The sequence below is a fragment of the Petaurus breviceps genome, unplaced genomic scaffold (genome assembly GCF_028583685.1).
Source record: "Petaurus breviceps papuanus isolate PSGF00001 unplaced genomic scaffold, PetGlider_PUasm1.0 90919, whole genome shotgun sequence".
Taxonomy (NCBI): Eukaryota; Metazoa; Chordata; class Mammalia; order Diprotodontia; family Petauridae; genus Petaurus; species Petaurus breviceps.
In genome coordinates this window covers 24301697-24373785 of record NW_027187378.1, presented here as the reverse complement: position 1 = coordinate 24373785, position 72089 = coordinate 24301697, and the positions used below count along the sequence as shown (strand labels likewise).

General features: G+C 42.3%; 1 protein-coding gene across 2 annotated transcripts; it reads right to left on the bottom strand.

Annotated features, from left to right (window-relative positions):
• Nucleotides 1-18945: 18945 nt before the first annotated feature.
• Nucleotides 18946-47506, bottom strand: PROM2 (prominin 2). Of its 2 annotated transcripts, XM_069075598.1 has the most exons (24): nucleotides 47091-47505; nucleotides 46072-46121; nucleotides 43626-43828; nucleotides 43279-43399; nucleotides 42987-43050; nucleotides 42465-42554; nucleotides 41731-41930; nucleotides 39178-39252; nucleotides 38841-38904; nucleotides 38145-38304; nucleotides 37390-37542; nucleotides 36536-36659; nucleotides 35841-35932; nucleotides 35638-35722; nucleotides 31202-31348; nucleotides 26949-27020; nucleotides 25820-25912; nucleotides 25169-25222; nucleotides 24822-24902; nucleotides 24500-24568; nucleotides 21618-21707; nucleotides 21162-21268; nucleotides 20745-20816; nucleotides 18946-19474 (listed from the first exon to the last, which is right to left on the bottom strand). In XM_069075598.1, exons 1-23 carry the CDS (start codon nucleotides 47332-47334, stop codon nucleotides 20753-20755), a joined length of 2502 nt encoding a protein of 833 aa, XP_068931699.1. In that variant the 5' UTR covers nucleotides 47335-47505; the 3' UTR covers nucleotides 18946-19474; nucleotides 20745-20752. The 2 variants fall into 2 exon arrangements, with proteins under 2 accessions (XP_068931699.1, XP_068931700.1); XM_069075599.1 differs by lacking the exon at nucleotides 20745-20816 and having other exon boundaries at nucleotides 47091-47506.
• Nucleotides 47507-72089: the final 24583 nt, after the last annotated feature.

Genomic DNA, 72089 nt, shown 5'->3' with positions numbered 1-72089 from the left:
ATAATGGGAATTTAGAGAAACTTAGGAAGACATGTGAACTAATGCAGAATGAAATAAGGAGAACTAGGTCAGCAATTTACATAATAATCACAATAATGTCAAGGAGAATAACATGGAAAGACTTCAGAGCTCCAATGAACACAATGACCAATCAGGACTTTCTCCTTTTGGCAGAGAGGCCATGGATTATAGACACAGAAGGAAACCTGCATTTTCAGGTGTGGTCAGTTTGCTCAATTTGTTTTGCTTGACTACTTATTTGTTACAAGAGAATTTCTATCAAGGGAGATTCTATTGTAGGTTCTATAGGTGTGAGATCATAGAGAAGTGCTGGGATGTAAAAGAAAGGATCATCAATAAAACTTCAAAATCACCCCTCTCCCAACAAAAATGTCTATGATAAACACTTCTATGGAGATAACTGTTTACTAATACTACATGTTAACATCCAGTTATATATGAAAGAAGGAGACAGATGCACACTAAAGACCTATCAGGGTCATCAAGAAAGCCCTACAAAGAATTTAAACAAAGCAAGAATGGGGAAAATAATGCTTGCACTGCCTTTTGCAGGATTGTGGTGAGATAAGTGTTATGTAGAATGTAACGTACAATATAAAGAGGAACTATTTGTAGTAGTAGTAGTCATAGTAGTAGTAGTATTCTCTGTGAACAAAAAGGTTTTCCAAATGTTGTATTCATAAATGATATTGCATTAATTGCATTGATCCCTGAAACACTGCAAATCCTCTTTAATGAAATTCAAGAAAATATGTATGAAATCAGTACTACCTAAACAGAAAAACTAAGTGGATGAAAAACACTTATTGCTCAGATTGACATGTAATTAGACAGGCAGCTCCTTGAATTACTCATAATTATATAGCTATAAGAAAAGCCAGGTCCAGGAGGAAAATGTCTGTAATTCAACTCAGCAACTTTCAGCATATCTTATTTAAAAGGAAGATGGAAATCTCCCTGGGGCACACACAGTAAGGAAGTACTGACCAAAAAAAAAAAAAAAAGGAGATGAGTGGCCTGGACTAAATGGGAGATTAGTTAGTAGTATGGGCCACAGTATAGAGAAGTTCAGACAAAGGCCAGGGGAAGGAGAGAAGAAGCAGAGCAGTAGATCTACACCTTCCACCCCAGCCATGTGTGGAGCTCTAGCGGCTAATGGCACAGCAAATGCTAGCTGCTGCTATGACATTGAAAAGGAGATGACTAAGCAGTTAGCATTTGCTAGTACTCCCAAGGATCCTGACACCCAGCTGTGAGTTAGCTGGACTGTGTTTTCAGAGTAATCATCAGGCAGTGACTTGTGAGCCATAGATTTGGATAAATGATTACCTCAAACAGCTCTTCAAACCCAACAAATAGTGAATGTTTGCAGAGTCACGGGGCTAAATATTTTGCACATGTATTGTCATTGTGCCCAGAATTGAGTGGGAGACAAGTTCAACTGGATTGCTTTGGGGAAACTGCAACACTTTCAACAATCTCATATAACTAGCTGCCACTGAAGCCCAGCACTTTCCAGTACCCTCCTGGCTATGACACAGGGTTGTCAACCATGGAACACTACCATCTGAGAAGAATCAGAATTGGAGAACCAGACCAAGGACAAGTCCTTTAAAGAAATGTAAATTATTAACCATCACATAACAAAATGCTCCAAATGACAGATAAGGGAAATGCAAATCAAAATAACTCTGAGGTTTTATCTGATACTCAGAAAGTTGGCAAAGATTATATAAAAAAAAGTGGAAACAGCTGATACTGGATGAGTTTTGGAAAGACAAACACACTAACATACTATTGTTAGAGCTGTGAATTGATGCTGCCGTTCTGGATTTCAATGTGGAATTATATTCAACAAGTCACTTGTTTTTATACCATTAGACCGAAACATTTCACAGCTTGGTATGTACCTGAAGAAGATCAAAGATGAAAGAAAGGTCTCATGATACACCAAAATATTACTTCTTATGGTAGCAAAGAACTACGAACACAGTAAATGCATATGGACTGGGCAGTAGATAGAGTGCTCAACCTAGAGTCAGAAAGACCTGTACTCAAATCCAGCCTCAGACAATTACTAGCTCTGTGACCCTGGGCAAGGTAACTTGCAACCTGCCTCAGTTTCCTCATCTGTAAAATGAGAATAATAGTAGCACTTGCCTCCTAGGATTGTAGTGAGGATAAAATAGCATATTTAAAAAGCATTTTGTAAGCTTTAAAGCCCTAACAAAAGCTAGCTATTTATGTCTAAGAGGCAGTTCTGGTGGCTCAGTGGATAAAGCACTGGGCCTGGAGTCAGAAAGACCTGAGTCCAAATCTAGCCTCAGACACTTCCTAGCTGTGTGACCCTGGGCAAGTCACTTAACTTCTGATTGTCTGACAAAATGGATCTATCAGAGAAGGAAATGACAAACCACTCTAGTATTTTTGCCAAAAAAAACCCAAAGGGGATCGCAAAGGGATGGACATGACTGAACAACAACAAAGTTCATAGACCTCAGATTAAGAGCCCTTATCCTATTGAGAATATATGGAAAGGGCGGCCATATGGCTCAGCGAGTAAGAGCACCGGCCCCAGTGTTGGGATGACTTGGGGATTGAATCCCAGGCTCAGATACTTAGCACCACACCCAGAAATAACTGGTGGTGTAACCTTAGCAAGTTACTTAACCCCAATTGCTTTAAAAAAAAAAAGAGAGAATATATGGAAAGATACAAGTAAGATTCTTGAAGGGCAAGAAGGCACAGAGGGGCTATCCCAATGAGAGAAACCACACAGATGAGGACACAGAACCATCTATGAATCACAAAGAATATGTAACAACCAATTTTGGCAAGTAACAGGTTAATAAACTGCCATTTATAGTAACTAACATTATATAGTGCTTGCAGAGTGCTTTACATTTATTATCTCAGTTAATCCTCCTAACAAACCTATGAGGTAGGTACTATTATTTTCCCAATTTATAGATGAAAAAAGTGAGGCTCAGAAAAGTTAAGTGACTTACCTAAGATCACACAGCTACAAAGTATATGAGGCAAGATTGAAACTCAGGTATTACTGACTCTAGGCCCAATACTCTATCAACTGCACTTCTAATCTGTGCACTCAGTTGGTCCATATATCTAACCTCCATACTAGGGCTGCTCTATCCTGGGACATCAATGTAGCTCATAGAACTGGACAAGACTATAGATCCAGGTTTGGTTATTCTTTCTTACTCAGACACCTGAAACCCAACTTAGTGGTGCCTTCCTCCCCTGGATTCAGTCCAGTAATTACCATGTTTTTTTTCTTTTCCAGAACCTTTCTCTCCAGCAGTGCCAGGGAGAAAATTCACTAAGCAGCTGCTGCCTGCTTCAAGCCTAATCTAGCTGACTCTGCCCTCTTCAATTAATGTAATCCTTTCTGACTGCCCTAAATCAAATCACAGTGATGTCTGTCTCCTTTCCAATTTCTCCTGCTTTCTGAACTCCTATTCCCTTTAAACACACACACCCATCTCTTCATCCCAGAATCACAGCTCAAGATTCATATAGTTAATAATAGCTAGTATTTAAATAGCAATTTAAGTTTTACAAAGTGCTTTAGAAATATGATTTCATTTGATCCTCACATAATCCTGGGAGGTTGGTACTATTATTATCTCTATTTTACAGGGGAGGAAACTGAGGTAGGGTAAGTGGTCACACAGCTAGTAAGTGTCTGGGACTGGATTTGAATTCAGGTCTTCCTGAACCCACATCCAACACTCTGAAGCAGCTGGTGGCTCAATGGACAAGACCCTGAGCCTGGATTTACTTACTAACTGTGTGGCCCTGGGCAAATCACTTATCTGTTGCCTGCCTCAGTTTCTTCAACTGTAAAATGGAAATAATAACAGCACCTACCTCCCAGGGTTGTGAGAGTCAAATGAGATGTTTTGAAAAAATACTTAACACAGTACCTGGCACTATTACCTTTCCCTTTCTACTTTGCCACTTGGCTTCCCCAAATGAATTAATTATCCTGGCTCAAGTACAAAACATTGGCACTTCTAAAGCTCATTTCTTTTTATGATTACTCCTGTCTGATAGATACTGGTTGCATAGACCGAGAATGACCAGAGATATGGCAAATAGATAACTATCAGGACATTGACCAGATAGTGGGGAAGGTCTTTACCATGCCTGGAAATCTTTTGGAGATGGAGGGACAAAGGAAAAAAGAGGTGGAAGAGGAATCAATATGCCCTATTAGAGAAACCTAGGAGGGTGAACGGAAATAAGACACAAGGAATCTAGGCTGTGAAGTGGCAGCCACAATAACAAATTGGTGGAGAGCAGAGCAAGTGGGAGGAAACAAAATACTTGATGAGGAGAATCCAGAGTGGGAAACAGGAACTGGTGCCAAAAAAAATCAGGACGGGAGTGTGTCATCCACAATGGCTCTCATAATATCATAGGTTCTAAAGAATTCAAGTTTTGGGTTGCCAATGGGAAATAGAGAAAACGGGTGCTTCAAAGAGATCTACGGTAGGGTCAGGTCCCCAACCTCCCTAGGGTGGAGACAGTGAGGAGGATTTACTGTGAAAGTGTTCAGGAGCCCACAGGCGGAAAGGGTGGGGATGGGTTACAATCTGCACAGTAGGAGGGAGTAATCCCATCATTGAGATCACAGGTCTGCACCAGAGGATTTGGCCTGTCTGGTTGTTTTCAGACACCACCCTCCTGCTTTGAATGTTCTCTGTTCTTTAAAAGGTAAATAGCCCTAGGAAGAATAACACATTAAGTCTCTGCTAGTCATTAACACTTTAAAGAAGGAGTGAATAAATAAACAAAAAAAGTATTTATTAAATTTTTACTAAGTGAAGAGCACTCTGCTAGGGTTTGTGGATACAAATAGAAAAAGCCAGAATTTCCCTGCTTTCAAGGAGTTTACACTCTAAATGCGAGACAGCAGGTAAAAGAAACTACCCTTCAGCTATAGGGAAGGTGCAAATGTTTTGAATTTTAAAGAGGGCAGTCATAGGCTGCAGGCGAAGTCTCAGAGTCCTTAGGTTACATCAGTAAGTCAAAAATGGGGCCAAGAATCTGGGAACATAGGGCAGTACAGATGGTAAGATCTGGTGATCTATCTCTCCAGAAGGAGCAGAGTTAGTGACTCCCATCCCATCTAAGCCATAGGAGCAAACAACCTAGGGTCTGAATAGTCCATGGATGGGGTGAAAGTAAAGCAGTGGAGGAGTGTACATTCCCTAGAGGCAGGTCTTCCTGCTCTCAGCTATCTCAGATGGGTTCTGGCCAGGAGCTGGGAAAGGCTCAAAGGAAAAAAAACAGGAGCCCCTACTGGGAGAGTTGGGTCTTTCCTCAATCTAGCCTTCCTGGATGATTCTGTCCCTCTACAGGGTTTGGAAAGTAGAGTGGAAGGTGATTTTGCCACATCTTTATCCAGGCCATTCCCACTAACCCTAGGCATCTCCCAATTTTCTGTCCAGGACCTCTTCTCTTTTCCTTCTATATTATTTCACTTGATGAACTCATCAGCTCCTATAGATTTAATTATTATCTCTACACTGATGAATTTCAGATCAACATATTCAGCTCAAACCTCTCTCCTCGCCTCTAGTCTCACATCGACTACCACTGATTGGACCTATCAAACAGAATGTCTCATAGACGTCTTAAACTTAACATGTCCAAAGTTGAACTTACTGTTTCTATCTTTTCTCTGGCCAGACCTTCCCATCTTCCTAATACATCTATGATGGTCAAGGGCACCACTAACCTTCCAGTCATCCAGACTCATCCTAAGCATTAATCTCTACTCCTCACTCTCCCTCACCCTCCAGATTCAATCAGTGGTCAAATCCTGCCATTTCTACCTTCATAACGCTATTTCTTTTGTATGTCTCCTTCTCTCACTACCACCACCTTGGTGCAGACCCTCATCACCTCACACATAGACTAATGCAGTAGCCTCGTCTCCCTATCTCAATCCATCCACCTCCCAGGTGTCAAATTGATCTTCCTAAAGCACAGGTCTGACCATGTTACACTACCTTCTATTCCATAAACTCCAGTGGCTCCCTATTACCTACAAGATCTAATATAAAATCCTTGTTTGACTTTCAAAGCCCTTCATAACCTGACCCCTCCCTACCTATCTTACTTCCCCCACGGTGATACAGGCCTTCCTGTTCTTTCTTATACAAAGCACTATGTCTCCCAACTACAGACATTTTCACCAGTCATCTTCCCATACTTAGAATTCTCTGTCTCTTCATCCCTATCGCCAAACTTCCTTGGCTTTCTCCAAGTTTCGGCTAGTTTTTAGAAGTCTTCCTGATTTCCCTCAATGCTAGTACCTTCCTTCTATTGATTATTTCCAACTTCTCCTTTATTGTTGTTTGTCCTTGTCCTCAAAGAGGACCTATGACATCAGGAGGGTGATGTCTTGACTGGAATTTCAATTGGATTTAAGTGAGGCAAAGCTATGCAAAGTTATCAGCTTCACTCTCTCCTCCAGAGTCATTGCAGTCCAGTGGCATGATTGTTCACTTGTTGTCGCCTACATTAGAACATGAGCTCCTTGATGGCAGGAACCAAGTTTTTGCCTTTATATCTTCAGCACTTAGCACAGTGTCTAGCATATAGTAAGCACTTAAGATATGCTTACTCACTCCACTTGACTTAGTTTATCTGAGTTATTCCTCCTTGATCACTATCTGAGATTCTAACATTAAGGGAATAGAAATTTTAACAGGGGTAAAGAGTGGGGAAGGAAAGAGTGGAACAGATAATTTTTGAGAATTAGTCTGGTTTAATGGAAAGATATTAGATATGGAATCAGAAGACCTGGGTTCAAATCCTACCTCTATCACTTACTAGCTGTGTGATTTTGGGAAAGCCACTTAACATTTCTGAGTAATAGTTCCCTCCTCTCTAAAACAGAGATAATAATAAATGCCCTACATGCCTCACAAGGATAATGAGCATCAAGTAAGACAGTATTTCTATACAAGTATGGATCATGATGTTGATGAAGATGACATGACAACTGCATGTCTTGGGTGGGAAAGCCTCTGCTGATCACTCTAGTAGGCAGCACGAGAACACCAGATGCCCGAGGGCAAGGTCCAAAATTGGGGAAGAGGGAAAAGCCTACCCTCTTTTCTAGAACTGGGTTAGTCTGGACTATCAGGGTGGGGGAAAGATCAACTCCTAAACCTCCTCTTCCCCTCTTCCTATTGATAGTCCCTACCATAATCTGTACAGTGTTTGTCTACCCAGTCTATATTTTACAGATGAGGAAACTGAGGCAGACACAGGTGGTTAAGTGACTTGTCCAGGCTCACACAACTAAGTAAATTTCTGAAACAGAATTTGAACTCAGGTCTTCCTAACTGCAGATCCAATGCTCTATCCATATAAACTGTGATACTTAGTGGTATTCCACATAAAACTGTCCTAACCAGTGTCATTTTGCAATAAAGTAGAAATGTAGAAACTGAAAACAACATTGGATTTCATCCAGCCAGAAATTTTTAACTTGGGATCCACAAACCTTTCTTTCTTTTTAGTTTAATATAATTAGTGTCCTTTGTAATCATATGTATTTTATCGTATGCATTTAAAAACATGATTCTGAGAAGGGATTTAAAGACTTCACCAGATTGCTAAAAGGGTCCATCATACAAAAAAAAAAAAAAAGGTGAAAGAAACCCTGATTTCATCCAATTTCCTCATTTATATTACCTTGCCCATATGGCTCAGGGGATGGAGCACCAAACTTGGAATTAGGAAGACCTGAGTTCAAATCTAGCCTCAGATATTTCCTACCTATGCAACCCTGGGCAAGTCACTTACCCCCTAATTCCCCATCTGAAAATAAATATAATAATAGCACCATCTTCCCAGAGTTGTTGTGAAGATGAGTTAATAATCATAAATTAATGAGTTAATAATCATAAAGCACTTAGTAAAGGGTCTGACACATAGTAAGTGTCATATAAATGTTAAACTATTATCATGTTTGTTCGATGATGAGTTGTTAATTTGAAAAGAAAACTGAGGGTTAGAGAAGTGTAATGATTTGAATAAGATCACACAACTAGATAATAACTAAGTTGGGATGAGAACTTGGGTCTGCAATGAAAACTAATTCAGTGTTCTTTCTATCACACAATTATCTCCTTGTAATAATAACTCAACTTTATACACAACTTTAAAGTTTGCAAAGCACTTTCTTCCAAATGATTTAGATAAATCAAAAATCATCATCATTCTTATAGATGAAGAAACCAAGGCGCATGATAATACAGCTAATAAGCATCTCTGGAGAGCTTTGAAACCAAGGTCCCCTGACTCCCAGTCAGTATCCACAACACTGAAGGTGTCAAATACACAGCCAAATGCCTCCAGCAACATTCCCCAGTGCAACCTGAAGCAGATTAAAATGTAATTGGGAAATAGTTGACAAAATAAACAAAAATGCAATAGAACATAGATAATGTTAATGTGTGGTTTTCTAAGTCACTATGCAGACCACAAGGATCCTTAAGTGTGGTCTAATAGCCCCGTTTCTATATGAGTCTGACACCACCAGACTACCTCATGCTGCCTTAAACACTTTTAATACATGATCTGGAAGGAAAGAGATTTCTTTACCCCACCCCACCCCTAGAAGTGACCATGCTATAAATACAAATGTTGTTGTTCAGTTGTTTCAGTTGTGTTTGACTCTTTGTGACACCCCCCTTGGGGTTTTCTTGGCAAAAATGCTGGAGTGGTTTACCATTTCCTTCTCCAGCTCATTTTACAGATGAGGAAACTGAAGCAAACAGGGTTAAGTGACTTGCCCAGGGTCATGTAAATAGTACCTGTCTGGGGTTAGATTTGAACTCAGGTCTTCCTGACTCCAGACCTGGCACTCTACCCCCTGCACCACCTAGCTGCCGCCTATAAAGACAAAATCCATCAATTTAAAAAAATTTTTAACCCATCAATAGAATACTTTTTTAAAAAAAAATAGAAAGGAGATAACAGTGGAACTGTGAGGCTGGAAGCTGATTAGCCTTAGGGATGGAGACTAAGACTGAAAAGTCAGAGGATTAATTATGGAGATTTTTCTTATATAGAGAAAGCATGAAAATCTATGTGGTGGGTATTTGAGAAGCTAGAGGAAAAAGACTCCTCCTCCTCCCCAGTGAATCTCCCTCTGATGCCTGATTTTCCTGCACTAGAAATTTACACCTTCAAGTTAAACATGATCCTCTGTTCAGTTCTCTTTTCATATAGAATTCATAGGATCTTGAACTGGATGGGACCTGAAAGCAGGGATGTGCTGGTAAATATTTAACAACCAGCTCTCTGAAGGGTCAGGAATCGTTTTCACTTTTAAGTTTAGTTTGCATTATTAATATTTTCTTCTCTATGTTCTTAGTTCTAGACAATAAAAAAATAAATAAATAAATAAATCAAGCCCTGAATTAGATCTTTTGAGATTTTTTTTTCTTTTTGCAGGTGGAAGGCAGGGCAATTGGAGTTGTGACTTGCCCAAGGTCACATGGCTAGTAAGTGTTAGGTGTCTGAGGCTGAATTTGAACTCAGGTCCTCCTGACTTTAGGGCCAGTGCTCTATTCATTGTACCACCTAGCAGCCTGATCCTTTGCTATTTGCATGATGTAATTGCTCACCCTGTAAATTTAACAATCAGATTTTGTGGTCCAGTTTGAGTTGACTCCAACACCCCCTCGCCTGCTGAAAAGTCTGTTCCATCCAATCTCTTCCCATGAAAGATGAGGAAACTGAGGCCTCAAGAGATAAGATGACTGCCCCCTATTACTAGAATCCACTTTCTCCCAACCTCCTCCCCTTAGAGTCCCTAGTTTTGTTTAAGGGCCAGCTCATGTAATAACTCCTACGCACAGGTTTTCCCAAGTCTTGCAGTAGTTAGAGCTTCCCCTGGCCCATAACGCTTTATATATTTATTTTGGATTTTGCTATTGGTGTATACGTTGTTTCCTCTTGATAGACTATAAACTTGAGGATGACAGGGGACTGCTTTCACATCCCCAGAACCTAATACAATCCCGGCACTTAGTACGTACTGGATAAAAGCATATAAAAGAATGAAGTGAATTACTCCAAGACACATTCACCTAGTATGTTACAGAGACTGAGATTTGAGCCCTGGGTTTTACTGATTCCCAGTCCCTTCCTCTTTTTTGCTGCCTTTTAAGCGTCCCTACGAAGGATAACATGGTCATCCATAATACCTGATGTGAATGAGTTTGTGAGATGCTTTTCTCTCTGATTAAATGGAGTCCTGAGTACTTGGCAAGGAGGCAGTTGAAGGTGGACTCAGAATCACCACTGAGGGGAAACTAGGAAGCCTCAAGGCAATCTTCACAGCTCTGCCTTATGCTTGTACCTCTGTGGTATAAGGAAATGGCAATGGACTGGTATTCTTGGATTTGAGTCCTAACTCTGCTACTGACTTGCTGTGTGACTTTAGTCAAGTCACTTTACTTTTCCAGGCCTGAGGTTCCTCACCTTTCAAATGAGGGGGAGGAATTAGCTGACCTCAAAGGTCCTTTCCAGGTCTAATGTTTTAGGATCAAAGGAAAGCCTGTTATGGTGCCATCTCAATGGATCTCTCTCTCCACTGAAAACCCCTAGGGGCCAAATACCATTCCTCCTCCCCAAAAGCCTGTGCCTGCCCTGAAGAGAAAACAGACCCTTTGTAGGTAAGAGGAGAACAGGACCTGAGCAAGCACAAGGGCTGAAACTGCTGCCAGGTGTATGTTCACTGCTGGGTGAAGGGGCAGGGTGGGGCAATGATTGTTCAGCCCCCCAGCTGACAGGGAGGAGCAGAGAAGGTCTCTTCTCATGAGCCATCATGTAAGCTCCAGTCTCTGGAGTAGAGCCAGGATACATGGCTGCTCCAGAAAAGGTCTTGCTCCTGTTTACAATCTACCCCCAATTCAAGATGAGCCTAAGAATGCTGGAAATCAAGATGTCTAGGTTAGCGTCACACTTGAACTCCAGACTTAGCAGGATTCACCCTTCTGCCCGTTTGAAATGCCCCACCTCTCAGCATGTGACATGCTCAGTTCTGCCCAGTAACCCTGGCATGCTCCCATCCATGTGCTCCTGCCATGGTTGGCGTCCACATGCTACCTCTCCCTGTCCTGGAAGTAACTCTTGACAAGCCACCTGGGTCCCATGACTTTCTCCAGACCTACACTACACTTGCCCAGTTTTCACAGACGCTCTTAACTCCCAAAAACCATTAGTTTGGGAATGGCTAGGGCTAGTCCATCTCCTCAGAGGCAGAGCATAGCAAAGCAGGGGTACATCTGGGAAGAGTTGACTCTCAGTGCCTCTGGGGCCTTCATTCTGCTCTTCTTCCTGCCATATGGCTTTTCTTTCTCCCCAGAGCAAGGGCCAGCAAAGACACTTTGGGCAACTTTCCTCTGGGAGAAGCTTCCTTCCCCCTTCCCTACCCCACCAGGGAGGCAGATGGTCAAAGTTTCATACAGCTCCTAGAGAGGGTGATTCCCCAAGGAGTTCCTGACCTAATATCCATGGGGGATCTCAAAATGCCAGCATCTTAAAACCAGGGTATTTTTACAAACTTTCTCTTTTTTTAATGAATGCTACATATTGGCTTCATTGCTGTAGCTCCCCATAGTATGATATTTTGTAGTATTAAATGTTTTAGTTTTTTCAAATAACAAGCATTTTTTATTAATCTGTCCCTCTTACTACCTCTCCCTCCTAATTAAGCAAAATTTTAACAATCATATTTATTTTATTAAATATTTCCCAATTTTATGCAAAAAATAACAATAGTCTTTTAAATTCTGAGTTCCAAATTCTCTACCTCCCTGCCAAATATCCCCTCCTAAGAAGATATCCTAAGAAGATAAACACTTTGATTTCATGCCAAACATATTTCCATAGTAACCATGTTGCAAAAGAAAACACACACAAAAAACCCCAGTAAAAAGAAAGTTTTCTTAAAAAGGATACTTCAATCTGTATTCAGAACAGTTTTCTGTCCTTCAGAATTGTCTTAGATCAGAGTAACTAAGTCTTTCATAGTTGATCATCCTTACAATATTTTTATTACTGTATATAATGCTCTCCTGGTTTTGCTCACTTTACTTTGCATCAGTTCATATAAGTCTTCTCAGGTTTTACTGAAAGCATCCTGCTCATCATTTCTTATAATGCAATAGTATTCCAATTATATACCATAACTTGTTCAGCCATTCTCCAATTGATGGGCATCCTCTCAATTTTCAATTCTTTGCTATCACAAAAGAGCTGCTGGCTATCTATCCATCCATCTATCTATCTCTCTATTTATCTATCATCTACCTATCTATCTATCTATCTGTCTATCTATCTATATCTATCTGTAAATAGGTCCTTTCTTCTTTTCTTTGATCTCTAGCAGTGGTATTGCTAGGTCAAAGGGTATGTCCTTTGGGCATAGTTTGAAATTATTTACCAGAATGATTGGATCAGTTTACAATTTCACCAACAGTGAATTAGTGTTTCAATTTTTCCACATCCCCTTCAGCATTTGTCATTTTCATTTTCTGTTGTGTTAGCCAATCTGATAGGTATATCAGATATCAGAACTGTTTTAAAGTGAATTTCTCTAATCAATAGTGAGTTACAGCATCTTTTCATGTGACTATTGATTTCCTCTTCTGAAAATGGCTTGTTTATATCCTTTGGTCATTTATCAACTGGGTAATGGCTCTTTTTTTTTATTAATTTGATTCAGTTTCCTATATATTTGAGAAATGAGGCCTTTATCAGAGAAACTTGCTGCAAAAAATGTTTTCCAGTTTCCTGTTTTCCTTTTAATTTTGGCCATATTAATTTTGTTTGTGCAAATTTTTTTTAATTTCATGTAATCAAAATTATCTATTTTACTTCACATAATCTCCTCTATCTCTTACTGGGTCATAAATTTTTCTCTTATCCATAGATCTGACAGGTACATTTTTCCATGCTCCCTCAATTTATTTATTATGTCACTCTTTATATCTTAATCATTTATTCATTTTGACCTTATCTTTATATAAGGTATAAGATGCCTATTTTTTGCAATACTACTTTCTAATTTTCCCAGCAGTTTTTATCAAATGCTGAGTTCTTGCCCCAATAACTGGGATTCTTTGAATTTATCAAATACTACATTACTCTAGCCACTTATTACTGTGTATTACATTCCTAATCTATTCCATTGATTCACCACTCTATTTCTTAGCCAGTACCAGATTGTTTTGATGATTACTGTATTGTAAAATAGTTTGAAATCTGGAATTGCTAGACCACCTTCCTTAATATTTTTTTTCATTAATTTCCTTGATAATCTTGCCCTTCTATTCTTCAAGATGAATTTTGTTACTATTTTTCCTAGCATGATAAAATAACTGTTTGGCAGTTTGATTGGTATGGCACTGAATAAGTAAATTAACTTAAGTAGAATTGTCATTTTTATTACATTAGCTCAACCTACTTATAAGCAATTAATATTTCTCTAATTGTTTAGGTCTGTCTTTATTTGTGTCAAAAATGTTTTGTAGTTCTGTTTATATAATCCCTGGGTTTATCTTGGCAGGTAGACTCCCAAGTATTTTATATTTTTTGCAATTATTTCAAATGGAATTTCTCTATATCTTCCTGCTGAATTTTGTTGGTAGTATATAGAAATACTAATAATTTATGAGGGTTTATTTTATATCCTGTAGCTTTGTTAAAGTTGTTCATTGTTTCAACTAGTTTTTTAGTTAATTCTCTAGAATTCTCTAAGTATACTATCATATAATCTGCAAAGTGAAAGTTTTGTTTCCTCATTCCCTTTTTTATTCCTTCCATTTCTTTTTCTTGTCTTACTGCTATAACTAGAATTTCTAGTAGGATATTGAATTATAGTGGTGATAATGGGCATCCTTGCATCACCCCTTATCTTACTAGGAAGGCTTCTAGCTTATCCCCATTACAGATAATGCTTGCTTTTGGTTTTAGACAGATACTACTTATCGTTTTAAGAGAGTCCATTGATTACTGTGCTTTCTAGTTGTATTTTATCAAAGATTTTCCTGCATCTATTAATAGAATCATATTTTTTGTTGTTGTCACTGTTGTGGTCAGTCATGCTGAGAATTTTCCTAGTATTGAACCAGTCCTGTATTCCTAGTATAAATCCCACCTGGTCATAGTGTAAAATATTTGAGATATATTGCTGTAATTTTAATGCTAGTATTTTACTTAAAATTTTGCATCAATATTCATTAGGGAAATTGGTTTGTAACTTTCTGTTTTTGCTCTTCCTGGTTTAGGTATCAACACTATATTTATATCATAAAAGGAATTTGATAGGACTCCTTTACCTATTTTTTCAAATAGTTCATATAGTACTGTAATTAATTTTTCCTTAAATGTTTGGTAGAATTCACTTGTAAATCCATCTGGTGCTGGGGATTATTTCTGAGGGAGCTCAATGATAGCTAGTTCAATTTTTTTTTTCTAGAAGAGGGTTATTTAAGTATTCTATTTCTTCTTCTCTTAATCTGAGTAGTTTATGCTTTTTGTACATACCATTTCATTTATATTGTCAGATTTGTTGGCATATAATTGGGCAAAATAACTCCTAATGATTGCTTTAATTTCATCTTCATTAGTGGTACACCTTTTTAATTTTTGATACTAGTAATTTGATTTTTTCTTTTTTTAAATCAAATTACACTGGCAATTTACCTATTATTGTGGGGTGTTGGGTTTGTTTGTTTCCATAAAAACAGCTACTAGGGGCAGCCAGGTAGCACAGCAAGTAAGAACACCAGCTCCAGTGTTGGGATGACCTGGGGATCGAATCTGGGCTCAGATACTTATTACCCACCCAGAAACACCTGGCTGTGTAAACTTGAGCAAGTTACTTAACCCCGATTGCTTTAAAAAACAAATAAAAAATAAAAATAAAAACAGCTACTAGTTTTATTAGTTCAATGATGTTATTTTTTAACTTTCCATTTTAATTTTCAGGATTTCTTTTTTGGTATTTAATTACAGACTTTTAATTTGCTCTTTTTCTAATTTTTTAGCTACATGCCCAATTCATTGACCTGTTCTTTCTTTCTTTTATTAATATACACATTCTTTAGGATTAGATTATTTATTGCTTCATTTTCTGTGGTTCTTTTAAGCAAGATGTAGTTTCCCTGCTTATCTCTCTTAACTGAGTCTATTTTTGCTTTTGCTGTGTTTGAGAATATGTTTGCTACCCCTGCCTTTTTTTTTAACATAAGCTGATGCAAAATAGCTTCTGCTCCAGTTCCTCCTTTCTAATTAAGTAAATTAAAAAAAATAAAGCCCTCAATTCATAGCTGCATTGTCCAGCAAAGCAAAACCCCACATTAGTCTGAAAATGTGTCTTTTTCTACTTTTTAAGCTCATCATTTCTGCCAGCAAGTGAGTGATGTTTCATTTTCACTCTTTTGGACTCAGGGTTTATCATTGCAATTTTCAGAATTCAAGTCTTTCAAAGTTGTTTTCTCTATAATGTTAACAGTGTACAAATTGATCTAGTTCTGTTTACTTTGCTCTGCATTAGTTCATGAAAATCTTTCCTATTTCCCTTGAAATTATTCACAATAATCATACATTATATTCATTAGCACAATTTGTTTAGCCATTCCCAGCTAGAAGGACATTTTCTTAGTTTCTAATTTTTCACAACCAGGAAAAGAACTCCTATAAGTTATATATATATATATGTCCTTTTCCTCTTTCTCTGATTTCTTGGGGAAATACAGACCTACTAGGGGCATAGCTTTGTAAAATGATATTCATAATTTGTTAACTTTCTATTACATTATAAGGTTCTTGAGGGTAGGGATAATCTTTTTTGTATCTCAATGCTTAGCACAATGACTGACACAGAGTAGTTGCTTAATAAACATTTATTGATTATTTATTAAACTTTATGGGCATCGTTCCAAATTGCTTTACAGAATGGCTAGACCAATTCACAGCTACACCAACAAAGAGTACACTAATATACCTGTTTTCCCAAAGCCCCTCTAACATTTGTCAATTTCTTCTTTTGTCATCTTTGCTAGTCTTGATAGGTGTAAGGTAGAGTCTCAAAGTTGCTTTAATTTGCATTTCACTATTAGTGATTTAGAGCAATTTTCTATATTGTTATTGATAGTTTAGATTTCTTTCTTTGAAAACTGTCAGTTCATATCCTTTGACTGTTCCTGGGGAATAGTTCTTACTCTTATAAAGTTGAAAGAGCTCCTTATGTATCTAGGATACGAGTCCTTCTCATAGTGTGATTTGAGAGCATCTGATTCTTCATGGCTCAGCTTACTTCCTTCATGAACCTTTTCCAGACCACTCTGACCCACAGTGCTGTCTCCCTCCTATAACAATTACTGTTTGTACCCCTAAGTACACTTGATATTTCTGCTAAAACTCTAAAGTTTGCGAATCATTTTCTTCTCAGTAGCTTTCAGAGTAGCACAAATATTATCTCTGTTTTACAGTGGAAGAAACTGAGGCTCACCGAGGCTCAGCGACTTGTCTGCAGTCATACAAACAAGTATTTCAATAGGGATTCAAACCCAAGTCCTCTGGCAACACTTTCTCCACTGCTGGACAGTTCTATTTGTATTCATATATATGGCAACCATCCCTGGTTTTCTGGGACAGTATCAATTTTAAATATTAGGCAGCAATTTGTTCTGTGCCTCTCTAATGTATAACATGCTATATTACCTAAGAATATAACATGGGAGCAGAGACTGGGTAGTGGTTGTTTTTTTTTTATTTTTCATTTTTGCCTTGTATCCACCTAGCACAGTGACTTATATGTCTTACGTGCTTAAAAAATGTTTGTTTTGGGGGTGGCTAGGTGGCACAGTGAATAGAGCATTGGCCCTGGAGTCAAGAGGACCTGAGTTCAAATCCCACCTCAGACACTTAAACACGTGCTAGCTGTGTGACCTTGGGCAAGTCACTTAACCCCAATTGTCCTCCAAAAAAAAGCAAAAAAAAAATGCTTGTTATTGTTTTTCTTTCATTTTCAAAGAGGACCAAGGACATGATGAAAGTGATGTCCTGACATGCATGTGAATTGGATTTAAGTGAGCCAAGACTGCAGGAAGCCTCACTCTCTCCTCCAGAGCCATCAATTGCTGAATGAATGAATGAATGAATGAGGAAGACATGGTGGATAGGGCACAGGATTTGGAGTCAGGAAAATCTGAGTTCAAATCAGACAACTTACTAGCTGTGTGATCCTAGGCAAATCATTTAACTTCTCTGCAACTCAGTTTACCCATCTGTAAAATGAAGGGGCTGAATTTAATGGTCTTTGAGGTTCCTTCCAGCTCTGAATCTGTGATCCTATGAATGTATTAGTCTCATCCCTCTATTAAACTGAGTGAAGAGATTGTTTATCGTCCAAATCCAACAGGTAGCTTTTACCAATTTTTACCAATGCTTTACATATGGTAGATGCTTAATAAGGGGAAAAGGAATAAGCATTTCTTAAGCACCTATTATGTACCAGGCAGTGTGCTAAATACTTTTAAAATATTATCTCATTTGGTCCTCACAACAACCCTGGAAGATACTATTATCCCCATTTTAGTTGAGGAAACTGAGGCAAATAGAGTTAAATGATTTGCCCTGGGTCACATAACTAATAAGTACATGAGATGAGATTTGAAATCAGGTCTTCCTGACTCTAGACCCAGCACATTCTCTACTGTAGCTCTTAGCTGTCTCCAATATGTGTTTAATAAAAATTCTGTCCTATTTTCTCCTTAACCCATCCAAATGTCCCAGAAATTCCAGTATTTGGGCAAATAGAAAACAAAGAAGTCAAAGCCAAGAAATATTTCAATAAGAAAATTAAGGATTCAGAAAATATTGAGAGCCACAGAAAAGTTAGAGACTCACAGGCTGAAAGAATATCAGTATTACTCATGAAAACATGTGTATACTAGCCCATGAGATAGGGGACAATGGGCTCGTAGGAGGCATTTTCATGTGCATTTAAATATGGAACTGTAGCTAGCGAAACTTCACCAGGGGCAAATTCAGCAAGGGGCGGGGCAGAGCGGGGCCTGTGACATGGCTGGGGTAGGGGTAGCAGCACTGAATGTTGGGGGGACATAGACACAACACTCCTCTTGGGGAAGAAGGGTGCAAGCCCTCTCTTGGAGTGAGCTTGCCCCATCCCATGTCATTGCCTGGGACAAAGTCCCATCTTCTCCATGCTTGCTTTAGCTTTGTCAGGCTATGGGGGCCACGGCAAGCTACAACATTCCTAGGAATAAAGACCCCAGAGGTGTCACTACACATGCTAATATAAAAACCCACATAATTATGACAAAGGCAGAGGGATAATTGTGTGTTCTGATTTGGGGGTTTGAAAACAAAATCATTTTATAGTTTGTCTTCCCTATAGATTATAAGCTTCAGGAGGCAGAGAACAAGTCTTTTTCTTCTCTGTATACCCCAGCTGGGTTCCCAGCACAGAGCTTTACTTGCAGCATTTGCATGGCATCTGATAACTGATGACAAGGATGCTAGAATTTCAAGCCAGAAAGAACCTTAGAGATATCTAATACCAGAGCTTTCATTTTACAGAAGAGGAGAGTGAGGCACACAGCTACACAGCTTGCCTAAGATCACACAGCAAGCACGTGTCAAAGCTGGGACTTGAACCTGGGTTTTTTAACTCTGTGCTCTTTCCATGAAACAAAACTTGATGGTCCCAGAATGCCAGCATTAGGTGGACTCCTGGACCTAGACACAGTCCTGAGATTCTGAACTCAGCAAATGTTCACCTGAACAGCTTCCTATGTGCAGAGCATGAGACTAAGAAGGACAGGAGACAGAGACTTAGGAAAGTGAAAACACTTTAATGGTTCAGAGGTGCACCCGCTACCCTCCTCCTCTACATTCCAGTCGCACACAAGTCACACGCAAGATGGGCACAGGAAGGGAAGGGGAAGGGAAAAGAAAGGAAAAGGGGAGAAGAGGAAGGGGAGGGGAGGAAGGGGGAAAGGAAGGGAATGGCCCTGGGTCACACAGCAAGAGAAAAAATATCCAGAAAAGAACCAAAGGGCCTGAGCCCCATTTCAAACCCATCAGGTCCCTTTTACTCTTGAGCAACCTTGGAGGAAGCCAGTGCATGGAAGCATCCCTCACCCCAAGTCTGGGTCCCCTTCCTAGGAAGTGCTTACAGCAAAACCAAGGGAGTAGGCAAAGATTTATCTTGGCAACCCAAAGACTGGCAGCTTCTTGGCAGGGAACAGAGGAGTCAAAAGATGACAGGACTCCTCCCCTCTGAGATCAGCAGCTTGGACCTCACCCTCTGGCAGTGGGCAGGCGAGGGTAGTCTGGGCAAAAATCCAGGCCCTCCCAGAAGCTGCAAAGAGAACATAGAATCATCAGGACTGGCTAAGGCTGCCTACCTAATCCAAGAGGCCTTGGTAGGGGGACCTAAATTGAACGTCACTGTCCTCCACTCAGCCTACTCCTTCCACGATGAAAGCCCTGAACCTCCCAGGTTATTTTCCCTTAGTCTGAAAGGGAAAGAGTCTCCCACCTAGGGACTAATTCTGCGAATCTGGACAACTGAACAGATTAAAGGTACAGAGGAAAGGAAGAAGGACTTGGGACTGGGGGAGAGGTGTGTCTACAGGAAATTAATGGAAAAGAAAGCAGGAGTGAGTAAATAAGAAAAGAAGCACCCAGAGCGGGGAGCAGAGAAAGGGAGAGGGGCAATGAAGTTATACATGGAGGAAGGGGAAGAGGCAAAGGCCAAGGGATGTTGCTGAAACCCTATCTGTCCTTCAAGGTTCAGCTCTTGCCATTTCCTCCATGAAACCTTCCTTCATCTTCCCACTCCACTTGGCCAGATGTGACCGCTCTGTCTTTCATTTCTACCTTTCTACTTGGGGTGTGTACATGCTTGTCTCCCCTAATAGATTTTAAACTCCTCAGGGGGAAGAACTGTTCTCTATACACCTTTGTATCTCCAGAGCCTAGCACAGCACCTTGCAACACAGTTGATGTTTAATAAATGTTTGAATGGATGAATGAATAAAGGAATGGCATAAATTACAGGGTTGGTGTGGGATGGGGAGGAGAGTACAAGGAAGCCAAAGAGAGAAGGGTATTGCTGAAGGAAGATGGAGGGGCAGCAGCATGAAGATGAAGATGAAGAGGGGAGGGAATGGGCACAAGTCTAGTACCAAAAGGGTACAGAAATTTCTAGTTTGGGGTAATCACTAGGCCCAACTCATATGGTATACTGGACAGTTGAGGGGTCCAAAACCGTACACTGAGGGGTGATAAAGTTGGGTCAAGGGTATGGAGAATGATTTCACTCACAAAAATGTAAACAAATCTTTTATTAAAGGCTAAAGATTGAAGAAGGAGAACGTGAGCAGCTGAGGAGAGGGCTTCTTAGCAATGGTTACACAAGACTGGGGAAAACAAGCTGAGGCTTCCCTAGAGAACCAGACCCCTAGACTCCAGAGGATGCTCAGACAAAGCCCCTTTTTTCCTTCCCTCCTCCCTCCCGCAGTGGGACTTCAATGCCAGGGAGCTATGTTTCCTGTGATTCCTACTGCTTGGCGGCCTCATTCTTCCAGGCTCCTCTCCCTGGGATACAGAGCAATCCTTTTCCTTACCCTGGATCCTACAGTTTCAGTGACGTGACTCTGGGGATGTGAAAAAGCTGGGTCTCCTCAGAGCTGGTAGAGCTGTGGCCAGGAGAAGGATGTTAGGGAGTCTCATTCCCCTCCCTTCATCTCTGGGAGCTTGGGGACAAAGAGCTAAGAGAGCCCGCTTCCTCCCCCAGACCCCTCAGAATGGCAGATCTTGCCCTTGGGTGGGGTAAATGCAGCAGGAGACCAAATGGGCCAGACCTATGGAAAACCTGTGATGCTGAGCTTCAGAGGGCATATTAGTCTTTAAGAGTAAGACCCACCCTTCTTCTTCCTGGGATGTCTTAGGACCAAGACCAACTTCCACAACTAGAAGTTAGTGGCCAAACAAAATGATTCCTAGCGACCCTCTGTGATCTTGGAACCTTGTTAACCCCTCACCTTAAGCGTTTCCGGATGGGTCGGAAGTGCTTGGTCGTTTTGATTGCAAAGATGATACTGGGGATAAGCAAGAAGGTGCACCAGGCCAGGCAGAACCAGAAGGCATTCTGAAATACACAGGCTCAGACAAGTGAAAGGCATTCACTTCACCCCAGGGCCCAACCAAGAACAACTCTGCCAGACTGCTGGGAGAGCTGAGGTGAGCTCTTCCTGTATGCAGATACCACAGAGAAAAATCTCCGAAGACATGAGGGGCTCCAAAAGGAGGGGTTCTGGGACAAGGGACCAAGGATGACGAGTATCATCATATCAGGTGAGGAGCGAGACCTGAAATATAAGCTCTTAAAGAGCAGTAGCTATTTTATTATGCTTTTTTTTTTTTGCATTCCCACTGTGCCTTCCACACAATGGCATTCTACTCCTTGATTTGATTTTTTGGGGAAGAAAGTCACTCACCCAGGGATTCACAATAAGGTCACAAAGGATCATCTGGCCATTGTCCAGTGCCCCAGACAGGGGTTGGCAGGTGGCAATGTGCTCAGTGACCTGTGAAGACAAGGGAGATGTTGTGGGGGGATCTGGACCCCCAGGGCTCTATACTCCTCCCTCTCTAATGTTCCCATGGGAAAAACAACCAAAAAAACCCCATTGTATCCCATTAAGAGGGGAGGGGGGATTCCATAAAAAATGTCCAGAAGCCACTCGAAGATTAGGCAGAAGCACTGGGTCAGGGCCAGAAAAACCCTGAGGGGTCCTTGGCATAGATTATGTTGGCTGGGGCTGGGGATTCCATCTCCTCTCCCAGGACCATTCCTATTCTGGGACCCTAATCCAAAGATTATACAACACAGCAACCTCCAAGAAGTCTCTCTGTCTCCTCCTTCTACCTCTACTACTCCTTGACAAACAACAACATACCACTACATATAAGTAAAATGCAAATGAATTGGTGGGGAGAGAGAGAGAGAGAGAGAGAGAGAGAGAGAGAGAGAGAGAGAGAGAGCACGTAAGTGAAGGAGAGAGGAGGAGAGAGGGAGAGGGAGAGAGAGGGGAGAAAGGGGAGAGAGGGAGAGAGAGAAAGTCTGGAATACCTTCCCCATTCCAATTCAATTCCATTCAACAAATAATTATTACACTCCTACCAGACACCAAGCAACATGCTAGTAGCTGGGAAGACAAAGACAAATGAAACCATCCCTGCCCTCAAGAATTATGCTATTGCTACTAAATATTCTATTCTTATACCTCAAATCTTCACCTGCCAAAATTCTAATCCATCCTTCAAGGCCCATAGCAAATGTCTCTTCTTTCAGTAGTCTTCCCTTATCCCCCCAAACCCCCATTTCTGAGTTCCTAAACTACTCTGAGCCACTCACACAACATTTATCTTACACTGCTTAATATTGTAGTTAATCGTATAATTATCTTCTCTCAACTATTATAAACAAGGACAGAGTCCATTTATCTTGTGTCCCAGACAGCTCCTGGCTCACAGTAGTTAATCTTTTGCATGTTTGTTGGGCAAGAAAACGACCATAAATATGCATGTACATATAGGGATATGAGGATTCATAGGGCAAGAACATTCATATAGACACAAATAGACAGGTATACACACATAAATATGGATGTGTGCCTAGCCAGACAAAGACATATATAGATATATACCAGATAATAATAATAGTTAACATTTATATAGTATTTTAAGGTTTGCAAAACACCTGTCATCCTTTATTGCATTTGATATTACAACCTTACAGGTACATCCTACTTATATTTTTGTCCTCATTTTACAGATAAAGAAACTGAGGCTGAGAGATGAAGCCATTTGCCCATAGTCATACAACTAGTAAGTGCCAGAGACAGGATATGAACCCAGATCTCTGCTGACTCCAACTCCCATGTGCTTTCTGACATGCCAGATTGTCTCTCATGTATAACCATATGCAAGTGGGCAATGTGCCTGGTTTTCTGCTCAAAACAATATCTGTTGGGCATCTCCCGTCTGTCCATCACTGTGTCAGGTGCTATATATGGGAAATGAAAAAGATAAACACACACTGTTTCTGTGCTCCAGAAGCTTGCAGTGTTGGCTGAGGTGACAAGTCATCCACCTATGAAACAGTGAGGCAACAACCAGACAGGGTGTGATTTGGGGGAAAGAACTCTAAGCTGGAAAGCAGGAGACCCTCCCCCCAACTAACCCCCATACCCTTTCTAGTTCTGGTTCTGTAGCCCTCTACTTCTATGACTTTTGACAAATCATTTCCCATTTCTCTGAGCTTCCATTTCCTTAGCTATAAAATGAGAAGATGGGACTAAAACCGTAATATTTAGAGCTAGAAGGACCTTAAAGGTCATCTTGTCTGAGCCTTCTTTCACTCTGGAAAGAAAATGAAACATCAGTAGGTCAAATGACTTGTCGAAGTCCCATGGGCAATACTGGAGCATAGATTAAGACCCAGTTTGCCCTTCTCTCTGCCATACCCCCCAAATTCATTTGTGTTTTACTTATATGTGGTGGTATGTTGTTGTTTGTCAAGGAATTGTAGTAGAGGTGGAAGGAGGAGCCAGAGAGACCTCTTGGAGGTTGCTGTGATGTATGATCTTTAGATTGGGGTCCCAGAATAGGAAAGGGCCTGGGAGGAGAGATGGAATCCCCAGCCCCAGCCAATGTAATCTATGCCAAGGACCCCTCAGGGTATTCCTGGCACTGATTGAATACCCAAGTGTTCTGTTTCCAAAACCAGGGGCTCCTTACAGAGATTGAAGGCAAAGAGATGTGAAAGGTCCAAGATGTGCTTTAGGGGCAATGACTTAGTGAAGGGTCTGTGTAGAGAGTGGTAGGAAACAAGAATACAAAGGAACCTTGGGGACAAACTAGATGGCCTTGAATGCTAAAAGCTAAGGAATATGGACTTTATCATGTAGACAGTGAGGATCCATAGAGAGTTTGTGAGCTTACTCCAATCCCATATTCCATAGAAGACTGTTCCCAGACTCCCCCACTGCCATGGGCCCTCCATTTGAGACTGAATTCCACTTATACTGTATATATCTTATATATACACTTTTTTTTTGCATGTTGTCTCTCCCGTTAGAATGCGAGCTCCTTTAAGGTAGGACTTTTTTGTGCTTTCTTTTTCTTTTTCTGTAACCCCAGTGCTTAGCACAGTACCTGATACATGGTAAGCACTTACAAAACGCTTGTTGACCGATTCATTTTCTACTCAAAGAATAATCTGATGGTAGCATATGCAGAGAGGAGTGGTGGGTGAGGAAATGGAAACAGATTGCTTCAGAAGTTATCACAGGCTGCCTAGGTCTCCACTACTCACCATCTCTCTCGCCCAATTCATGTATTGGATAAAGTATGCCATTTCTCGATTCAGGAAGCACTCACTTTCCTGTGAAGAAGAGAGCAAGCCTGTTTCTTAGAAGGACCTGAGAGAGTAGCCTGGGAAGGACTTGTCTTCCAAACATCTCAGGAGCTGCCCTCCGGAGCCAGGACTGAAGTAGGGACACAAGACTCCAGAGTAACAGGAAGAAATTGTATGCCCAGTGCCAGGATGAGACCCAGCTTGCCCTTCTCCTCTTCTCCCTCCTCACTCCCACTTTCTGCTTCAGGTCCCCAGCTCCTCCCCTTTCCTTCTCACTCACATTTCTCAAGATCCCCTGAGCCCGGACAGGCAGCTCAGTTTTCAGGGAGCTCGCATTGACCAGAGTTTCTGAAACCACCAGCTGAGGGAGGGCAGAGGGGTACAAATTGAGGGCAAGGAGCATAGCAGGTCTGATTTCAAAATGCTGACCTAGAGACCCTGTTCCTTAGGTGACATCTCCTTCCCATCCCTCACTGTCTGCTCCTAGGAAGGTAGAACATGTGTGTAATTCCAGGTTCCCCTCTTGGCTTTGCCCACTAGCATCTGAGATCTTAGAGTTCCTTTCTGACATTCCTCCCAGTCACTCCCAACCCCATGGCCTCCACCTCCCCATCCCAGACCCAGCACCTGGAGGTTTGAGGTGGATGCTGACAGGGCCCGGACACTACGATTCAGGGTCACCTGTTTAGGAGAGAATGGGGGTGAGGCATTAGTAAGGGCAAGGGTGAAGAGTCAGTCAGTCAACAAGCATGGATTAAATACTTCCTATAGGCCAGCTAAGTACACTGGCTACAAAGAAAGATGAAGACAATCCCTTCCCTCAAGAAGCTTGCTTTCTAATGGGAGAGACAATTGCAATTTGCAAACAACAAAATCCTATACAAAGTAGATGAAAGGTAATCTCAGAAGAACATCACCAAGGACTCAGGAAGGCCACCTGCAGAAGGTGGGCTCTGAGCAGAGGGAGCCAGAGCAGCAGGAGATGGAGGAGAAGAAGAACATTTCAGGCAGAAGGGACAGTCTATTCAAAGGCAGGGTCCAGAGGTGAAGTTTAGGATGCTCTAGGAGCAAGATGAGTGTAACTGGCTTGTAGAATTCAAGGAGCAGGCTAACAACGTGGGAGAGGCTGGAAAGGGCCAGATTGTGAGGGGGCTTAAATGCAAACCAGAAGATTCTATATTTGTTCCTAAGGGTTCTTAGATTCTGGCCACTTGAGTCCAGTTTCATGCTTCCTGCCTCCCTCCCCTTTCTCTCATTTCCCCAGGTCTCTGAACTCACCACATGGGTTTGCTGTGGGAGGATCTTCTCCTGGTAAAGGAGCTGTAGGGCTTGAGCCTCCTGCTTCAACTGCTGTCCTAAGGCAGACTCAGTCTGGAGGCATCAAAGCAGAAGTGGGAGGGGTGGGGTGGACCCAGGACATCAAGAAAGAAAGAACAGCAATGTTGTTGTTCAGCTGTTTGTAGTCATGTCTGACCCTTCATGACCCCATTTTGAGGTTTTCTTAACAAAGATACTGAAGTGGTTTGCCATTTCTTTCCCCAGCTGATTTTACAGATGAGGAACTGAGGCAAACAGGGTTAAGTGACTTGTCCAGGGTCACGCAGCTAGGAAGTGTCTGAGGCTACAGCTGAACTCAAAAGATGAGTCTTCCTGACTCCAAGTCCTGCCCTCTATCCACCACACCACCTAGCTGCCCTTAATAATAACTTTTACATTTTTTCCCTCTTTCAAAGCACTTTCAAGCCTATCATTTTGTCTGATCCTCAGGTTAACCAGGGAATAGAATCCTTACTTGACAAATAAAGAAAGTGAGGCAAGGTTGCACAGCTGCCTGGGTAGACCTGAGATTAGACTCAGCATCCTCAGCCCCACCTTCAAAGAGACTTCTCAACACCTCCCAGGGAAAAAAAGTCAGATATGTATTTCAGGGTGGGGAACATACAGCCTTAAGGTCATATGTGGCCTTCTAGGTCCTTAAGCACAGCCTTTTGACTGAATCCCAATTTGGTCACGCTTAAGACCTAAAAGGCCACTTGTGGCCTTAAGGTCCTCATCCCTGCATTATTTTCTTCTTCTTGGTCCCTAGTGGTCAGTGTACCATAACATGATAGGATTTAGATCTGGGGATACCACAGATCATCTAATATACCACCTCTCCTCTTATAGATAAAAGATTTGAAGCTAGAGAGGTAAGTGACTTCTTCAAGTTTACACCAATAGAAGTGAAGAATTGGGATTAAAATTCTAGTCTTTTGGCCCCAAATACAGGGCTCTTTCTTCCAGCTCACCTTCCCCCAGCAAGCTCCATGGCCCAAAACCAGGTCTCCCTGGTTGGGAAATTATTCCCACCCACCTACCTCCTAAGTCTTCTCTTGGCCCTACCCAATCCTCTGTTCCCTCGGCTTACCTGGGCTTGACCCAACTTCTCCAGCTCCTTGACTAGCTTCAAGACATCAGCTTTCACCACTGGCTTCTGGACCTGAAGGGAAAGAGTAAAAGTTTAACTCTGGGAGGACCTTCCCAAGCAGCCCTCTCTCCTGCTGCCATGTCTAATCTCTCTGGGACATTCTACTCTAACTTTTAGGCATCTCTAGAGTTAGCAATTTCCCAGGTGCTATAGGCCAGGCAGGCAATAGAGAGGCATAGAGGCCTGGGATTGAGGCATAGCAAAATGTATGGGGTCAACATGATGCTGTGGGACAGACTAAGAAGTTGTATAGCTTGAAAAAGAGAAGACTGGAAGAAACAGGTACTTGTCTTCCAATATTTGCAGAATATCGTAAGAAAGATAAATTAGACTTTTTCCTCTTGGTCTCAGAGGACAAAACTAGAAACAATGGCTTGAAGCCTTTTCCTCCCTTTCCCAGTCAAACTACTGGCTGTGAAAAAGTTGTCAACATTTCACTTGTCTCCACTTCCTCTTCTCTCACTCACTTCTCCATCCCTTGCAATCTAGCTTCCAAATATCATTTAACTGAAACTGCTTTCTCCAAAGTTACCAATGCCCCCTCCTAAAAAAAATTATTGATATCTTTGAGGTTTCTATAAGATCACCTCCATATCTAAATATATGCCTTTTGCCTCTCCTCCCCTCCCCAGAAATAGAAATGTATCACTCTTTATTTATTCTTCTTTTAACCATGAAAAATGTGTGCCTGGACCACTAATAAATAAAATTCTGTTATGAAAGTAGGGAAGGAGAAAGGGGGGGGGAGGAGGAAAGAAATTTACATGATTAATTTTGTTGTATATTTGAAAGTTGTATATAGTTGTATATAGTAGATTTGCAGTTTTATGTCCGATCCATCTTTTCTGATTGTACTGTTATATAAATGCTTGTTTTATTCCATAAATTAAAAATAAATTTAAAAGAAAATTCCCTCCACTGATACAGATTGTCAATTTGTTTGTTAACTTACAGTCTTTTTTTTTTTTTTTGCTTTTTGAAGGGCAATTGGGGTTAAGTGACTTGCCCAAGGTTACACAGCTAGTTTTTGTGTTAAGTGTCTGAGGCCGAATTTGAACTCAGGTCCTCCTGACTCCAGGGTCTGTGCTCTATTCACTGTACCACCTAGCGGCCCCATTAACTTACAGTCTTGAGGAACTGTTGGACCCTGGGAAGTTGTGACTTATCCATGGTCACAGAGCTAGTATAACTAACAGCAATTTTTAAACTGTGGGTTGCTACCTACCCCATGTGGGCTTACATAACTGAAAGTGGGGAGTCACGAAAAATTTGGCAACAGTAAAAGGTTTCTCAATGCCCAACAATCAAAAATTAATTTAAAATCAAACACGTAATGAATCCAAGGTGTTTCTGACAGCCCTTAACCTTGCTGCATTGCACAACTTCAGTACAGCCTTGGTTTCAAATACACACCAAGCACACTCTGCACTGCGCATGCCCTCAGGCCATGCAACATCAACAACCCCTGCCAGAAATGCCATTGTCTTTAATAAATGGTAAAATTATATGTATAACAAAGAATTGTTTTAAAATGAATTTCTTTATGATTTATTATCAGTAAATGTTTGATTTGTATACTTATTTTATATACCTATATATCTGGGGTCACATAAAAATTTCTTGGCTGAAAAGAGGCCAAGAGTGGAAAAAGTTTAAGAAGCACTGGGTAATATAAGAAAAAGGCCAGGTCTTCCTGATCCCAAGTCAACCCTCTATCCATTAGGTCACGCCACTTCTCTTACAGGAACCTCTTATTTGTACAGTCTAATGGCTTTTTCTCAGTCTCTCATGAGAGTCATAATGTCCCTTTGACCTTTCTTCATGATCCTACATCGTTGATGACCTTCTCCCCTGGAAATTCTCTTCACCATACATTTTCACAACAATGTTCCCTTCTAGGTCTTTTCCTACCTCTCAGCCACTCCTCTTGAGTCTCTGATACTGAGTGATTGTCATCCAAGTCCCACCTCTCCATGTATGGGTACTCTGGGGCTCTGTCCTGGGTCCTCTACTCTCTCGGCTCTCTCATCAGCTCTCATGGGTTCAACTTGCATCTCTAGGTAGATGACTCCCAAGATCTATATATCTAGCCTGAATTGCTCTCCTGAGGCCCAGTTCTGCATGCATGAATGTATGGATAAAAAAAAAGCATTTATTAAGTACTTTCCTTCAAAGAATTAAGGATGCAAATAGAAAAGCTCCCAAGGAACTCATAAGGGAAGGGGATTCCCCTCTAATAGGGGAAGACAACAGATAAAAAAGGTTTTGGTTACAAGTCAGACACAATTCCTAGGGCCCTTGGACTCTGGGTCCTGGGCTGTTTCCAGTGGAATCCAAGAGGAAGTCATGGTAAAGGAGAGGGCAGTAGAATGGCCTGTCTGGTACATGCTGCCTCCTGTATCTCTCTCAGGATGCCTGGATGTCCCATAGGCATCTGAAACTCAGTGTGTCCTAAACAAAACTAATCTATTTTCTTACTCCCCTCCAAAAAAAAAAAAACCCTCCCTTCTTCCTAATTTCTTTGCTTCTATTAAGTAGGCCACTATCCTTTCAGTTACTCCACCAGATTTACAACTTCAGAGTGTTCCTTAATTCTTCACCCTCCTTCACCCCCACACCCAAGTCAGGGTGGCCCAGTGTTACTGATTCTCTCTTCAACATCTCTCACATCTGTTCCCTTCTCTCCACTCTCACAGACACCATACCAGTTCAGGACTTTGGCATCTCACACCAGGGCTTACGCAATAGCCTCTCCCCTCCCCTTCATCCTGCAAATAGTTGCCACACTGTTATTCCTAAAGCACAAGTCTGATCATGTGACTGCCCTGCTCAAATAGCTCCATTGGCTTCCAATTGTCTTAGAGATAAAATGCATTAAAGACCTCTAGAAATTTAAACCCCTTTACAATCTGAATGCAGCCGGTCTTTTCAGGTTTTCTGAACATTATTTTCTCTAGCACACTGTTTCAAGCAAACTGGCAGACTTTGTTCTCTGTACACAAAATCCATCTCTCATCGCCATACCTTTAAACAGTCTGTCCCCTAAGTCTGGAATGCATTTCTTCCTCACTCTACCTCTAATTCCTAGCTTCCTTCAAGGCTCACCTCCAAAGGAGGGAGGGGAGCAGGGAAGGGAGGGAAGCCTGCCTGACTACCCTCAAGAGTCTAGGGCTCTCTCCCACAAACTACTTAGCATCTATTTTTAATTTACTTTTCTCTATTAATGCTGTTTTCCCCCAGTAGAATGAGGGCAGGGACTATTTTGCCATTGTCATTTTATCTCCAGCACTCAAGTTATAGAGAAGTAGATTTAGTTAGGCTTGATGTAAGAAAAAGTTTATTAACAATTAGAGCTGTCCCAAAGTGCCACAAGCTACCCCTTTATCACTGTCTCCTCTCCTCCCACAGAAGAAGTAATGGATTTGCCTCCCTCCCTGACTTCAAGAAGTCTCCCAACTCTTCAAGAGGAGGCCGACCATTTTTCAAAGGTGGAGATCAGATGCTTGTTCCGATAGGGGTTAGCCTAGATGGCTCTAAGGTCCCTCTCAGCTCTGACATCCTTTGATTCAGTTCAACAGTCAGTAGCAAGAGAGAATTTAGTGGGAAGAGCATTCAGGTCTTTATGAATGCAGCTGAAAAGGATTCCTGGGTCTCAGTTTTCTCCTCTCTAAAATGAGGCAAAGGGACCAGCCAATAATAACGGCTCACGTTTGCAGTGCTTTGGGGTTGGTTTTGCAATTTTTATTAACCCCACTCTACAGATGAGTTAAATGGGGGGTGAGGAGTGGGGGGGGAGGTCCTGAGACATAATAAATTTGCACAGGGCCACAGTGGGCAAGGTAAGGATCTGGAGTGGGATTCCAGCCAAGCTGTCATGGCTCTAAGTTCTTTATCTCATCCCAGGTACCTCTGAACCAGGGTGGCCTCTCTGACATGAAGCCCAAGGCCTTTCCAGCTGTAATATTCTACAAGTCTATGCAGGAGCACCTCAAGCTGGAAGAGGATGTCACAGGCTCATCGGGTTACAAGCTCCAGAGGTGGAAGGGACCACAGAAGATCATCGGTCTGACCCCTTCATTTTATAGGCAAGGAAGCTGAGCAGCAGAGATCAGAGTGAACAGACCAAGGCAGTGAGGGGCTGAGGAGGCCCTACCCCAAGGGGGTGGAGGGTGCTGGGAGGGCAGCAGGCTGACCTGGATGAGGAAGCGGGAGTAGTCAATCTTCTCTATCCCGCTGCTCCTGAAGGCCTCTAGATCTCTCTTAGCAGCCTCATTCAGCAGGTCCAGATCCTTCATATCTACATTAAAGTTATTCACCTGCTCCTGCAGCCGGGCAGTATACTAGGATAAAAAGAAACAGGTGTAATCAGCCAGAACCAGCCCAGAAACAACCAGGGAAAGAAGTGTCCCCTCAGACTCCTCCTCCATCACCCCCAGTTTGCCCAAATGTCCAAGTCTTGGACCGCATGCTCTGTCTATAATGGGGTACCAGCAATATCTAATGCTCTAGAGAGCTCTCTTTTTCCCTCTAGAATTAAATACAGGCTCTGACTTTTATTTATTTATTTATTTATGAAGAAATCAGAGTTAAGTGACTTGTCCAGGGTTACATAGCTAGTAAGTGAGGTTGGATTTGAACTCAGATTCTTCTGACTCTAGCTAGGCCCAGTGCTCTATCCACAGTGCCTCCAGACCTCTTTAAAGACTATTCCAAACTCCTTTTCTTGCTTCACTATGTATTACATCCCTTCATGTATCATGTAGCCCAACCAATTTGCCTTCTTGCTTTTCTTCACATATAACACACCATCTTCTGTCTCTGTACAAGTTCCCCTAAGTCCTGGAACCCTCCTCCTCCCCATCTCTGCCTCTGAGAATCTCCCTAGGTTCTGTCAAAGCTCAGCTCAAAGGCCACCTCTTACTTGGGACTTCTCCTGATCCTTCCAATTGCTAGTTATGTCCAAATTACCTTTTTATTTGTTTGTGTATATATTTAGATGTAAACATATTGTTTCTCCAATAAAATGTAAGCTCCCTGAGGTCAGGAACTATTTCATTTCTATCTTAGTAAGCAGCCCCACTGCTTACTAAGTGTCTGGCACATAGAATATGCCTACTAAGTGCTTAGGGATTGATTGATTTTCATTCTCTTTTGGGTAAAAACCAACTCTTTCCCAAGTTCCTGATTATCTATTAGAAAGTTGTTTACTTTGGGTCAGTCTCTTCCTCTCTGAGATTTAGTTTCCTCTTCTATATAATTAGGGGGCTAGACCAGATGATTTCTCAGATACCTCCCAATTCTAACAGAATGAATACTAAACTTGGAGTCAAAAGTCCTGGGTTCAAATCCTGTCATGATCATTTACTTCTATGTGACCTTAGACAAGAAGTCATGAATTTCTCGGGGCCTCAATTTCTTCCCAGTGTAGCATAATTGTAAAAACAATGGATTAGGAGTTAGAGAACCTGGCCTCAAATCATAGCTTGGTCACTCATTACCTGTGTGACCTTGGGCAAGTGATACAACTTCTTTGGCTCTCAGGTACCTCATATGTAAAGAGAAGGATCAGACTAATTGACCTCTAAGTTTCCTTCTAGCTCTAATTCTATAATGACTTATAAATTCTATGACCTTAAGAAAGTCTAGAGAAAAAAAAACTTAAGTAACAAGAGGCAGTCATTGTGGGACAGCAGTAATTATCAGAAAGTTATTTCTTATGCAAATCAAAACAATTTTGAGGTACCACTTCACACATATCACATTGGCTAATGTGACAGAAAAGGAAAATGATAAATGTTGGAGAAGATGTGGGAAAATTGGAACATTAATAATTGTTGGTGGAGTTGTGAACTGATACAACTATTCTCGAGAGCAATTTGGAACTATGCCCAAAGGGCTACAAAACTGTGCATACCCTTTGATTCAGCAATACCACCACCAGGTCTGTATCCCATAAAGATTACAAAAAAGGGAAAAGGACCCACATGTACAAAATTATTTATAGCTACTCTTTCTTGTAGTGGTAAAGAGTTGGAAATTGAGAAGATGTTCATCAACTCAGGAATGACTGATCAAGTTGTGGTAAATTAATATAATGGAATATTATTGTGCTATAAGAAATGATGAGCAGGCAGATTTCAGAAAACCCTGGGAAGACTTACATGAACTGATGCTGAATGAAATGAGCAGAACCAAGAGAACATTGTACACAGTAACAGCAACATTATATAATGATCAATTATGATTGACTTAGCTCATCTTAGCAATACAATGATCAAAGACAATTCCAAAAGATTCATGATGGAAAATTCTTATCCACATCCAAAGAAAGAACTATGGAGTCTGAATGAAGACTAAAGCAAACTATTTTCACTTTCTTTTCTCTCTTTTTCTTTCTTGTGATTTTTCCCTTTTGTTCTGATTCTTTTTTCATAACACGTCATATGTGGAAATATGTTTAACCTGATTGTACATGTATAACCTATATCAGATTACTTGCTGTCTTAGGGAGGGGAGAGGGGAAAGAGGGAGAGAAAAAAAAATTTGGAACTCAAAATCTTATAAAAGTGAATGTTGAAAACTATCTTTACATGTAATTGGAAAAAATAAAATACTATTAAATGTGGTAGGGGGAAGAAAGCTATTTCTTGTTTTGTACAGAAAAGTGCCTCTTTATAACTCACATGCACTGGTTCTAATTCTGCTCTCCAGGACCACACAACATAAGTTTAACTCCTCTTCTGTATAACAACCCTTCAAATATTTGAATACATTGATCCCACCCTCTTCAGGTCTTATTTCTGCTAGGCTAAGCCTCTTCAGTTCCTTCAACCATTTCTCATGTGTTTCATGATACTTCTCTCGATGTGTCCCAGCTTATCAAAGTCTCTCTTAAAATATCATGGCCAGAATTTTACACAGTCATCCCGATTGAGACTCTGATCATATATATCTCTTCTCAGCCCTCCTCTGTCCAGATTCAAAACGCCTGGTCTTTCCATCCTGTCTTTAGACAGCAGTCTGTCCCCTAAACCTCTTTTGGTCATTGTAGTGGCCCCCCTGTCTGGCCCTTCTCTGGCTCAGTTATGACTCTCTCAAGGTCCAGGCCCCAGAACCATGTGCAGTAATCTAAGCATACTCAGACTGGGACTGAATATAAGGAAAGGAGACTTTCTGTTTGGTTCTCACCAGTCTTCCTGATGACATTAAGCATTTTGTTGGATGATAACAAGAGGAAGAATTTTGACTGTCACTTTGACTGTAGCACTTCGAGGTTTACCAAGTTCTTTACAATTCTCACCTCCCATTTGAACTTCAAAATAACCCTGTGAGACGAGATACCACAGGTGTTCTCATCCCCATGTTACACAGAGTGAAACCAAACCTTAGAGAAGGCAACAAAGGGTTCATATCCCAGGTGAATAACCATTTGTTATTAGTAGTCATCATAATAACTAACATTTATTTATTGCTTTATGGCCCACAAAGCGCTTCACATGTTAATTGATTTTTACAGAATCATAGAATCCAAGAGATGGGAGGAGCTAGCCTAAATCTCTGTTAACAGATGGGAAAACAGCCTTGTCATTCAGTCATTCTTATGCCAATGCTGTCCATGGGGTTTTCTTGGCAGATACTGGAATGGTTTGCCATTTCCTTCTCTAGTGCATTAACAGATGTTGAATGACTTGCCCAGGGTCACACAGCTAGTAAGTGTCTGAAGCTGATTTGAACTCAGGTCTTCCTGAATCCAGACCTAGTGTTCTATCCACTGAGCCACTAAACTGGGAGGAGCTAACCTAAATCTCTCAGTTAGTAGATGGAGAACAGAGGCCTAGAGAGAGGTTAAATAATTTGCCTAATATCACACAGCCAGAACAGGGAAGGGGAAGAACTCAGAACTTCTGACTCCAGATTAGTCACCTACAAGGACTCTAGGTCCCTTTCTTGGAACCTGACTGGTAGTTTGTATCCTCCTGTTCTTTTAGGAGATTTCCCCCAAACACAGAAGGAAACTCATAGGAAGAAAGCACAGTGACCCTTTGCTCTCCATTCTGCACCTGGTCCCCAGTCACGTCATTGAAATCATATGATATGAATGCATGAAAGGATCTTAAGATATAATAACAGCGAACATTTATATAGTACTTTAGAATTTACAAAGGGCTTTACATACATTATTTCCTTTGATCTTTAGAGATCATCTACTCCAATCTTCTCATTTTATAAATGAGGAAAATTGGGTTCAGAGGGGGAGAACTGTCCAAGGTTCCACAGACAATAATTGGCAAGAGCTGGGTTAGCCTGACTCATACCCCAGTACTTATTCTACTACAGCCCTTGTCTTTCTTATTCTTGTGCCCCTTATGTCCCCCTCCCCTTCCCCTAACCACAGGCAACCTCTGGCTATCCAATCCTCACCCTAGCTGCTTTGCAGCCAGGGGACTGGGAACCTATGGTACAGATGCTATCTCAGAGGTGAGAGCTGAATTCCTACCCCAACTACTGACTACCTGACCTAAGAGCCAGAAGTCAGAGGAAGCTCAAGACTCCAGGACAGAGGGAGTCAGAATCCTGCCATGTTGGTTTTTAGAGGGGGCCAACTTGTGATTCTTTCCAAGTTTCTTACCTTATGAATGTCCAGGTGTTTTTCTGGGTCATAGGAGCCATTAAGCTGTAGGACCTTCCAGAGAGCAGCACCCTCCTTACACTGCCTAGGAGAACAGCAAGGAATCAGGGTGGGGCCAACCTTCCCACTGACCTTTCACCCCATTTCTAACATCTCCCCCTCCCCAGCCCTGAGAAGATCAAAATACTGATGGAGTCACTCACTGATAGGCAGCGGGGAGGCTGACATCCTTCTTGAGGCCCAGGAGGTGGGATAGGTTCATGGATGGGGGGAGGTTCCCTGGGGTGTCAGCAAACTACACATAAAGTGGGGAAAGGAAGTCTAGAACAGTAATTAAGACAGCACCCCCCTGTTCTCCTGGGGTTCCCAGCCTCTCTTGGCCTGGTGATTGGATAACACATATCAATGCCCCTAGTCCTGATCTGAACCCAAATCAAGAGACTTCTCCAACAGATAACTTCCCAGGATACATAAAAGTGGTCTTAGCTATAGATAGTGAAATTCCCACCAATTCCTGGGCTTACAAATTGGAGACAAACTGGATGTCAGGCCTCCTGGTTTCTGTTCTCAGTTTCAATAATGGAATAAGCTTATGGGGCTAATGAAACCACTTCTTATCTTTGTTTTCAACAGTAGTGTGACAAGGAGTTCACCCAGGGACTTCTAGGATTTCTGCCCAGGTCTCTCTCAATCTCACCTGTTGCTGATATTTCTTTGTCTTTCCCTGTCCCTAGTGTTTCCATGTTTGTTTTTCACTGTCTCTTCCGTTCTGTGTTTCTATTGGTCTCCCTCCTTGTTTCTCTTAAGCCCAACTCCTGGGCCAGAAGTTTTGGTAGCCTATATCTCCATTAATCCAGCAAGACAAAGACCAGCCCACAGGCCCTAGGTCAGGCCTCACCTGGTACAGCTCCTGGCTCTCCCAGCTTCGGCATACCAGTGTCTGGATGTTGCCCCCCAGGAGGAAGGTGGCAAAGATAAGAAGGATGAAGGGTCCAGAGAAAAGGAAGCTTAAGCCCACACCCCTATGGAAAAGACAGGGAAGGGGATCAAGAGGGTGCAAAGCAGGTCAGTCCTGGCTTGTCCCCACCTTTCTTGACCCGAACATCTCTCTTCCTACCCCTCCTCAGGAAACCACCGAGTTAGGAACTGCTCAGGACTACCTGGGATACTCAACTAGCCTCGTGCTGACCATGGATAACCTCCTAGCAAACCTAATTGGACCCACCCAGGGCCAAGCTAAGACAGGGGTCAGTGACTGTCTACAAGGTACTGTTTCTTCATTTTGTGGGGGAGAAAGGACCATGAGGAGGAAGAGGGGAGGGGAGGGGGGAATGAAGGGTCTGAAGGAGCAGGAAAAGGAACAATCTTCATTACTGGAGGAGGGGGAAAGAAGGGCAGAACAGAGGACAAAGCCATCCTTGAGACCACTGGCCCCTTTCCTACCATCTGGTCAGCTCTATAGGCCATATGGGACCAAATAAATAAATAAGGCCATGGAGACTGCACAGACCTGTCTTTGCATGAGCTACAGGCCTAGATGGCCACCAAACACACAACAGGACCCATGCTAAGGCCAGGTGACCCCCTACCTCACACAGGCCAGCTTGTGGAATAGGTAAGCCACTCCCTGGGATACAGGAGGAACAGCAGGGGCCAGCTGGGGCCAGCATCCTTCACTCCAGCCCTTATAGCCCAACTCCATTTATTGTCCTGTCTGGCCCTCTTCTGCCCCCTGCCCCACCTCATCCTTACGCCATGAGAAACTGGGCCCCAGCCTCGCCCTTGGCTTCTGTGTGGCTGGAGTCTTCTCGGGCAGATATCCCCCAGAGGCCCAGGCTGAGGCCCAGCAGGTTACAGATGACCACCAGTAGGATCACCGAGGACAGCACATAACCTGCAATCCACCTACCATGGTGGAAAAGGGAGGAAAGGGATAGGGAGAGTCAAGGTCTGAGAGGTCGGGAAGAAAATGAACATTTCCTAGCTCTTTCAAAGGCTTTGGAAAGACAAAAATATAGAACAATGCAGAGGGTACAGTACCAGAGGAAGAGGAAAAAGACACTAACCCTAAGACTGGATGTACATGAATAGTACATAAATATTTAAACACACAAACAGACTTGATCCTAGACCTTTGTTTACTGATCTGGAAACCCTTGGGACCATAAGAACATAGGATTTTAGGGCTCAAAAGAACCTTAGAAGTCATCAACCACTCCAACTGCCTCATCCTAACTGATGGAGGGAAATGATACCCCTTCTTTCAAGGGCTGAGGAAAAAAAATGAATAGAGCATAGGACTCATTGGGCTTGAAGGCTGAAATACTAGGGGTCAAGGCTAAGTTGGAGGGATGACTAAGTACTGGAGGGTAAAAGTAGCTAAGTATAGGGTGTTGGGAGCAGGCACCCAGAAATCCAAGCCCTGAGTGGGTAGGGCAGGGAGTAGGTGGAGGGGACACATATTTTTTCCCTGTTCCCTGGATCTGCCCTCCCCCCTCACCCAATACCTGTATCTCTCATATCTCTGGATCATATGTAGGTAAGGCCTGCTACTGTTCTCTGCCTCTGCAAGAGCCTGCCTCCAGTGGTCAGCGGCCTCAGAGCCTGGGAAGCCTTTGGACAGGGTCCTCACTTCCTCTGGGATCTGGGCCACCTCTTCCTTCAACTCTGCAAGGAGAGGGGAGAGATAACAATAATAATTAGGGACTCACATTTCTATTTTCTTTAACCCTAGTGTCTATGTAGAAGATGTTTTCTCTTACTATTCCTGATATTACCCTGAAGTTGTCAAGGGAAAGCCCCCACTTCTCACCAAACATAAGTATACAACTTTATAGTTTACCAAATACTTTCATATGTATTGCCTCACTTGAACCTGATAAAATCCCTTCCAGGTAAGCAGGATGGGGATTTTATAGATGAGGAAACCAAGGTTCGGAGAGGTCATGTTTGTTCAACATCACACAACTAGTAGAGTAAAGAAGCAAGGAACAAAACCCAAGCCCAGTGTTCTTTCCACCATCATACATTATTATTCCACCTCTCGCTAATCCTGTCCTCAAGAAAAACTCTTTACAGAAGATCAGGTGAGAACTATGGGTCCATTGCCAGCTAGTCACCATGACTCACAGAAATCCACGCTTGCAATAGGAAGCTAGGAGTAGGAGCCTTCCTGGGATTCCTGCTGGCAGAAGACAACTCACCTTGAACTATGTCTGCCGTCTCCATAGCTGTTAATACTGGGAGCGTATTGAATGTGCTGTTATCCTGAAGAGGAGCAGAAGACGAGGTCATGCCCTCTACATCAGAGAGAACTGTTCCTGTTCTCAGTTCTAAGAGGGGCTCTCAGCTGGATCCAAGGATCTTCAAGCATTTTGGAGAAGGTCTTGTCCAGACCTGGGGGCTTCTCCCCACAAGTGAGAAGGTGAGACAGCTTGCTAGGCAGTGAACCCCTGACTAGGCAGACCCAGAACTAAGAAAAAACACAGGAATTCCATTTCTTCAAGCCTAACCCCACTTCTCATCCCCCAGGATACACACCTTCTGAACCATGTTGGAAAAATTGGCCTCTGGGACACCCTTCAATTTCTGGAGGACACTCTTCACAGAAGGTACCTGAAATCAGAGTATTCAAAAATCCATATAGATAAATTCAACTCCCCTGCCCTCAACCTACTCAGTCCTGGTTGGGACACTGGATTTGGAAAGCCTGCCAGCCTAGAACCTACGATCCCAAGGTTCAGACACTTTCCCTACATGACCTTGACATAGCGGAAAGAAATAGGATTAAGAATCAGAAGATTTTTACTTAAGACCCAATGCCTAAATCCTCAGATATATTATCTAACTATGGCCTGAAGAACCTTGGGGATCCCCAGAACTCTCTCAGGGGAGAGTTAAATCTTTTTTTTTTTTTGCTTTTTGGAGGGCAATTGGGGTTAAGTGACTTGCCCAAGGTAAGTTAAAACTATCTTGATAATAACACTAAGACACTTTAATTTCAAATGTGGTAGATATTGATAGACATAACCCAAATAAATAAAATCTATTAGGAAGGATCCTCAATAATTTTTAATAGTGTAAAAGGAGTGCTGAGACCAAAAAGACTGAGATGGGCTGGTTTGAGTCTAACCTAAGAGGCAGTGAGAAGTCATGGAAAGAACACTAGATTTGAGTTTAGAAAAACTGAGTCCTGGTCTCTCTCTGCTATTTATTGCTTAGTGTGACTTTGGGTCTCTTTTTCTTTTTTTCTCATCTCTAAAAATGAGGAGTTTGGATAGATGACTTCTATGACCTCTTTAAGTTCCAAATCTTCTCATTCAAAGATTCCAGAGCCAGGCATGGCAGAGAGCAACAGGAAAAGATTGCCCATAACAGAATAATAATTAATAGTTCATGTTTCTATGGGACTATACAGAGAAGAAAAGGTATAGTCTGCCATTGGTAAAAGGAATTTCTCCATTCAGGAGTTACTTATATCAATGAAATCATGGGTCCAGTCCCTAATCCTTTATCTAGAACTTTAAGGGTTATAAATCACATTGAATGTAATTATCTCATTTGATCAACATAATACTATGAAGTAAGTGCCATTATTATACCCATTTTACAGATGAGCAAACTGAGACTGAGTGAAATTAAGTGACTTTTCCAATTGTATGTAATGAGGCAGAGATCTGAACTCAGGTCTTTCTGAGTCCAAGGCCACCATTCTATCCACTGTGACTGAGCTGGTTTAGAAATAGTAGGAGTCCAAAACCACTTCTAGAACTGTATCCCAAAAAGATCATACAAATGGGGAAAGGACCCACACATACAAAAAGATCTAGAGCAGCTCTTTGTGTGGTGGCCAAGAACTGGAAATCGGAGGGATGCCCATCAACTGGGGAATGGCTGAACAAGCTGTGGCATATGAATGTCATGAAATACTATTGGGCTATAAGAAATGATGAACAGGTGGACTTCAGAGAAACCTGGAAAGACTTATATGAACTGATGCTGAGTGAGGGGAGCAGAACCAGGAGAACATCGTACACAGTAATAGTCACAGAGTGTGAGGACTGATTTTGATAGACTTAGCCCTTCTCAGCGATGCAAGAAACCAAAACAATTCCAAAGGACTCATGATGGAAAATGCCAGCCACATCCAGAAAAAGAACTATGGAGTTGGAATACAGAACAAAGTAGACTATTTTCTTTTTGGTTCTGTTTTATTTTGGATTTTTTTTTCTTCCTCACAGTTTTCCCCATTCGTTATAATTCCTCTATGCAATAGGACTAATGTAAAAATGTATTTAATAGGAATGTATGTGTAGAGCCCATATCAGATTGCAAGCCATCTTGAAAATTAAAAATAAATAATTTAATTTAAAAAAAAAGAAATAAGGAAAGGTAGATGAAGAATTGGAATTTGGCTGACTTGACTCATTAAACCCAACCTGGAAGACGTGAGTTGGGGATTGCATGGAAGAAGAGATGGAAATCAGAGGAAGGAAAAAGCCTCCAAAGTACTAAAGAGTAGTGGGAAAGAGAAGAGAGGGAGGGAGGACAAAATATTCACTCCTAGAAACCATACATGCACCAGTTTTCCTGTACCCAACTCCCATCTAGAATTTCCTTAGGGAAAAGGGAACATAGCCCCTACTGTGTGCCAGGCACTGTCCAGTGTTACTTCTTTTGATACAACTCTGGGAGGTAGGTGCCACTATTATCTCTGTTTTACAGCTGAAGACATGAGGCAGACAGAGGTCAAGTGACTTGTGCAGGACCACACAGTAAATGTCAGAGGCCAAATTTAAACTCAGGTAGGTCTTCCTGACACCACGGAGCCCTATCCACTGCACCATCTCACTGTCTCTGAAATGTCTTTTCTATATGTTACAGGGCAATGGGTAAGCTAGAAAGCAGAGAGCAGAGTGAAGTTTCTACCTCCTCAGATCCCTTCTGGTTCCACTCAATGTCTCAATCCTAAGAGTCCTCAGTCCTAAGCTCCTACCCTTCTAACTTCACCAACTCTCCCCATCCGCTGCCCCACCCACCACGTAGAGGTCCAAGCCACAGTGCTATGATGCCCGCTGGCCCCCAGGTGCCCACCTGGCTGAAATTGGCCCCCAGCTCCAAGAGCTGGCTGTGACGCAGGGCACTGGAACAGCCCTGGCACTGGCCATCCTGGAGCAGGGAGAGAAGCTTGTGCCTCTGGTCCTGCAAAGAGGAGCCCAAAGGCTCTTGCTGATCCTGTAGATAGACGATGCTGGAGTTGAGCACTTGAAGGTGGTCCAAAGAAACCTGCAAGTCTGAGAGGGGTGGGACAGATTAAGCCAAGGGGTTTGAATTTAGAGCCCAATTAAAATCATCGTCATCATCATTATCATCACCACTGACAAATTGCTAACACTTACATAACACTTCCTAAGCTTGCAGCACAATTTATGTATATTATTTGATCCTCACAACAACCCTAGGAAGTAAGTACTATTATTATCCCCCCATTTCAGGGATGAGAAAACTGAGACTGAGAGGTTAAGTGACTTGCCCAGGTTCACACAGATAGTAACTGTCTGAATATGGATAAGAATTCAAGACTTACCCAGTCTAGTACCATACTACCTAACTGCCTCATGAACAAAGCCTTTTCTGCCTTTCTCACCCTCACTCCACTCCCTTCACAAATTTCTCATATATACCCACACACCCATGCTATCCACACTCATCCTTATTCACATACACACACACATATACCAGTTCCACACCCATGCACACACCCCAATACATTCATACTCATTCATACTCACATGCCATGTATCCCATGGATTCAGGGCCCCTCTTACCTTGGCCCAGTCTCTGCAGGGAGGCTAGTATAGGATACACTGTGCCCCTTAGCTGGGTATGGATGGTGCTGCCAAGGTTTACACCAACACCTGGTGGCAGGAGACAATGAACAGTTTTACGGGGCAGACAGATCTTGGAACAATGAAGGCCAGTGAAGGAATGGGGAGAGGAGGGAAGGATAGACCTGGCAGGTCCAGGGACCAAGCCAACCCTCTAGGGGTTAAATGGGAATCACTCAAGGTTTCCAAAGGACAGGGGTTTGATATCCCCTGCCAGCTGCAGCCCAGAGTTCTGCATGTAGCAGGCCCTTGCTCAGTACCAGGAGGCACTAAGTGCCCAGATCTAAACCCCACCTTTGTGAGAGTTTCCTAAAGGTAGCATATCGGTGCTGAGGGATCGAGGAAAGGCTTCCTCCTAGGGAGTTACTGGACTTTATGAGCTCAGCCTCTGAGGAGGTGCTGGGCTTCTAAGCAGCCCATGCCTGCTGGTTCCAAAGGGTTCTGGGGCCCTCAAGCCCTCACCATCCAGTTCCTCCAAGACTCGATTCTGGGGGATGGAGAACTGCTCAGCCACTGCTTGCAGCTCCTGTAGAGGAAAGGGAATCCCAAGTCCAGGCTGGTGCTTTTACCTCCTTCAGGTCTACCTAGAAAGCCCCAGGGGCATTGCCTTTCTCCAGGCAATTCTTGTATACTGGCTCTACCTACAGACCCCAGCTGACTCCTAAGTAGCAGCTGCCTGCCTCCCTGACCACCTACCACATCTGGCTATTTCCCTGCCCACCTGCTGCTATAACAAAAAAGGATTAGCACTTACCTGGGGGACATCAGAGACCAGACCTTGTAGGGAGTTCAGCATCCCAGGCACAGCCCGGACACCAGGGCCTACCTCATCATGTGTCTTTTGGTTGGTAATGAAAGCACAAACCACACCAGTCCTATTGCAGAAGGAAGAGAGAGCTGTGGTCAAGGGGATGCCCCCAAGGTTCTCAAGGATTAGGGGAGCCAGAAACCAACTACTTCCCCTCTCCCCCCGAAAAAAAATGGTGAAGTGCACTAGGGCCTCCTGGACCACATAATTCCATGCCATACCAATTTGCCTTCCTCTATTCCCCTTGGCCACCCCTCCCTCCCAGGGTCCCCTAATGGAGGGTCCTTGATTACAGGAGGAGAAGAGTGATGAGAAGAAGGAAGGTCATGAGGCTGCCCCTCTCACAGGCCATAGACTTGTGCTCAACCTTGACCCGACCCCCACAGCGCCGGCGGCAACGGCAACAGCAGAAACAAAGCCCAACAATGGGCACGATAAGAAGGAAGAGGACGGCAATCACGGCACACACCACATAGCCAGCCTCATAGCGGACCACCTGCAGTGTGTAGGGATGGAGGGAAGGAGTGAAGACATAAGCCAAGACCTCTTGCCCAGTCCATCTTCTCCATCTCCCCCCTACACATAAGTTACTAAGACTTAAAAAGGCTTAAGAGACTAGCTCTCCCACCCAGGCCTCCTCCCATTCCCACCCACTCCCATATTATAACCCCACCCTTTCCTCAACTTATGGACATCCAACATTAAACAGAAAGCTGAGCCCTCAGATTCTAGAAGAAAACTTGACTGTGAAAATCATTAACAGATTAAGATAGCATCTTCCTTAATCCGCTCCTAATTACCCCTCCTTGATTTCTCATAGAAGATATAAAAGGTAATGGCAGATTGAGCTAAATGTGAACTGAATTCATTGTAAAATAAGCAATGAGAACAGGCAGCTAAGTGGTTCAGTGGCGAGAGAGCTGGCCCTGGTATTCAGGAAGATCTGAGTTCAAATCCAGCCTCAGAAACTTAACAGCTGTGTGGCCCTAGGCAAGTCACTTAACTTCTGTTTGCCTTATTTCACTAGAGAAGGAAATGGTAAACTACTCTAGTGTCTTTGCCAAGAAGCATTGGTACGCCATGATCAGTGGGGTCATGAAGAATGGAACATGACCAAATGGCTGAACAACAACAATGTGTGCCACTAACTAGCTGGGCAACACTGGGCAAGTCACTTCCAGTCTCTAGGCCTCACCCTTCTTGTCTGTGAAATGAAGGTATTGGACTAGCTAATAATAAGAATAGTAATAGTTTTATTTGTAAGTAGTTTAAGGTTTGCAAAGTGCTTTACAAATAGTAGTCAGTCAATAAGCATTTATCAAGTGCCTACTGTGTGCAGCTAGGGGGCACAGTGGATAGAGCACTGAGCCTGGAATCAGGAAGACTCATCTCCATGAATTTAAACCCGGTCTCAGACACTTACTAGCTATGTGACTCTGAGCAAGTCACTTAACCTTTTTTGCCTCAGTTTCCTCATCTATAAAAAATGAGTGAAGAAGGAAATGGCAAACCTCTCTAGTATCTTTGCCAAGAAAACCCCAAATGGGGTCATGAAGAGTCAGACACAACTGAAATGACTCAACAACAAAAATGTGCCAGGGACTATGCTAAGCACTGAGGATATACAGATATAAAAGACAGTCCTTGCCTTCAAGGAGCTTACAATCAAAAGGGGGGGGGGGAAGCAATATGCAAACAGCCCTGTGCAGACAAGCTACATACAGGATACAGAGGGAAGGCCCCACACCCAAGAAAGACTTCCAGCAGAAGACTTGGAGGAAGTCAGGGAAGCTGGAAGGTAGAGATGAGGAAGGAGAACATTCTAGGCAGGGGGTCAGCCAGTGAAAATGCCTGGAGTTGAGAGATAAAGTGTCTGTTTGAGGAACAGCAAGGAGGCCAATGTCACTTGATCAAAGTGTACCAAGGGGGTGCTGTGGGAAGCCGGGAAAGGTGGAGGTGCTTGGGTGATGAAGGACATTGAGCACTAAACAGAAGATCCCAAAGCGGATCTGGAGTTTATTGAATAGGGGAGTGATGTGGTCGGACTTGCACTTTAGGAAAATCACTTTGGTGGCTGAATAGAAGTCGGTTGGAGCCGGGAGGTATTAGAAGCCAGCGACCAACAGACACCAGGAGATGAGGGTTTGTACCCAGGGAGTGGCAGTGTCAGGGTTGTATTTCAGAGATTTTTTTAAGTTTTCATCGTCATTCCCAACCTGCGAGCTAAATGCTAAAATTATTCTCCTTTTACAGATGAGGAAACTGAGAGAACCAGAGGTAAAGCGACTTACTCAGAGGCAAACCAGCAAGAACTCAAGTCTTCCTGACTCCAGGTCCAGTGTTCTAACCAGTGCGTCACCAAGCTAAGAGCTGACATTTGCTTTAGTGCTTTGAGGTCTGTCGAATATTTTGTACACAATCATCTTGATTCACTATCCTAGGAGATGGGTGCTACAGGCGTTAATGGCCTTTTTTTACAGATGAGGAAACTGAGGCCTGCCCATGATTACATAGCCAGTTTGCCTGTGGGACATGAGATGCAAACCCAGATCTCTCCTGACTCCAAATCCAACCCCCTTTTCACTACAGCACCCAGCCTCACAAATCTCAACGGTTCCTTCAAGTTCCAGCATCCTATGATTTTATAAAGTTCCATACCCACCCCCCATTTTGTCCCTCCCGTCTTTTGAGATTTTTCTGCCATCCCCACCAAAAGTATCCTGGCCTCTTGATACTCACATCTGAGGTTCGAACAGAAGAAGGTTCATTCAGTGCCGCTCGAACCAACCCTACAGAAAGGGGAGAGAGGTCACCACCATCACTACCACCTCATCTTGCTACCTTGCCTTCCCAAGCCCTACCCTGATTGCCAGTAGCCAATTTGGAGTCATAATGGAGATATTTCATATCTTTGAATGAACAGGAGCTTTGGCAATTCAGGAGGGAGGGTACAGAGAACTCCTCCCCCATACACACCCTATTTGCCATGGAAAGGACACCTTGCCCCATAAGGTCCTGCCCAGGCCTGCTACAGGGAGCAGTGCTTGATGAGGGAGTGGAAGAGGTAGAACTCAGGAGAGAACACTCCAAGCTACCCACACCCTATTCTTCCCAGCACCTTGCTCCCCAACCCCACCCAGGCCTCCCCAATCTGCACTGGGGCAGATGCTATTCACGAGTAGTCTGGCACCCACAATTCCAGATTCTCAGAGGCTCTGACATTCAGGGGCACCATGCCTACCAGGTTGCAAAGGTGAGAGAGATGCAGGTCTCCAGAACCAGGGGTCCAGCCCAGTCTACCATTTCCTCCCCTCCACCCAAAGAGAAAGAACAATGACAGAGAGGACAGCCTACCCCTGAGACCACAACCCTGAAACTTTTGACTCTGCCTCCTACTACCCCCCAAGACTTACACCTGCTCTCCCCCCAGCTCCTTCACTCCAACCATATGCCCTCTACTTAGAAGGTTTTCCCAGATCTCTGCTGACATTCCTCTCTGCCACCAAGGCCACTGCCCTAGATTCTCCTAGGAATGCAGCCAGTCCTGGAAGAGGGAGCTATTGGGAGCTCTCTCCCTGCTGGCGCCAGGGCCGGAGATGTCTGGGTCCCTCTTGTCCTAGGCTGGCACAAGTACCACATTGGCAGGGAGTTAGGACAGACCCCCGATAGAAAATGAGTAGCCCCATGGGTAGAGGGAATGACAAGGCTCTGTGATGGTCAGACAACTTCTCCCTTTCCCCCAATTCCCCCATCCTCACCTTCTGGAAAAGGGTTGAGCTGCACCATGTCCAGGAAGCCCCGTACCATCCTGTAGAGGGGATCCAGGGACCCAGGCAGCCGGGCCTGAGGATCTAGCCAGCGGCCTTTGCCCAGCCGAGTAAAATGCAGCCTCTCCTCCTGGCCCTGCGGCCCGCAGTACTGTGAAATCGCCTGGCCATTGCATGGGGCCAGCTCCAGCCCCAGCAGGAAGGCGATAAGGCCCAGGCTTCCGGGGTGCCTCATCTGGAAAGGGACCCAGCAGCACTAGAGACAGACAGCAGGAGCTGGGGCAGGGGGGCGTTTCAACAGTTCTGTGTGCAGGGGAGGAGGAGAGAGCAGGACATACATCCTTCTCTCTAGTCCTCCGCTTACTGGAGTTTCTAAAACCGGCCCAACAGGTTTCCTACTTCCAGATCAGGCTCTCTTCAGTGCCTGAGGACCGGGAATGGAATAGGCATTAGGGAGGGGGAGGGGTCAGAGGCTGAGTTCTAGGTGCCGCCCTCTACAACTAAGAGAGTGTAGAGCTGGATGGAACTCAGGGCATCCCTCCATCTCCCCTTCCTCCCAGACCCTAGATTTAAGATGACCCAAGTCCCCCAAGCTATGCAAGGCTTCTCCTAGGGTCTCTCTGGGGTAGAGAAGGTTAGGGTGGGCGTGGCCTTCTCCCACTCTTGCTCTCTTCCCCCCCCCACCTAATTCCCAAAGATGAAGGTTCATAATCCTTACCCCTCCTCCTCCTCCTCCTCCTCCTCCTCCTCCCCAAAAGGCCTCCAGCTAGGAGAGTAAGATGAGGGAGAAGTAAGTGCCTCAGTTAATAACGGGTTCTGTCCGGAAATGAGAACTCATCAGAGGGGGGTGATTCAGAGATGGGGATCAGGGCCCCAAGGAAGAAGGAAGGAAATCCATCAACAGGCCAGGAGCAGGGTAGGAAGGTCAGTGGGTCAGGCGAGGCATCTCACATGGGTAGAGGATACCCTGAGAAAGAGAGGACCCAGCATTTCTGGGAGGAGATGGGAAGAGAGCTCTCACATCAGAGTATTAAACCACCAATAGACGTCCAAGATCCAGTCCAAACCATGAGGCATTGCGCTATGTTGGGGAGAGCCCTGCATCTGGATTCAGAAGAGCTTGGTTCAAAGTCATCCATTATGTGTGTGACTTTAGGCAAGCCATTTCAACTCTCTCAGCCTCCCTCAGTTTCTCCTACTGTAAAAGGAGAGGTTGGAGAGATGGTCCCTCCCAGTTCTAAATCCTATGAACCCCTGTTGCTTTATGCAAGAGAAAATCAAGCCTTAGGATGTCTTTTCAGTCTCTTTTCATAGCATTGTCAGTGTGGTATAAAGACAAAAGCATTGTATTTGGAATCGAAGGACCATGTAACATTTTTGTCCTAACACGATTACCTATGTGACTTTGGAGACAACCCTTGATTCAACTTCTTTACCTGTTAAGAAAAAAAGAAAAGTTGAACCACATGATCATTTGTTATTCAGTAGTGTCCAAATCCTCATGACTCCATTTGGGGTTTTCTTGGCAGAGATAATGGAGTGGTTTGCCATTTCCTTGTCCAGCTCATTTTACAGATGAGGAAACTGAGACAACCAGAGGTTAAGTGACTTGCCCAAGGTCACACAGCTAGTAAGTGTCTGAGGCCAGATTTGAACATAGGAAACTTACTGATGCCAAGTCCAGAGATTTATCCACTTCACCACCTAGCTGCCCTGATGATTATTTAGGCCCCTTCAAGTTTTTAATTCTATGAGACTAATAGGAAGGAATTTCTGCCCTCTTTCAGGGGGAAGGAGGGGAATTGGGGGAGATGGAGATAGGAGTAAAGAAAAACAGACAGGCATACAGACCCAGAGGGAAAAGAGATTCTGTAAGTGCATTCCTAAGCATGTTTGTCTCTAGGTTTATTTTTAAAATGTCTTATTAATGTCATCAGTCGTTCCTGTACATAAGCACCCACCCCCATCCCCTGAACTGAACCCTCTCTTGTAACTAGGAAAATCGGTGAAACAAAGGACAGTTTCCTTGCTTGTACGTCAGTGCTTGGGGCAGGCTATGATCTCAGAACCTCAGTCTGGGCTGGGGAGGATGGAAAAAGGGGAAGAGATTAGAAAGGAGAGAAGTAAGTAGGTCCTTCAGGGGCTAGTTTTTCCTTCACTATTTGGCCTCTAATTTGAACTGCTCTGTGGAGAAGGAATCTCTTCACTCACTCACTCTATATTAATCAGCCCTTCTAGAAAATGGAGGAGACGCCAGTAGCTGTGAACAGACGGGAGAAGGCTGTGAGATCCTTGGGTGTAAGAGGAGTGTGGACAAAACTGGGGTTGAGCAGAAAAACAGCTGGAGCTGGAAATAGATGGTGCCCTAAGCCAGAGTGACAGAGTTGATTGTTCCTTTCCACCAATAAGTCAATTGGTCAATAAGCATTTATCAAGCACCTATTATATGCCGAATATTGTTCTAAACACTGGGAATACAAAGGCAAAAGACAGTCCCTGCCCTCAAGTAATTCAACTATGTATAAATAGGCTAGAAACAGGATAAATAAGAAATAAAACAGAGGGAAGAACTGGAATGAAGAGGGACTGGGAAAGGCTTCCTGTGGAAGCCCTCTGTTTTTCTGTGGGCTCCTTCCGCTCCTGCCCCAGTCTCTGATCCTGTTCTAGTCTTGAAGAAGTTCCGCTAAGTTTCCTCCCTAGGTTCCTTGAAGGCATGGCATTAGGAACCATAATGAGCTACTCTTTTCAGGGCCCAACTAGTCCAATCCCTTCATTTCATAGATGAGGAAATTGAGACCCAAAGAGGGGAAATGATTTGCCCAAAAGCATACAACCAGTCAGTGACAGAAGAAAGTCTACATAACCCAGGTCTCTGGCCCCCAAAATAGAATCTTTTGTATTGAACCACTCTGGTCCTTAAAGGGCCTTCCTGAGCACTCAGCAGATACATCTCCGCACCTCCCTCAATTTTATCCTTTAGAGAATAAGGATCCTGGAGGCCCATGCCAGTTCACACATCCCTCCCCAGCATTCACATATTCCAGTTCGTGTCCACACCTGTTAAAAAATAGATAAACAATGCTTATGTTGTTTGGACCCAGCAGCCACATGCCACAATCCCCACCCTGTTTACCTCTTTGCCTTACATTTGTATCTGAGGAGCTCAAACTACCTTCACATCTGTCACCTTCTCCCAGATATAGGCACTGGAAGGGACTTCCCACCACAGAGCCAGGGATGGAGTTTGGTTATCTTGACTATTAATGTCCAGGTCTCTATGTCCCTCCCTTGGTCAGGCTAGTCAACTCTAATCTCTACCCCCTTATCTACAAAAGCAGAATTCAGGGAAGTTCTTCCACTCCCCCATTCCTATTCGGTTTGTTAAGAGAAAATTACCCCTGTATAGATGACTTTCTAACTTTAGAACTTGTCTTCCCAGTCCAAAGAATGTAAATAGCCTCTTCCTAGGCATTCTATAATCCATTTATAGAATAATTAGTAACAGTCATGTCCCTGTTTTGATTTCCATTGTATTTTCTGACTTTTCTGGATTACAGGGGTTGGAAGGAGTTTAAATTCATAATTTGATCCATGGTGCCCTGGCTTCAGATGTTCAAATGCCCCTTATTTTTACTTGTAATGTTATAATTAGGACAATCACTAATGCTATTGTTTTTAGAAGCTCTGCACTAATGACTTTGTCCTTTGAAGATTCCTTTCACCAGAACTCAAAGTACATTTCACAAATGTGATCTCTGGCCCTTGGCAGCATCTCTGGGGGGAGGGGGAGGGGGGAGGCTGGGAGAATCTAGGCAGAGATCTAGCCATCTGATGGATGGGGGGGGGGATGGATGGGGGGAAACGACATTAATGTATGAAGCTGGGCAGAGACTTGCCCTAAGGTCAGTGACCAAACAAGGAAGAGAATTCAAGAGCCCTGCTTCCCAGCTTCTCTAATCTCTGCAGACTTGGTAGACTATCTAGTACCAGGAACACCCCATCCTCCCTTTCTCCATCACATAAATCCAGGCCTAACTAGCCTCCCTTTCATCTACCTGAAATCTTCTAGGAAATCAGAACATCTTCTCTGGGACCTCCCTGAACCTCAGAAAGCAGGCTCAGAAGGTGTCTGGAGGGGCCCTGGGAGGTGGTAGGAGGAGAAGAAGCCGGTGCTATAAATGAACCTCCTGGGGCCTGGGACCAAAAAAGCCATGTGTGGGCTGCCCAGTCAGCAGGAACGCCCTTGTGACTGTCTTCAAGGGCACTGGTGGATTAATAGGCAGTAAGGCGAGCTTTGAGAAGAGAAAGGTAAACAGCAGGAAGGAGAAAGGAGAGTGAGGACAAAGGCCACTTTGGGGATGGGATGGACTATCCCATCACACTGGACACACTTGGAAGACAATGGAATTCTTGCAGACCTACCAGGACCTTCTTCTCCACAAAGTTATAGAATCACCGAATTTCAGAGCTGGAAAGGACTTCAAAAGGCCATCTAGTCCAACCTAAACCATAGCAAACAAGAAGCTGAGCTACAACATAACAGTTTTTGCTTGAAGGCCTCTAGCAAGGGGTGACCTGCTGCCTCCTGGGCAAGACCATCTCACTTTTAGACAGTTGTCTTCATTAGAAAGTCCTTATATCAAAAATAACTAAGTCTGCCAAATTTTTACACTTTCCATCTCATTCTGACTTCTAGGGCTGAGCAGGACCTCTTCCATAGGCTATCCCTGAAAACAATGAGAGGAAATTATCATGCTCTTACCCCTCCTCCCTCTTCTGTTCTCCAGGCTAAACATCCCTTGTCCTCTCAAACAATTCTCATTTTCCAGGCTGTCCTCCTCTGGATTTTCTTCCCTATGCTATGCTTTGTTCCTAATACTGTCTTCATGTCTTACATGCAGAAAGTGTTAAGAACCCCCCAGATCCTGGGATTTCTCTCATCTCTCTGTCCAACCCCTGAAAGGGAAGGAAGGCTCTAAGAAATGAAATTACATTATATATAATAATAAAGAATTATGTGCAATTCAGGTTTCCTTCTAGTCAAGCTTTAGGAATTTTGCATGGGATGTTGAAGAGAAAATGATTTGACTGTGACATAATATAACATAACACCATATGACTCTGAAAGGGGAGGATTTGGTGAATAGCTTAGGAGAGGAGAGATGTCCTTTTTTTTTCTTGGATGGGGGAGGCACGCAATTCCAGACCCTCAAGGTAGCTTATTCCAGATACATGGAGAGATAGTCAGACAGAAAGACAGATTTTGGACATGGCAGACATGTAAGGGAAGCTGACTCTTCCAATATGATGTCACTGATTTCCAGTTTGCTTCCTCAGAGATTTGGGGGGAGTTTCTCCTTGGGTGAGATCAGGTTTGAACTGAGATCACTTTCTTTTTTTTGGAGAACTAGTCACTCAGTGTATTTTCTAGTATATTCTAATCTATAACTTTTCTCCTCGCTGTTTTCTTAGATAAATGGTTTCCTCACAATTCACTATGTGTGATGGTCTCTTTACTATTACTAGTATTTGGTGGGAAGGAATTAAATTGGTTAATGTAAAGCAAGGGCTGTCCTTCCCCATCCCTCAGAATTAGTCACCCTTTTTGTTCTGAACCAATTGTGCCTTCAGAGCAGTAGTATTTAGGGGAGCAGATAGATATAATTCTATTTCTGTACCTCTCTCTCAGAAAAGAACAGAGAAGTCATATTCATGGCCCCTTGTCCTGATCCCCTCAAGACAATCAATCAATAAACATTTATTAAGCTCCTATTATATGCCAGGCACTGCTAAGTACTAGGGAAACACAAAAAGGCAAAAATATAGAGAAGCTTACAACCTAATGAAGGAAACAACATACAAAAATATATGTATATGTGTGTATGTGGGGGGGGGGCGTTAAGCTATATGTAAGATAAATAGGAAATAATTAACAGAGGGAAGGCCCTAAAATTAAAAGGTGTTAAGGAAGGCTTCTAGTAAAAGATGAGATATTAGCTGGACTTTAAAAGGAAGCCAGGGAAGGCAGCAGGTGAATCTAAGGAAGGACAATGTTCCAGGCATGAGAGACAGTCAGAGAAAATGTATGGAACTAAGAGATGGGAGTATCTTGTTCATAGAACAACCAGGAGACTGGAATTACAGGGTCCCTCAGAGAGCAGATTCCAGATTCCATGCCTTTCCTTGAGCCTCTTGTCTATACATGCAGACATCCCATATGGATGTACATAATCTACTGGGACAGTATACACCTTGCATGATGAATGAGAGGCTGGAGAGATATCTAAAGAAAACGAATGTTTAAAGAAAATGAATGTTTCTTTCCAGGAAAGCTCTCTGATAAGCTCAGATGTGGTACATGGGAAGAAACCCCACAAGATCCCCCTAAATCTCCTCCTTGCTCTTTACAAGTAATGGGAAGCTTCATCTCTAGGTCCTCGAGTCCCCTTTGACATTGCATTCCATCAAAGGTCCACACTTGAGGACCTAGAGGGCCACATGTGGCCTCCTCTTCCCAATTTCTTCAGTTCTACCAATCTGAACTAGTACCTATCACACTTCCATCCTTTCCTATATATCCTTCCCTAGATTTTCCATTACTCTGATGCTATCTCTTTCTTAGTACTATCTTTCTCCTTCTCTCAATCCCAAGTCGCCATCAAGCCTACAACATGTACAGCAGGGCATAAAAATTATCAGAGTGCTAAAGAATTACGAATCAACAAAGCTGGCCAACACTGACCTTCTTAACCTAAATTAATCCTAGTATTAGTAGTACCTAGATGACTTCAGAGCCAAAACCTGGCATCCAAGTGGCATTTTCAAGATCAAATCAGGAGCTCATATCACCTGTGAGCACCCTCCAAACCAAAATGGCCTCTTCTTTCCAGAAAGCTTTACATTCCTTCCATCCTCCTCCCTTGTGCCATTACCCAACACATTAATATTATATTAATAACTATACTATCAGTAAGGGTCAACAATGCCTGGCTCCACCCTGGTGTCACCCACGTACCCCTACTATAATTACTGCTTTGTGATCCTAGGCCTCCCATGACAGAGGAGGCATCATTGCAGCAAAGGTACAACACAGAGGTATTACCCACAGCACAGAGCCAGAGCTCTGGATTTATATGGCTCAAGTTAAATCTAGGGAGGCTTCTTACATAAATCTTTCTTTGGCCTCTGTCCTCACCCATGATTTCCCCTGGGAATATCATGTCCCAATTTGTACAACAAAAGGAAAAAGACCCTCAGCTGTCATGTAGGCACTAAGCCTAACAACACTTTGAATACCTGACAAACTTTATTTAACCTGACAAAAATTAAAACAAAGGACACCTACCCAAACCCATAAATAGCCAAAACACCTCTTCTTCCCAATCTGGTAAGCCCCACATCCCAAGAAGTCCAGATAGTCTTCCCAACTTATAATACCCTGGGTTGAACCCAAAAACATGTGAAAGGAAAGCACACAGGATTGTTAGATGGTCTATGAAACTACTACTTTAGCAAGCCTCCCCTCCCCTCCCCCAGGGAGCTCATCTATTCTCAAAACTGTCCATAGTATATATTGTAGTGTATACTACAGGACCATTACCTTTTCCTCACACCTGCGCAGTCCACATAACTCACAGTACCAATGAGGGGCAAGGCCCAGGTTTGCTCTTCAACATCATGGCTCACTTTTTTTGCTGCTTAGTCCAGGATCTCCTCCACTTGATCCAGGACCTTGGTATAAACTAGTAACTATTCCTCTGGGTCCAGAAATCTTGATCCAAGAACTCTACCATTACTGTTCCATCTTACATTCCTGCAGAGCTCAATGTGACCCAGGAACTACTCATTCCTCCATTATTGCCTCCACTCACTGCCATCTTTGGAGCCACTGATTTTCCCTAGAAGGGATATATAAATGTGTAGCCTCCCCCAGAGAGCCAAAATCTATGTGTGCCTGATAGACTTGGCTGTCTTTCCCAGCTCAATTTCTCTTCCATCTGTCTCTGCTCTCCCATTTAAATAACAAATCTAAAGAGTTAGAATCAGCGGGCTTAAAATTCTGGGCTTTACCACTGATATTTGTATAACCCTGGGCAAGTCACCTCATCTCTGTGAGACTCAGTTTCTCTATCTCTAAGATGAGGGTATGGACTGATCAGTGATGAGATGTAAGCTGAATGTGGTAGTCTGAAAAATCCCTGATTTTTTTGAAGCACTTTGAGATCCATCAGGCTCATGAGTGACAGGTTAACTAACACCCTAGATGTGCCCTCTACTCCTAGAAAGCATCCCCACCCCATCCTTTTTCCCACAGTCCTCCGTGCAAGAATCTTCTATGCTGAAAACTTCTATAGTGAAAGCCATCTAGACAATCCCTGGCATCTTCCAGTCTGTGACATCAGATGTGGGAAACCAATCAGGTGCAACTGAGTAAGACCTTACTTTTCTCTATAAACCCACTGTCCTGATGTGGAAGGATTGAATCCAGGAAACCCCCATTAACAACTAGGAAAATGGATTCAAGTGGAGTATAGCCTGGGGGTCTCAAGTCTAGAAAGACTCTTCTTGGAGAATCCTGGAGCCCCTTCCTTTCCCTGAAGTGAAAATCTGACCATGTCATCACACTCCCCACCCCACCCCCACTTCCATTAGATAAATGCCAGCAATTCCCCATTACCTCCAGCATCAAACATAACATCCTTTGTTTGACTTTTAAAACCCCACAAAACCTGGACCCTTCCCATCTTTCCAATATTCTTGCTCTTTCAGTCTCTCTCCATACTCTATGATAGAGGGACACTGACTTTCTCCATGTTCCTCTAACACTCCATCTCTCCATTCAATTTCTTTTCACTGACCGTCCCTGGGGCTTGGTAGGCTCTTTCTCCTCACTTCCATGATAGAGTCTTCTGTACTAGAAACTCCTACAGTGGGGACGACCTAGACAATCCCTGGTATCTCTCTGTAAAATCAGCTGCCTTCTGGCTTCCCTGGCCTCTTGCAAGATTCAGCTCCAGTCTCACCTTTTGCAAAAGGCCTTTCCCAATTCTTCCTGCCCTTATAGAGACTTCCCTCTGGGATTGCATTCTGTTTATAATGTATATATCTTAGGTGCACAATTTTTGGAATATTGTCTCCCCCCCCCATTAGATTATGAGCTCCTTGAGAGATCAGTGGTATAATGGAGCTCAAACAGGTAGCTAATTATTAAATTTTCAGTGGGACATTTCCAACTTGAGAATAGATAAACACTACAAATCAAGGGTTGATTTATTGATTTATCAATTGTCTAGACTTAAGAAAGTGATGGAGAAAATGTTAATAATGAAATAATTTTTAAATACAGCATGTGTACATTTTTTTAAAGGCAAGCCAGTTGTTAAACATTTACCAACACACCCCAGCAGTGACTATGTTCTTGCTTTCTTTGTATCTCCAGTACTAACTTTCCCTCTGAGATTATTTCTATAAATATTATATATGTGATATGTGTCACATATTTTACATATATGTATAGATTTTTTTTTTGCTATTTTTGGAGGGGAGGGCAGGGCAATTGGAGTTAAGTGACTTGCCCAAGGCTACACAGCTAGTAAGTGTTAAGTGTCTGAGGCCGGATTTGAACTCAGGTCCTCCTGACTCCAGGGCCAGTGCTCTATTCACTGCACCACCTAGCTGCCCCATATATGTATAGATCTTATAGGTATATAATTGTTTGCATGTTTTCTCCTCTACTAGAATGCAAACACCTTGATGGCAGGAATTGTTTTTGCCTTTGTATTCCCAGTACTTAGTACATTACCTAGCACTGAATGGGGGGTGGGGGGGCATGGGGTATTCCAGGAGGACTAGCACCTCGGGTACCAGTGTTTGCCAAGCCCTTTCAGGGCTGCTCACCTACCTTTGGTGTCTACCTCTACCCGACTCTCCACTGTTGCTCCAAGATGCTGTAGCATCCTCAGCAGCCACACCCAAGTACAGCCATCTCAGCAGATGGGCTAAACGAGGTTGAAGATAACCTACAGGCCTCAGACCTATTGGTGAGTTAGTGGGTGTCTACCCAAAGCATGGGAAAACTTCTCCCAGTAGAATGGGTGGATGAGAACTATTTGTTCCAATGGTCATGAAGGCAGTTGAAGCAGATTCTGTGTAGCACTTAGAGCTTGGTCAGTCATCCACTGCATCTCAGGCCATCACCAGTCATCTTGACTTTTGTCTTGCCACTGGACTTCAATGACTGGAAGAGAGAGTGAGGCTAATGATTTTCCTAACTGCCTCGTGAGCAAGACAAGACATCACTCGTTCATATCTTTGATTTTCTTTGAAAATGGAGGATGTAGACTTAGCTCTTCTCAGCAATTCAAGGACCTAAAACAATTTCACAAGACTCATGATGGAAAATGCCATCCACATCCAGAGAAAGAACTATGGAGTCTGAATGTAGATCGAAACAGACTATTTGCCCTCTTTTTTTGTTTTGTTTTGTTTTTTCTTTCTCGTGGTTCCTCCCATTCGTTGTAATTCTTCTATGCAACCTGACTAATGTGAAAAATGTTTAATAAGGATGTATATGTAGAGCTTTATCAGATTGCATGACATCTTAGGGAGGGGCAAAGGGAGGGAGGTGGAGAAAATCTAAAACTTATGGAAGTGAATGTTAGAAACTAAAAATAATTTTTTTTAAAGAAAAGAAAATGAAAGATGAAAAACAGCAAAAACAACAAGCTCTTAATAAATTCTTGTTAACTAACTGTTATGGTCTGACAATCATCAGTTATCTTTTAGTGATTAAGTCCCAGAACCCCCCTCCCTTTCTTCATCCAGGGGGGTGAGCTGGGTATCATATTTTGGGTTTCACATTTTACCTTGGCCAAGTTAAAATGCACCCATAATAAAGGCCATTATTTTAAGATGACTGGCCAGTCTGCCTATTGGGTCAAAGCCTCTAATGCCCCAAACTGCTCCAACTACTGGGACATTGTGAACTTCATTATGAAGGTGGAGGTAACTCAGTGATTACTCATAACAAGGCAAGTTCCTATTTTAACAATGAGACAAATTAGTAATTAGCAATGCCAGAATAAAGTTTTCTATGCTGACCTTCTTAAGAAGTTAACCTTGTCAAGGAAATGTCATATATCTTTAAGGAGACATGAAGGGGGCAAGAGGACTCCTCTTAGGCACACAAACTTCAACAAAAGGGTATTACTGACAATATCCATTACTAATCTACCTGATTTTCACAAAGAAACATCGCTTCTTTACCGGGCACAGAAGCAGGAATAAGTACAAAAGAACAGCATGAACCTGTAAGAACCATATCGGGAAGGTTAAAATGTACAAAAGCTAAGTCGTTTGAAATATGATATAGGCAACGCAAAGGGGTTTTTAAGCTATATTTGGAGCAAGATGATGAAGAAGAAAGGGATCATTGAACAAAGCTATCTCTGTGGTTGCCTAAGTCAAGGAACCTTGCAAGGACTTAACATATTAACTAGGTAGCTAGATGCCACAGCATGTAGAGCATTAGTCAGAAAGTCTTCACTTCAAGTCATTTACTAGCTTTGTGACCCTGGGTGAAGCATTTGTCTTCTGATTGCCTCAGTTTCCTCATGTCTAAAATGAAGATAATAATAGTACCACAGCAACCTCAATATTGGAACAATGATCAACTGAGAAAGACTTAGCTACTCTGGTCATGACACTTCCAAAGGACCCATGATAAAAACTGCCATCCTTCTCCAAAGAGAGAGAACTGATGAACTTTGAGTACAGATTGAAGAATACTGTTTTCACTTTCTTAATTTTTCTTGCTTTTTTTCTGTGTTATTTTTTTCAACATGGCTAATATGGAATTTTTTTTGAAAAGAGACCTACCTTGCAGGGTTATTGTGAGGGTAAAATTTGCAAAATGTTTTACAAGCCTTAAAACAATATACAAATGCTAGCTATTATTGTTACTATTATTAAAGTCCTGGACTTAAAGTCAGAATATCTGAGTTCAAATACTTCCTCATATATTTTATTAGTTGTGTGACCCTGGGCAAGTCACATAACCTTTCTGAGTGTCAGTTTCCTCATCCATAAAACAAGGATAATAATAGTACCTATTTCCCAGTGTTGTTGTAAGGATTATGTGAGATCATATATGTAAAATTTGTAAACTTTAGGGAATGAAACAAGAATTTATTAAGTACCTACTATATGCTAAGTTCTTATCAAATATTATCTCATTTGATTTTCATAACAACTCCCAGAGGTAGGTGCTATTATTATCTCCAATTTACAATTGAGACAGAGGCTTAATGACTTGCCCAGGGTCACTCAGCTAGTAAGTGTCTAAGGCCAGATTTGAACTCAGGTCTTCCTGACTCCAGGTCCAGCTATTAAAACACCTATATAAAGTTTGCTATCGTTATTATTACTCTCAAATCCTTTGCTCTCTTGTCTTTTCAACTCTCATAGCTTGCCAGCTCCAACACTGAATTACTCCTACTATCGACCTCCTCTTCTCTTACTCATGTGATCCTGAATGGAGCTAGAGGAAATCATACAAACATGTAAGTCCACCACAAATGTGTGCTATCTAACCTCAACTGGACCCTTACCACAGCAACGCAATCCTTCTACTTCTCCCTAACTGATATTCTAACCCACTCACCACAGCAGCTGCTCCAGATCTTCTCTTCTCTCCTCAAACTTACTATGGCACCCTTTCTACCCACCCTCTCAGAAAAAGACCTTGCTTCATAGTTTAGCAAGAAAATTGAGGCAATTTGCTGTGAACACCCTCTTCTTCTCAGATGTCTCTTTCATGCCCTTCCAAAACAATCCCACTCCACCTTCTCCTTTATCCAGTCACTGAAAAGGAGTCCCTACTTTACTGTGGACAAAGTCTCTACATGCACCCTTAATCCCACCCTCTCTCATCTTCTCTAGAAGATTACTACAATTCTCATCCCATCCTTCACTAATCTTTAGTTTCTACCTATTTACTAGTTCTTTCTATAATATGGTTACTCAATGAGTCACTAGATATCACCCTCTCTCCTCTCCTCAGCCAAACTTATTGAAAAAGCTGTCTATAGTTACCTTAACTTCCTTTCTTCTTACAGGGGCAGTGAGATATGGCTGTAGATGGAGAGCTAGATCTAGAATCTAGTCTTACCTCAGAGACTCACAAGCTATGTGACCCTGGGTCCAGTCACCTAACCTGTTTGTACCTCAGTTTCTTCATTCGAAAAATGGAGATAATATTAGCACTTAACCCACAGGTTTTGGGGGATCAAATGAAATAGTATATGTAAAGTGATTTGATAACCTGAAAGAGCTATGTAAAAGCTTTTATTGTTATTTATTATTATTTATATTTTTATTTATTATTAATTATGTTAATTATTTATTTTCATTTATTATTATTCTCATCTAAACCCTCTACAATCTAGTTTCTTACCTCATCATTGACACTGCTCTCTTCAAAGTCTTGATCTCTTAATTGTCAATGAATGCTAATGGTCTTTTCTCAGTTCCCATTTACCAATTTCAATGACAAACAACATATTCTATACACAGCTGGGAGAAAGACTTTCAAATAGAAAGGAAAGAAAATGTGAATAACTCAAAATTATTCTATGCCCACTAGAAACCAGAGAAGTGAATAAAATTCTGAAAAATTATGAAAAGTGAAGGAATAAAAGAATCTCAGGATTGGAAGGGTCTTCAGAAGCCAACTAGTCCAATTCACACCCAAAAGTATCCCCTACCCAACAAGTGGACATCCAGATTTTGCTTGAAGACCTTCAGAGAGGGAATGTAAACCAGTTCCTAAGGTAGCCCTTCCCACTCTTGGATACCTGTAATTGTTAAGAAGTTTTTCCTTGACTTGGAAATTAGGGAATGGCTGAACAAGTTGTGGCATATGAATGTAATGTAATGGAACTGTGTGATAAGAAATGATGATCACAGAAGGCTTACAGGAACTGATGCAAAGTGAAGTGAGTAGAACCAGGAGAACATTGTACATATATTGTAACAGCAACATTGTGGGATGATCTTCTCAGCAATACAATGATGCGAGACAATTCAAAAAAAACTCATAATGGAAAATTGTATCCACATCCAGAGAAAGAATATGGAGTCTGAATGCAGTTTGAAGCATACTATTTTCACTTTATTTTTCTTTCATGGTTTTTTTCCTTTTGTTCTATTTCTTTCACAACATGACTAATATGGAAATTTTTTTACATGACTGCACATATACAACCTATATCAGATTGCTTACTGTCTTAGGGAGGAATTAGGGGAGGGAAGAAGGGAGAAAATTTGGAACTCAAAAAATTTTTTAAATGAATTTGTAAAATTGTCTTTACATGTAATTGGAAAAATTAAAATACTATTTTAAAAAGTTTTTCCTTACACTAAGCCTAAATTTGCCTCATTGTAACTTCCATCTATTGTCCCTGCTTCTGTCCTTTGGGACCAGACAGAACAAGTGGAATCCCCCTGACATATGCTAACTTTTCAAACACCTGAAGGCAGCAACTCTGTAGCTCTCTTTGAATTTTCTCTTCTCTAATTTGACTCAAGCCTGCGAAAGAATACCCTTTATACTCCACCTTACAAGTTGTCATCAGTGGAAAAAGACAAAGCTTAAAGACCTTCAGCTCTGAAGGAAAAGAAAGCTTTTCTTTCCTTGGTCCCAAAATGTAAATACACTAGCCAAAGTCTACCAGCCTAAGTTGGTAGCATGACAATGGATAGAGAGTTGGCCTTGAGTCCTGGAAGACTTTGAGCTGTGTTACTTTACCTGTAGACAACAGCTCTCTCAGACTAAGTTGTAGACAAGGTACCAAACTGAGAGGAGATTCCTCACTTCCTAGGGGTTCCTATGCTTATGAAACTGAAGACTAAAAAAAAAGTCCACCAGACTATATAGTCTTAGGCTCTCAGGACCAAACTCACTAGGTTCAAAATATTCATGGACTATGGGAAACACCCTTGAAATGAATCCATGATAAGCCATATCAGATCCCAGAGTGAGCATATCTGGTCTCTCCTTTTACCATTTTTAAAAATTTTGGACAAGAAACTATTTCATTGCTGTAAGAAATTTCTGATGAAGAAATTCCTTTTACCAATGCAGGTTAGCAACTGTTCTACAATATGTCAAAGGCAGGAATTTCCCATCAGCTATACTGTCTTTGGACTTCTTTGGCACTCTCCAACATGCTTCCTTTCCCAGGAAACTCATCCCTGGAAAATCTCATTATTCTGCAAGATTGATTCTGCCTAGGTATTCACATCTCATGGATACCTTCTGCCTCTCTGATTGGACCCTCTGACTACAGGATAGGGCTATGGGCCCAAGGTCTCTATTTAAGGAGGGAGCTCAGCATAGTCTTCTCCCCATTTCCTGGCAGATGAGAGTGATTTGTTCTAAGGAAAGATGCTAAAGTAGGCACTGCAGAGTGCTTAGAGCTTGGTCAGACATTTAAGATGCAAAGGTCATCCACTCACCCCATGCCATTACCAGCCATCTTGATTCTTGTTTTGCCACTGGACTTTGATGACTCTCGAAGTGAGAGTGAGGCTAATGACCTTGTACAGTTCTGCCTCACTTAAATCCAATTCATCAGCAAGTCAAGAGGTCACTGTATGACATCATTAGTCCTCTTAGAAAACAAAGGATGAACAACAAACAGCTACACTGCTTTTAGACTTCTTTGGATTCCTCCTGTACCTGTCCCCCCCCCCCACCTCCATAACCCTTTCAGTTTCCTTTTTTTGTGTTTTCTTCCTCAGTTAGATTGTAAGCTCCTTGGGGGCAGGTACTATCTTTGTATTTGTATTCCCAGAATTTGGTACAGTGTCTGGCAGTGGTGCTTAATAAATGTTTATTGACTGATTGATGGGACTTGAACCCAAGTCTTCCTGATTCTGAGGCCGGATCTCTGTCTACTATGTCATATTGCTTCCCTCTCACCTTTTGTTATTGAACTTTTTTTTCCTAAGACTCAGCTCCCACTATGGTCCAGGTCATATGTAACTTGTAAATTACAATGATTGTATTGAATTGGAAAGGTCATTGCCAGGCCTACTCCCTTTTCTAGGTTTAAGAATGTTGCCTAAGAGTTAGTACTGAATGCTTCTTTGCTGCCCCTGATTTAGTATTTATATTATGATTTATAGTCTCAATCTATAGGATAACTACCTCTTGCCTCTGTGATATTTGGAATGCTCGTTGACTTGGTAAATTGGTCTTATACTGACCTTTACCCAGCTCCAGAATGTAAGTGCCTTTGTTCACAACTGTATAAAATTTAGAGAGTACTGCTGATAACTGGGGAGGTTTCAAGTAGAATCCTGGCTTAGAATTGGTTAAATACTAATCACTGGCTGATGGACAATCAGAGACCTCTCAGAAATATGTGGAAGTTGGACTTGTCCCTTAGGGGAAAAAAAAGAAGCTGGCTACTTTAGGTAGAAGCTAGAACCATTAGATCTTGAGCCTTTCAAACGAGAAGAGTTTGCCTGCTGCTGTAGGCCCAGGAGCCCATCTCACCCTGGGATGGGAGCTCATGATCAGCTACCAGGGTCTCCCTGGAATTAATTCAACCTCCCCATAACTACAACCATGATCCTCTTAAAGAGCACATCTGAGGGTGCCAGTCCCCAGCTCAGGAAAGGAAGCACCCAATACGCCTCTAGGATAAATGCAAACTCCTCTGTTTGGCATTCAAGTCCCTTCTGGCTCCCACCTACCTTCCCAGACTGATTTCACATTACTCCTCTTCATATTCTTTACATCCTGGCAAAATTGGCATACTCACTATTCTCCAAACAGTCTCCCATCTCTCATCTTCCATGCCTTCACACATACTGTCCCCATGCTTTAAACACATTCTCTCCTCCCCTCAAACTCATATAATTCCAAACTTCCTTAGAGGCTCTCAGTTCAGGTGCCTCCTCCTGAAGGAAACCTTTCCTGATCCCTCCCCCTTCCAGTTATCAATGTTCTTTTTCTTCTTGAATTGCCAATCATTTACTTAGCTAGGTACTGTTTCCCCCAGTAGAATGTTTTATCTTGGTATCTCCAGTGCCTGACAGTTGGTACTTAATAATGATTGCTATTGTTGCATTGAGCTACTTTAGAGAAGGTGTTTTACTACAAGTTACAGGAAGCAGCTGCCTACCTGTGCCAGATACTTTACAATTTACAACACCCAGTAGCCACTATCACTATATAATTTATGTAAAATAAGCTTATTTAGAAATGGTAGTGTCTTAGACACCTATAACCTTGGCCTTTGGTGATGGGGCCTCTAGGGGTGATTCAGACTCTGAAAGGACTGGACCTCAGATTTTATAAGGGTGAGATCATTACAGCCATGGGGTGGGAACACACCAACAGGCAACAGACCCAAATTGTAAGCTGAATTATAAGACATATACCCCAAATAATATAAACAAGAAAGATGGGCACAGACCCCCCGCAAAAAAAGGAATATGAGGCAAACTCAAGAACATCAAACTATGAGGACATAGGGTATGTCTCCAAATACCCCACAACTTGGAGGTATAGACCAATGTCTCTACCCATATAGGGTATACGATCCAGAATATGGAATTTCGTGGTATATATACTTTGAAATTAGAATACATAACCTTACACAGTAGAATTTCATTTTTAGAGGCCCTTTATTCAGTGAGAAGACTGTTTATTTCTACACCATACTTTTTCTTCCTGTAAACATATGGTCCACCCCCAAGCCCTTGGCTCTAACAATTGTTTTTCTAGCTGATCATCAAAAGGATTAATTTCAGTTGGTCTAGATGGTAGTGACACAGCAGTCAGAGGAAAGAAAATGAGATTCTCAAATGTTTCTTAGGTAGCCCCAAAGTCCTCTGCTATGTAGGCTGCTAAGCCTCAGAAGTAGGGCTTCTGGAAGTCAGCCAGCCTTCTGGACAAACCCAGTGCATTTCATCCTCAGACCTCACTAAGGAGGAATTCCAGAATCTGAAAGCTGAAAGAAACCTCTGAGTCACCTAGGCCAAGCTGTAGCTCAGCAAGAATCCCCTTTACAACATCACCAAAAAGTGGTTATCTAGTTTCAGTGTGAATATCTCTGTTTCCTCATCTGTCAAAGAAGGGGACTAAAGCAGATGGCCTCTGAGAGCCCTTGCCAACTCTAGACCTATAAGCTTACAATCCCATGAAGGAGCTGCCGGGATTTAGAACTCATTATATCTTCATCATAAGCAACCCTACAGAGTCTTCCTTATTCTCCAAGAATCTTATAACTTCCTGAAGAGATTTGGATTCTCCTCTGACTCTTCATATTCCTCTTTATTTTCCTCTAGAAACACTTTTTCATTCTTTCAGTGAATTTTTTTGGGTGACCTGTGATTTAATCCATGTAGGGTAATCCCAATGTGAAAATTCTAAATGTATCTGTATGCAACTTACTGTCTAGAGAGTTGGTTAGCACATTCAGCAATTAAGGCCCTGGGTGCCAGGTCTGGAGACAGAAGACCTGAGTTCAGATTTGGCCTCAGATGTTTCTTTGCTGTGTCACTCTGGGTAAGTCACTTAACTTCTGCTTGTTTCAGTTTTCTCATCTGTTAAATGGGGATAATAGCATCTACCTCCGATCAAACAAGTTAATAATTGTAAAGTATCTGGCACAGAGTAAGTACTATATAAACATTTGGTTATTATTATTGTCACATAGCTGTTAGTCAACATTTGAACCCAGGGTCTTCCAACTCCAAGGGTGGCCCTTAATCCAATATGTCATGTCACCTGTTCCTTAAAGAATACCCCTGCCATGTGACCTTGGGCAAGTCACTTAACCCCAATTGCCCTGCCTTCCCCCTCCAAAAAAAAAAGAATACCCTGATATGTTAGAGTAGAGAGGCAACATGGTATAACAGATAGAGGACTGACCTTAGAGTGAGGAAGACTTGAGGTCCAGTCCTCTGACCCTTACCATCTAGGGGCAAACTTTGTTAATGAAGTTATAGAGAAGCAGCAGCTGAGTGACATAAGAATAAATTGGCATTCCTCTAGTCCTTTGATTTTTTTTTCTCTTTGGACAAAGAATCCCTCTAGCATTTTGCATATACGTGATTTAATGTTAACACTGGAAAAAAAATAGAAACAGTATACTCTCTGCAGATCACTGAAGCATTCCCTCTTGAGACTCATACTTGCTGAAACTGAGCCCTTCAGTTATCTTGTCTCTTTCTACTTAATGCTGCATCTTTTAGCCATGCCTAGTTTAGTACCAGGGCTCTAGAGAGTCTTGAATAAGCCTTTTAAATTTTTTTTGCTAATTCCCTTTGGTTTTTGTATCAACAACATTTCCAGACACACCCTTTTCTAGACCCCATGTTCACAACAAGCTTTCTCTTTTAACAAAGAAAACAGTTAAGCAAAACTGACAAACCAACACAGTGATCCCATCCTCCAGTATGCTGGTCCCCCACCTCACCAACAAGAGGAGGGTGGTACATTCTTCATCTCTGCTCCCATGCCAAGGCTGACCTTTATAATTACACGGTGTTAGGATTCGTTTTGTTGTTCTTTTTCATTTACATTATTGTAATCATAGTGTAGATTGTTTTCTTGGTGAGTAAGACTTCGTTCATCCCCTTTCTCTCTACCTTTCCCCTACCTTTCTGGACACTTTTTTCCTGGGTATATTCGACCTACAATTAATGCCTAATGAAAATAATACTGCACAACAGTAGCTGTTGCCCACAAGGTTATCCAAAGAAATTCAACTTCCAGTCAAAACTCATCTCTTTATTTCTTCTCTCTTCTCATAGCTGATGGTCACTATCTGCCCAATAAGATGCTAGAGAAGGTTTCCTAATATCAACAATGGGAGTTATTTAACTCTTCTATACCCTGATTTTTTATTTCTTTTCAAGTGATTAAGGATGGACTCAATTTCATCCAGCTACTGTCTCTGACCATACTATCCATGCTGGAATTGCCCAATAAGGCAGAACCAGGATTTTGTGACCAGTTCAACAGAGATATGAGGTGTTTGGTAGGTGAATGAGAAGAAATAAAAACTAAATCACATTTCTCTTGAATGCTTTTGCAACATGTGGGAGGGAGGCTAAGGAGTGGCACCACATGACAACCCTTGGTCAGAGAGACAAGATCTACAGATAAAATCTGTAAATAACACTTGGGGGAAAAAATGTCCCAGTTATTTATAAGATCATGCTTAAGTGACAGAAGGAAGAGAGGTGCAACACCCAAAGTCATCTTTATTCAATTTGTTTCTTAAGTTTAAAAAGCTCCTGGTGGGAGGTCTACTAGGGTGGTAGAATACTGTGGGGCATACAGCATGAATTATGTAAAGCAGGAGAAACCAGAATCACATCTCTCTTAATTTGGGTATGGGAGCCTCCATGATCAAGGTCCTGGTTTTCCTAAAGTAATCCTCTGCCACTGTCTTCTGGCTAGTTCTGGTCCCTGAAATTTGGAGAATTATAGGAGACTCAACTGCATTATCTGTAGTAACAGAGATTGTATAAGTGCCCTGTGTTTCCCCTTTGCTGCCAGCAGTTCAAACCAAAACCATAAAGGATCTAGGTATTTAGCTCAAGGATTAAAGAGTTTGATGCTAGTAGGGGGTCAGAGAGGAAAAGATCCTCAGTATTAAGCAACAAATGATATTAGTGGTAAGAGAAATAGGTGACTAATCCTTGGGTACTATGGAATGAGAAAAAGGGAGTGGTCAGGGAGCTGTCCTAGGACCAAAAATCAGATTTTAGAATTGTGGTCTGATGGCTCCTCTGAGAGAGACAGATAGACAGACAGACAGACAGACAGAGACAGAAACAGAGAGAGACAGAGACAGAGAGACAGAGAAAGAGAGAGAGAGAGAGAGAGAGGTCCTAGAGTCAGTCCTCCTCCTTTTCTTCACCCAGATATCTCACCCCACGTTGACTTTTATCCAATCCTTGCTGTGCCGGAGCCCCTGTTCCACACTATAGGAGCCATTACCAGTGTCCTTGAGTGAGGCAAGAACCAATAATACCACTGTCCTGAAAATGGGGAGTGGGGGTGAGGAGTCTCAAGTTCAATTGCATGAGCCAAGCCAATAAGGAAATGTTGTGTAGTTAAGACTTCATAGCTTTTCATATCTGGAATCACAGAAGGTCAGAGTTAGAAGGGATCGAGCATTCAATCAACAAGCTTTCATTAGGTATATACTATTTGCCAGGCACTTTGCTACACAAGATACAAAAACAAAACAATCTCTGCCCTCAAGGATCTTGTCCCATGGAGGGACAACATGTTTAGATATATACAAAATGGATATAAGGTAATGGAGAGAGGTACTAGCAAATGGAGAAATCAGCAAAGACCTTATGTAGAAGGTAATGCTTAAACTAAGCCCTGAAAGAGATTAAGAGGCAGAGGTGAGGAGGAAGTTCATTCCAGGCATGGGACAAAGTCAGTGCAAAGGCACAGGGATGGGAAATGCAATATCATGTATAAGAACTGTAAGAAAGCTAGTCTGGCCAGACCTTAGAGTGTACGAATGTAAATAATGTTTATTAAATTTGAAAAGGAGTTAGCTTGTAAAGGGATCTTAGAAATCTTTTCATCTAACTCCTGCATTTTACAAATAAATAAGAAAACTGATACTCAGGGAGACGAAGTGACCTACCCAGAATCACTGACAGTGAACCAGAACTAGAACCCAGGTCTCCTGGCTCCCAGACAAGTATGCATTCCATCCCATCAGCACTCCAACTAGTGCAGCATCCCCGAATGGTTTCTCCCTAAAAAATGACATTGAAACAAAATGAGTAAGACCAGAAAAAGCCCTTACCTTGGATCCCATGTTGCAGTTTCATCTCGGAGTACTCCAGAAAGAACATTTTAAAATATGTTGATTTCTTTTTAAAATATAATTTTACAAGCTATGGTTTGTCACCGTCGTGGTCATTATCATATTTGAATATTTAAAAAATTCTTTATAGAGTATGTTAAAGTTTTCAAAGTGTTTTCCACATGCTACAGTTTGTGGAGATGACCCCCATGTGTGTAGCCTACCTACAGGGGTTATTTAGTGCATTACAGTAGTTGACAACCACACCAAACCCCTGCCCCTCAGCCTGCTATTCAACTCTTTACCTTATTCATTTTCATGATCAAGGAATATATTCTAATATTTTTCTCATAAATTAACAGAAACATTCTCATGACTCACCATAGTGTATTAAATAAACTGGAGAAATCACCTTTCTCATCAGCTTTCACTCATCTCTGTATCAGTCCCACTAGTCTCATAAACTAAAGTAAGCATCAATGTTATTAGCTATAAATCTATTAACAATGTAAAACAAAATGAAGACACTTTTAAATATTTAAACAGTGTATCAAAGTGAGAAAAATCACAGCCAGAGTCCAAATATCAATTACAATTGATGATTTCTCAACTCTGGAAACACAGTCCCACCATTCGGCTCCTTCAGCATGACAGTCAAAGTCTTTCAAGAATTCTTTCTAGGTTACTTTGTCCATAGCATGAGTTAAACTACGAAATGACTCCAGTCTTTCTCAAAGATGACAGCTCTTTCATTCTCTCAGAAAAGAAATTCTCTTAGCCCTTTCTCTCCACTCTTCACACAGTCTCTTTTCAGTCATAATGGTTAAGAATCCAAAATGACAGTTAAAATGCCTTTTAAAAAATACAATATTCTGTTCCTTCTTAAAGATACAGGAACAGCACCCGTGGAGCCTGTGCAAAGGGTCATTGCAGTTGGCATTGCACATATATTCTTAATTTTAGTCTCACAACAAACCTGTGAGTTAGATACTACAGGTATTATTGTCCCCATTTTACATTTTAAAACACTGAGGCTTATGGAGGGACAAATGACTTGCCCATGGCCACATAGCTAGGGTCAGAAGTAGGATCTGCTCCTACATCTCCAACTCCAGCACTGTATTTGATGGATTTGTCACACTGAAGGATGATTGGACTCGTTTTGCATGGCCCCAGAGAGAACTAGAACTGATGAGTGAAAGCTACAGAGAGATGTATTTAGACTTGACCTAAAAGAAAGCCTCCTAACAATTAGCATTCTCCCAAAGTAGAATGGGCTGCTGGGGACAGGGGGTCTGTCCCTCCCCAAAGGCCTCCAGACAGAAGCTGTACGGTCATTGTTGACTGTGTTATAGATAGGATCCTTACCCAGATACAAGTTGGACCAGCTGTCCCCTAAGGTCCCTTCCCATGCTGAGGTTCTGGGACTCTGGGAAGCACAGCCCTACCTCATTCACTGACATGAGTTTTTCCTCTTTAAAAAAATTCCAAATCTCCAGATTAAAAACCTGGGGGAACTGCCAGAATTTATTCTAAAATGTGTTTTGATTCCTACCCAAATTTTGAAAGCACAGCCATTCTTGAAGTCATCCTTTTATCTCCTCAGGGTAAAAATTTGGACTTTTTGTTATGGAAACTAGGGCATGTCACTTCTCATTTTATTGACCAAAGAGTCCTATTCTGGTAGTAATGTGCCCATCCTGTGGAAGGTGACAGTATCACCACTGAAAGTACAGAGCAGAAAATATGAAAGTTTGGCAACTACTGCTGAGGGGAAAGGAGTGAATGAAGAGTTGGGAGGATAAGAAATAATACTGATGACTTATGTTTATATAGCTTTTGCAACCATTATCTCATGTGAGCATAACAACCACCCCGTGAAGTATTATTAACTGAATTTTACAGAAGAAGAACCATGGCTCAGAGAAGTTAAGGGAATTAGTCAACATCACATAGCTAGTAAGAAGCCAAATAGAGATTTGAGCCCAGGTCTTTCTGAATACAATTCCAGTATTCTTCAATACTGAACATGGATAAATAACTGCATTCAGGGAACAAGTTGTTTTCTGTGGTTAATTCCAAGCAACTGTTAAGAATGTTGCATAATTTCTATGAGTACTTCAGAATTCCCAGGGTCCCTTTTCCACAATCTATGACTTGAGGGGAAAGGGGACTTTTTTTTTAGGCAATCAGGGTTAAGTGACTTGCCCAGGGTCACACAGCTAATAAGTATCTGAGGCCCAATTTGAACTCAGGTCCTCCTGGCTCCAGGACCAGTGTTCTATCCACTGCACCACCTAGCTACCCCCAAAGGGGACTATTTTAGTAGTAATAATATTCATCTAAGGTATCTGTGTCTGAGTAGGTAGGCTCTCTGAACTATATCTCCTATAAGGTTTTGAAACAGAGCCGATTAGGAAAGGGTCTTGAATTTCATAACCCAGAAATCAGTGTGTAGAGCACCCAAAGTAGGAACAACTCCCTCAGCACAGATTTTGAAAGAGACTGGAGACTATTGGAGGTGAAAGAGACAGAGAGGACAGCAAGAACGTTAGTGGTAAGGCAAGGCCAAAGATGCAGAGATGACTGGAGACCCAAGAGCAAATGGTAAACAGTGGAGTCAAATTAAAAAAGAAATGGATCCTTGTGAGCCACATATTCACTTAGAAAACCATAGAGTAGCATCATCTATTTCAAACTTTTTTTTAAAATTTATTTTGTTAAGCATTCCCCAATTATATTTTAATCTAATTATGGTACACTTGGGAGTTTTGCTGGGGACCTGTCCAGTTTGACACTTTTGTGTAGAGTAAGAGTTTCCTTGCCTGTGAGATTAAGCATCTGCCCTGCATCAAGGAAGCCACGTGAGCTGGGATGGTTTAATTTTGGTCTTTGAATCCCCAGTCCATAGCACAGGTGCCTGAAACAGAGCAGAAGCTTAAAAAGTGTTGGTTAATGATTGATTGACAGAAAGCTGCTGCAGCTGGCCAACAACATCTGTTCAGAAGTTAGCAGCTTCCTTCCCTCTCTTGTTGCTTAAGCAGCCGAACATTTAGCAATGGTTGGCAAACATCTGAAAAGAGAATCAGTGATTACAAAAAGCCAATATGGCTTCCTCAATAACTCGTTA

What these genes read in the sequence shown, in the direction of transcription:
- PROM2 (XM_069075598.1), bottom strand. Translation starts at nt 47,334, where the DNA reads ATGAGGCACCCCGGAAGCCTGGGCCTTATCGCCTTCCTGCTGGGGCTG. An exon ending in GACGGCAGACATAGTTCAAG is followed by an intron (nt 38,305 to 38,840) that starts GTGAGTTGTCTT and finishes CTCTCCTTGCAG; the next exon opens with AGTTGAAGGAAGAGGTGGCC. An exon ending in AGAGCCAGGAGCTGTACCAG is followed by an intron (nt 35,933 to 36,535) that starts GTGAGGCCTGAC and finishes CTTTATGTGTAG; the next exon opens with TTTGCTGACACCCCAGGGAA.